Below are 72,089 nucleotides of genomic sequence, written 5' to 3'. Positions count from 1 at the left end.
TAAAGCCAGCTTTAGGTACAGGGCTGCTGTCAACTCCAGAAGAGGGCAAGGGCAAGAGGCTAACATCCCCCTGCCCTCTTCCGGAAGGATGATTCCAGAACAGTTAACTATTGGATGTAGGACCTTGAGCAAGATGGGCCCTGGCATTCCCTTTGTGGTGTTGTAGTTCTCTTGGATGGAGGGAATAGAAATCTGTGCAGACTTCACAGATGTCATGTATCAAAGAACAATGCATCTAAGAACCCAGAATCATGCAGCGAAGAACCCAGCACTCACTGAAATTTTATGTCAAAATTTTCTGAATAACCATTTGCCTTTAAATTTTAAATTGAAACAGCTTTACAAAAAAAAAAAAAAGCAAGCAGTTTTTAGGGCTAGAGAGAAGGCTCAGTAGTTAAGAGTAGTGAGTAGTTGGGGGTTGGGGATTTAGCTCAGTGGTAGAGCGCTTGCCTAGGAAGGGCAAGGCCCTAGGTTCGGTCCCCAGCTCCGGGGGCGGGGGTGTGAGGGGAAAGAGTAGTGAGTAGTTGCTTCTTTTCCAAAGACGGGGGTTCAATTCCCAGCACCTACATGGCAGCTCACAACTGGCTGTAATTCCAGATCAAGGGTATCCAACACCCTCACAGATGTACACGCAGGAAAACTACCAATGCACCATTTAAAAAAATAAAAAAGTCAGTCATGTATGTATGTACTATGTATGTATATAGTATGAATTTTGTTGGGGAAAAGGGATAGAGGCCATGCACACATGGAAAGTCAGAGGACACGTTACCAGAATTAGTTTTTTTTGTTTTTGTTCCTCCACTGGGTCCTAGGGATCCAATTCAGGCCACCAGTTAAGCCATATCGCCTTCCTTCAATGGCTTTAAAAGTCAGAAGCCTCGGGCTGAAGAGGGCTCAGCAGAAGAGCGCTGGGCTCTCCTTCCAAACAACTCAGGTTCAATTCCCAGCACCCGTATGGCAGCTCAGGGCTGTCTGTAAAGCTCTAGGGGGTCCAGTGCCCTCTTCTGGCCTCTACAGGCACCAGACATGAATGTGCTGTTACACTGATATACATGCAGGCAAATACATATACATATAAAAAGAATACATTTAAAAAACGTAAAGCCTTAAAAACAAAATAGATAAAACTTTCCCCCCAATTATTGTTTTATTTTACGGCACCTATGTCTATGCAGTGAGCGTGTGTCCAATGCCCTTGGTGTCAGGTACCCTGAAACCAGAGTTACAGATGGTTGTGATCGCACACGTCAGGACTGGGAATCAAACCCAGGTCCTCTGTAAGAGAGCCAGTGTTCTGAACCACAGAGCCATCTCAGCCCCAGCCATTGTTTTATGTATGTATTATTACTCTTGTGCTCTGGACTACTGGGAGTGTATCCATTGAAGAGTACTCGGATATTGTGAGTAATGATTCTGACTAGTAACCTAAAACCAGTGTGACCATTTTTTCCCCTCTGTCTTTAATACTAGCAGGGTTTTAAACAAAAGATTCCCAAAGCATTTTGATCAGAATATATTCATGAAAGAATACCATTCCTGCTGTTAGCACATTAATTCAGCCTTAATTATCATACAATTATATTGCAGGATCTTGCCAGAGAATATAACCTTGAACTCCCTGCTACCCCGTTCTTATCGAAGTCTTTTTAGGAAACCTGATATTGACGGATGATTTCCAGAAAGATTCACATCCTGCTTGTTTCCAGATAGTCTCAATTTTGTCTGAGCTCAAGCCAGACTGCTACAGGACTATTTGCTTGCTTGCAATGTTTTTAACTATTTTAGGATCATTTTTATAACACCTTTATGATGATATAAACATTCCCATTGCATTTTAAAAGTTGTTAAAAACAACTTCTAAAACTAGTTAAAGCTAGTTAAAAGCTAGCCTCTCTACCCTTATCATGACACCCCCAGCCCTCTGGGACCCCAGTCCTAAGCAACCATCAATCTTTCTGTCTCTGTGGTTTTCCTTGTTCTGCACAGTTCACGAATAGAGGGAATCACATAACATCTGGCCTCGTGACTGGCACCTTTCACTACTGTGATAATTAATCTTCACCATCACTGTGATTTACAGTTACCTAGAAGGCAAATCTCTGTGGATGTCCATGAAGACTAGATACAGTTGAACTGAGGTGAAACAATCCCCCTGCCTATGGGCAGCATCCTTTCTTGGGTCGATGCAATGGGACCTGTACCTCAGGCTCCTGCAGCCATGCACCCCTTGCTGTGATGTAGCTCAAATCCTGAACCAAAATAAACATACCCTTCCTTTCCTCGTCAGTATTCTGTCCAGAAGTGGAAAGCAGCTACTACTACTACTACTATACTACTACTACTACTACTACTACTACTACTACTACTACTATACTACTACTACTACTACTACTACTACTACTACTACTACTATACTACTACTACTATACTACTACTACTACTATACTATACTACTACTACTACTACTACTACTATACTATACTACTACTACTACTACTACTACTACTACTACTACTACTACTAGGACTAGGACTAGGACTAGGACTACTACTAAATATCTTTGAAATCCACGTAGTATCTCCCAATAATTTTTTAAAAAACATGTAGTCAAAAAACATTCCATTTTCTGATTGTACCACAATTTGTTCCAATGCATTTGTTGGGCATTAGAAGTATCTCTACCTTTTGGGTAATGTGGCTGCAAACGTCAATACTGTGGTTATGAACATTCACAGGCAGCACCCTTCCATGGGCAGATGCACTGTGACTGCACCTCAGGCTCCTGCAGCCATGCACTATGAGAGTAAGTCGTGAAAGAAGGGACGCAGAGGTGACAAAGGAGAGGGAACCAGACAGTAACAAACCCAAAGTGTCTGAAGCGTCAAACCTTCCCAGCAGCCGGCCATAGAGGATCTAGGTTGGCACAAAAGCCACTTAGCTTGAGAGAAACTCCTGCAGGTCTTCATGGATGACCCTTGTGATGCCACAGAACACTGTTATCGGCCATGTGCGTTCAGGACCATGAACTGATGTTCTGCGCAGTTCTTAGCTCACAGAGCTAAATCGGGTTTGGTGAAAACACTGCTAGGATCGTCACGTGTGAAACAAAGTTGCAATTTTACTCACACTGTGCCCAGAACTTCCGGTTAAGCGGTGTCAGTGGTAAGTGTATCAAAGGCATTTACAACGCTTAGAAGAGAACGCAGGGGTAGATATATCTTTATGGCTTGGTATGATTTAGATTTGACACCAGTAATACAAACAGATAACAACAAAAGAATTGGACTCCGTCAACTTTGAAAACCTGCTGGGTAGCGGGGGTGGCTCAGGTCTTTGTGTCAGCCCTCAGGAGGCAGAAACAGACAGATCTCTTTGAGTTTGAGGCCAGCCTGACTGAAGAGCAAGTTCCAGGATATCCAAGGCTACATAGTGAGATCTTGTCTCAAAAAACAAAAGACAAAACAGCAACAGCAACAACAACAAAATCCATCTATCAAAACAAGGGAGGGGCAGGGGGAGGAGGAGGAAAAACAAAGAATGAAAACTCGTAAGAAGAATCCAGCCGCCCATGGGTAGAGCTTCTGCTCCCGTGCTAAGGGAGCTGGATCCAATCGCCTCACCACCACCTGCATCCAAAGAACCAAGCAGTCACCTGAGAGATTACTTCTTGGGCTCCATCCAGAAAGAATTCCCTCAAGGGTATTTAAAATGTATCTACGAAATGATACAGTGAGCTGATGAAGCAGTTAGAAAAACCCATGGCTATTTGAATGCAGCCAGACCTCTTGGAGCCAGAAATGGCATTTTAATCAAAGGCTAGTCCATTCTTTTGCATCTTAAAGTTTGAGCAATTTTTGCCTTGAAGTGATAACATTTGGGAGGGGAATATGTTGCATGTTTTCTGGTGGCCCATTTCAAATGGTTTGCATATGGAAAGATGGGTCAGGACCCCCCCAATTATAATGCAAAAATATCCCCAGACTTGTTTTGCTTTTCAAAACTATGCCTTAGGTTCATTGTGTGGAGAAATGACCACAACCTGGTTGAAATTTTATAAATACAAGACTGGGGGGATGAGACGACTTCGATTATAAATCCCATGGATTGTAAATTTATGGTAAGAGATAAGACGCAAGGCCCAGAGCTCTCATAACAAGAAGAAATTAGTTATGTCAACTTAGACCTACCTCTAAGATGCCTGGTGTTCTTTGGAAAGTGGAGGAAATGGTTGTTTTTGCAGCTTTTTACTTTGGTAATACCAATGCTAAACCCATTTTTGCCTGGAAGTCATTTCAACGAGTAAAAGTGAAAAAACTACCAGGCAGGTGGCCAAACCTCTGTGGGTTGAATGGGACAGGGAAGTCTAATGGTTCCTTCTCCATCTGCATATTTTTGGCATCTTGTCTAGTACAAATGAATAACACTTAACCGGAAAGCCCCCAGAACACTCATACAGAAACCAAAACTTGTGATCTTAGCTCCGTACAAAGCATTCGTGTTTTGAAAGCAGCTTCAGCAAATTCCCCCGGGTTGCCATTTTATTAAGATAACTTTCTCAGTCATCCTTTCTGCCAACAGATATTCTAAACTGAACTTGTTACCCCAAGCCTTGTATATCTAAAGAAATTCATTCCCCTGGGCCTAGCTGGATAGTGGATCTCAGAATACACAACACTAAGAAAGACCTGAAACAGGTTTTTCAGAACCTCTGTTGTAAAAATTTGCCTGGACCTCCCAAGAGACATAATAAAAAGATTATTTAATATGATTAATGCTAACTCACAATAAGCCATATATGATATTCTGGGCACGGGGCGGTAGTGCAGGAATTAAATAGCTTGCACAGGCACAATACGCAGCTTTCAAAGACTTACTCCACTGAGGTAAAATTTAGGATCATCAAGTCCAGAGAATGACCTCAACCTTATAATCTGAGATTTATTTGCATGCTGCAAAAACAAAAACAAAACAAAACAAAACAAAAAAAAAGGAAGGAAATTCTCAAAATAGTAATGAGGGTTTTTCCATGTTCCATAATTTTCTCTTGATTTTTCAGTCTTTTTCTTCACCCCACTTTCTCAGTAATATGGGATCTTGATTAGTTGCCCAGGCTAGCCCTGAAGGTACTCTGTCACCCACACAGGCCTTGAACTTGTGATGTTCCTACCTTCATCTTCTGAATATCTAAGGGTATACAGGCCTTTGGAAAATGCCATTTGCACTCTCCTCAAAGCTTTAAACTAAATTACCAATGTTATAATTTTTCTTTTTTATTCATTATTTTTAGTAATGTTAGTAAATTTTGGACACTAACATCAAGAACATCAAACTGCCACATCCTTCCACTCTGGTTTCTTGCCCCAGCACCCGTCTCCAGTGTTTTCTCTCATCACAAATGTGTACATCACCGTAATGTACACATGCCCCACAGTAATGCCAGGCAACTTCAGCAACACAGTTTATTGAGATATAATGTAAATTACCAAATTGTACCTAACTCTATCTATCTCTCGAGCCCACCTTGAAAAATTGCATCCCAAATGTGCCCAAGGAAATCTGAGTATTGGATTCCCATACTAAAAAGAAAAGTGTCACGATTACTAATTTGGTTTTTCAAAAGCAGATGATCTATTGAGCTAAATCTAAATACACTTAAGGAATAACAGTGGTTGCAGAATATAAGGATATAATAAAAGGATTTGAGGGTGATTTAACATCTAGTTGAAGATAAAGCACAGTGGATTGCCACAGACCTACGGACTGTGGAAACTGGCTAATGGCAGGAACATCTTTGATAATACCTGATGTGAGGGTATCAGCAACCACACGGAAGAGGAAACTTACACCTATTGCTGTTTTAAATCTCTACCATGGGGAAGAAATTGTAACCAAGACACACACACACACACACTCACTCACCCCCCCACACACACTCACACACACATACTCACACACATATACACACTCACTCACACACACACTCACACACACACACTCACACACACACTCACTCACACACACACATACACACACACACACTCACACTCTTACACAGAAAGTCACCTCAGCAGACAGATTCTGTCAACCATATCGTTGGTCCTGTGGGTCTTTACAACAGAGGAGACTGGCTCCTTATCAGCCCTGGTCAAGCAGGAAACCAATGCCAGTGTCCACTGGAGAGGTAAACATCAAAGAATGTGTGCCCCAAACACACAGGAGATGTTGAGAAAGAAAGAACCAAAACCAGAAACAGAAAACTAGGGAAAGGCTAAAGGCAAAGGGTACTAATTAGAACTGTGGTGCGAAGCAAACCTTCAACAAAGATCTGCACTTCTGTTGCCTGCAGGGTGGAGGTGGAGGCACGAGCTGGACCCACTCATCACTAGTGAAGAAGGCGCATAACCATTATCTGCCTCACTGAGGGGTCGAGTTTATTTTGGCTGCTGCCCTTCTGGCATTAAAGGCCAAATCCTACTCCCCTGGGGCTCAAGCCAGGATCCTCACTCCTAGAACTCTCTCCACCTGAGCCACACCCCAGTCCTTGCAGCTCCCTTTGTTACCACTCTCTAGAGCTAGGCTCCTCCCTCTCTCAGCTGTACCCTTCCTAAAGAGGCTTCCAAAGCAGGTTTCCAATTCTTTCCTCTCAAGATGGCTCAGTAGTTAGGAGCATGGCTGCTCTTCCGGAGGACCAGGGTTGGGTTCCCAGAACCCACGTGGTACCTCACAGCTATCTGCAACTCCAGCCCTAGGGGATCTAATGCCGGGTTCCGACCTCTGCATGCACCAGGCGTGTGGTGTGCAGACATTAGTTCAGGAATGTGAGCCGCCCTGTGGGTGCTGGGAATTGAACCCAGGTCATCTGGAAGAGCAAGCCAGTGCTTTGAACCACGAAAATATTCTCCAGTCCTCTGTATTTCTTCTTTTGAGCAATTCTCCTTGAGTCTATTTTTTGATTGGATTGTTTTCTTACACACACACACACACACACACGCACACACACACACACACACACACACACACACATTTATAGGTTGATTCCATTTTAATGCTACCTCTTTTTCTTCTAACTCATATGACTTTGTGATTCGCCAGACAGTAAAGCCTATGAAAGAACTAAGAATGTAGGTCAATTGGTAGAGTATTTGCCTACAATGAATGAAGGTCAGGGTTTGAGTCCCAACACTCCAAGACAGAGACAGGAGGATCAGCAGCTCAAGGGTATCCTTGGTTACTTAGCAAGTTCAAGGCCAAGAGACCCTGTCCAAAAAATTAAAAAAACAAAACAAACAAACAAACAAACAAAAAACCCAAAAACCAACCAAACAAACAAACAAACAAAAAAAACCTCTATGAAAACAGAAAGAAGCTGGATAGTGCTGGCTCATTCCTTTAATCCCAGCACTCAGGAGGCAGAGGCAGGAGGATCTCTGTGAGTTCCAGGCCAGCCTGGTCTACAGAGTAAGTTCCAGTACAACCAGATCTACAGAGCAAGTTCCAGGACAGCTAGGGTGACACAGAGAAGCCCTGTTTTGGGAAAAACCAACTACCAACCAAAGAACAAACAAACAAACAAACAAAAGGAAAAATAAAACAGGAATAATTTCATAGGGGTGATACAGTAGAGGGTCCCTGAATAATTCCACAGAATAATTCCACCTGTCTTAGTTAGGGTTTTACTGGTGGAAACATGATAGCATCTGGACAGGCATGGTACAGGAGGAGCTGAGAGTTCTACATCTGCATCTGAAGGTTTCTAGCAGAATTCTGACTTCCAGGCAGCTAGGATGAGGGTCTTAAAGCCCACACACACAGTGTCACACCTACTCCAACAAGGCCACATCTCCTAATAGCCACTCCCTGGGCCAAGCAATCACAGGGTCAGCCCAGTGGGGGCCCCTCCCTTCCTTCAGCAATGTCATACTCCTTAGGGAGACCCTGGGTCTGCTGGACCCTCACATCTTAGTGCTTTAACCGCCCCATCAAAGTGACGGCCACGAAGTCTCAGCTTTGATTCCCAGTGCCATGTGAAACAGGTGCATGGCACACATCTGTAATTTTAGCACTTAGGATATGGAGAAAGGAAGATCAGAAGTCCAAAGTTACCACAGAGTGAGTTTGAAGTCAGCCTGGGATACATGACCTGATCTAGAAACAAAGTTTCCCCATAACCCATCAAAACAACAACAAAACAAACAAACAAAAAGCCATAAGCCACTCTTCCCTGTGGGCCACCTAAGATGTGTTCCCTTTTAAGTTCTCATTCCTCTTGTTTAATTAAGTACTTATTTTGTATTTAGTTGTTTAATATCTATCTCTACCAGAACTAAGCTCCATTAATGGCTGCGGGCTGTATCCAGGGAACCTGGCACAAAGAAGATATTCAATAAATAATGCTCAAATGGATAAATATAATTAACCAAGTAAAAGCTTGGCAGACTTTACCACTTGGTTATGGGAAATGCTCAGAACAGCAAAATGCTTGCACCAAATGCTAGCGTTGTCATGGCATCTTCATTAACACGGCGGTTAAACGTGAGCAGGAATAGTGTTAGCTGACACACTGAGGCAGTAGCTGTGACTCTCAGCTACATTCAGAGAGAGTATGCTGTGGCCTGCTTGCCCGGAGTGTTTCCACAGGCCCCTCTCATCCTCATAGCGCCCTTCTCCGTTCTGTGAGCCTGAAGCATCTTTCCTGAGACTCCAGTGTAATGAGCATGTGAGAGCTGGCTGTGTCTTACGCACAGTTCTCGCTATTTCCCCTGTGCTGTGTCTTTGCAGCGTTCTTTCTAAACCCAACCTTCCTAAAATCAGTTTGGTTTCTTCCCTTTAGCATCCTTTTTAATGTCTTGTGTTACTGGCATAGTTTAAATATGCTTGGCCCAGGGAGTGGCACTATTAAGAGGTGTGGCCTTGTTGGAGTAGGTGTGACACTGTGGGCGTGGGCTTAAAGACCCTCATCCTAGCTGCCTGGAAGTGAGTATTCTGCTAGCAGCCTTCAGATGAAGATGTAGAACTCTCAGCTCCTCCTGCACCAGGCCTGCCTGGATGCTGCCATGTTCCTGCCTTGATGATAATGGACTGAACCTCTGAACGTGTAAGCCAGCCCCAGTTAAATGTTGTCTTCATAAGAGTTGCCTTGGTCATGGTGTCTGTTCACAGCAGTAAAACCCTAATTCCCTTCCTAATATTTAATTTTTTTCCAAATTAATACATAGATTGAATAATATTTTATATCACAGTAGCCTCCTCCCCCCTTTTAAAGATTTATTTATTTTATGTATGAGTACACTGTCACTGTCTTCAGACACACCAGAAGAGGGCATCAGATTCTATTATAGACAGATGGTTGTGAGCCACCATGTGGTTGCTGGGAATTGAACTCAGGACCTCTGGAAGAGCAGCCAGTGCTCTTAACCGCTGAGCCATCTCTACAGCCCAGCCTTCCCATTTTAAATACATTTTTTGATTTACTCTTTGAGAATTTCACATATGCACGCAACAATTTGCAAAGCGCTTGCTATGCTAGTCAAAATCTTTGTGTCTAATTTTAAAATGTGCAGTTATGTCATATGAAACTAATTATGAACAAGTGAAACTCAGCCTTCTATTTGGAGAGATGCTAGGCTTGAGTACAGTGCGTGCGTGCGTGGCCTCCACCCCTAAGGTTTTGTATGTTGGAACTCAATCCATAAGAAAATGGTGGTGGTACCTAGTAAAACGATCCTGAGTCTTTGGGTGTATGTACGACAGTGATGAGTGTGGTTCTCATGGAATCCCAGTAACTCTCCTGCTGCACTGATCTCACTCTCTCAATCCAAACTCCAGCCATGCTGCCTCCACCAAAGCCAAGGTTGATACCATGGCTATGCCCTTGAGCCTCCAGAACTACGAGTTGCATAAACCTCTCTTCGCTATAAAACATCCAGTCTCTGGTCATCCCTTACAGTAGCAGAAAACAGGCTGATACTCAGACGGCAAAGGGATGTGCTTTAGATCACATACTCGTTTGGAGTCAGAGCCAGAGGAACCCACAAATCACCCAAAGGGCTGGGGTTGTTATTTTTCCTAAATGTTGTTCTCTGCCCTTACATAACTACTTATTTCTACATCTTCTAATAATAGGTCAATAGTTGTACTCATGAAATGACTTCAAGTCAGAAGGCTTTGGTCATATTTAAGCAATCCTACCCCACTGTAGTCCTGTCTTTTCTGTCCCTAAGATGAAGTATTCCACATTCAACCTATGAAGTCAGAGAGAGCTAGCAGTGAGACAGGGATTGTAGGACTATGGGGGTTCTCTTGCTCTCACCGTCGGCCCGCTCCTCAAGTTCACACAGTCACCGTATCCACTCTTACAATCCCTTACCATGCTTCCCATTGACTGTCCTGGCCAGATTGTGGCATCCAGCCTCCTGGGGACTTCACAACACCTCGCTCAGTAGAGGACAACTGTCCTAAGATAACCAAGCTTCTGGAACCTACATCTTCTGTCATTCTTTTGACCCAGTACTACAGATGCGAGACCATCCAGGCCACAGCCACCGTCGTTCTTACTTAAGAGGATCTGGTAAATGTACAGTGTGAAAGTAGACCGCTTAACATGAACTCCCACTGGGCGTAGCTGACAGCAGGGTACTCGCTTAGCATAAAGCAGGCTTGGGATTCCATTCCTAACATGGGAAAGAAAGGGTGGAAGGGTACGGGGAAGGAAAATGTTTTTTTAAGCTGTAACTACAGAAACTGGGAGATGGTCCAGTGGGTAAAGTGTGTGTTGCACAAGCAGGCAGACCTGACTTTGGTCCCCAGCACCGGCATTAGAATCCAGTGTGGGCAGAGAAAGATGTTCAGCAGGGAACGTGATTGCCATGCAAGCATTCTCAGGACCCACACAGAGCCAGACATAGAAGTGAACTTCTGTAATCCCCGAAGTTGCTTCAGCAGGATGGAAGCCAGAGACAGGAGATTCCCCAGAAGCTTGAGGCCCAGCTGGCCTGGCAAACTCAGCGGTAAGCCGGTCTGAAACAAGGGATGATACGGTACAAGCACAGCCACACTTGCAAACATGCCACGCGTGCACTCACACTCACACTGTACACACAGACACACAATAGACAGACAGACAGACAGACAGACAGACAGACAGACAGACAGTAGATATAGAAATAGGGAGGGGGAGAGAGAGAGAGAGAGAGAGAGAGAGAGAGAGAGAGAGAGAGAGAGAGAGAAAGAGAACCAGAGACCACAGAGGTGTGCCTGTAACCCCAGCTCAGGGGAGGTGGAAACAGAAGATTGCAGAAGTTCACTGTCCGTAGTTAGTGAACTCCAGGTTTCCAGGTTCACTAAGAGACCTTGTCTCAAAAACTAAGAGAGTGACAAAGGAAGACACCTAATCCTCACTGTGATAGTATGAAAGAGAAAGGCCGCCATAGGCTCAGATATTTCAATACTTGTTGTCTTAGTTAGGGTTTTATTGCTGTGAAGAGACACCATGACCAAGGCAAGTCTTTTTTTTTTTTTTTTTTTTTTGTTCTTTTTTTTCGGAGCTGGGGATCGAACCCAGGGCCTTGCGCTTGCTTCCTAGGCAAGCGCTCTACCACTGAGCTAAATCCCCAACCCCCCAAGGCAAGTCTTATAAAGGCAAACATTTAACTGGGGCAGGCTTATGGGTTCAGAGGTTCAGTCCATTATCATCATGGCAGGAAGCACGGCAGCGTTTAGGCAGACATGGTGCTGGAGGAACAGAGGAACATCTCCATCTGAAGGTATCAGAAAGAGACTTGTCACTGAAGGTAACTTGAGCATAGGAGACCTCAAAGCCCATCCCCACATTGGCACATTTCCTCCTACAAAGCCACATCTACTCCAATAAGGCCACACGTCCTAATAGTGCCCCTCCTTATGGGCCAAGCATTCAAACACACAAATCTATAGGGGCCATAATTGTTTGGTCTCCAGTTGGTGGACCTGTTAGGGGAGGATTAGAACTCATTCTGTGGGGCTGGAGAGATGGCTCGGAAGTTAAGAATATAGACTGCTCTTCCAGAGGTCCTGAGTTCAATTCCCAGAAACCACATGGTGGCTCACAACCATCTGTAATGAGATCTGATGCCCTCTTCTGGTGTGTCTGAAGACAGCAACAGTGTACCTATATATAATAAATAAATAAATCTTTAAAAAAAAAAAAACTCATTCTGTAGACCAGACTGGCCTCAAACTCACAGAGATCCACCTTCCTCTGCTTCCTGAGTGATGGGGTTAAAAGCCTATACTGCCATTTCCTGGCATTTGTTTTTGTTTGTTTGTTGTTTTTTGTTTTAAGTTGGGTGTTTCTTTAGCCCTGGTGTTGAGAATAGAACCCAGGGCTCATCTTAAGCAAGCATTCACTGATGAATAGAGTCCCAACCATTGGTTTTAGAGAGGTTATCTTCCTGTGTAGCCCTCAGTCTGGCCTTGTACTCACTCTTTACCCTAGGCTATGTATGAACTCAACATCCTCCTGTGTTCATACCCTAACCTCTGGGGTTACAGGCCTCTACCACCACGATGGTTAAAATCTGATAGTTTCGAAAATCAATCGCAAGCCAGGCCTTGTGATGCATAGCTCACAGTTGTAATCCCAGTACTTGAAAGGTTGAAGCTGTAAGACCAGGAGTTTAAGACTCTAAGCCAGCCTGGGCCACTTGAGAACCCATCTCTAATGGTTTTTAATTTCATAAAAGAAAAATAAAACCACATATATCATTACTTTATAGTGTCTGAAATCACTTTATGTGGTTCATATGATGTCACAGGTGAGACAGGTACAAGATAGAAGGAGGACTGTCTTGAACAAGAAGGAAGGATGGGCAGGAGAAAAGTTTGAAGGAAGAGGAGGAGACTGGAATGGAAAGGAGGGAGAGACAGGAGGGACAAGGAGAGAAGCTGCGGCAGAACAATATGGCGGGTGACGTTAGGATTCCACGCTGCACCTTTACAGGTTGTTACGAATGTTCTTAAGGGATGGATGTGTACTGGGCTTTGTATGTTTAGGTGGGCAATTATATCTTGTCAATTGGGTCAAAGGTTATTGTGTGTTCTTTCCTGTGTAAATTTAAGTGTAATATTAGGAGTGTAGGGCGGCTGGTCTGGGCTACCAGAGTTGGGATATGTGTTTCTGGCATGGAAACCTGCCTTGGGAACTGGATAGGTAGAGAGATCGCTGCCAGGCTCAGAGAGAGGCCTTCGGCAGTGTCATATGGGATGGAGCAAAGTGGGTGAGAGGCTTTGCTGACTGAGAATTAAGATATCCAGCAGCTATCTCGGGGCACTGTGGTGCCAGACCTAGTGGAAATAAAAGACAACCATACTTTTTTAATTTTTTATATTTTTTTACAACAACTTTAGCTCTCATTTCTAATACACATACCTACAGCATGCAATGTAATAAAAAAAACTACTTACTGTAGAAAAATACCTGCTTTACGCCCTCAATGTTTACTAATGCCTTTTACATTCTGAAACCCTGATATTTTGTGCACGTGCATTCGCTGTATATTATTTTTAAAGATTTATGTATTCGTGTCTATGTGTGGTGGGCAGCTATGTGGGCATGACTGCAGCTGTCCTCAGAGGCCAGAGGCCAGAGGCTGGGCTTCTACTCGTTGTTAACCCCTGAGCCATCTCTCTAGACCTTTTATTTGTACTTGATCCTTACAACAACCCTGAGGGATTAGCAGGATAAACTGCATCCTAGTTCACAGGTGGAAATACTGAGATTTAAGAGGCTGGAGACGCTCAAGGTCAGAGGACCGGCCACAGAGCCACAGACTCCACTCAAAGGCCTATCCTTCACCAGTCTTTCCTAAGTTCCCCTGCATTGCCCGTGCTCACATGCCTTGATCTGCCTAGTAACTAAGAGATCTGTCCGTCATCTAGTCTCCTATTTGTTCAGAGAGGAGAGCCTACATCAGCAGAAAGTGTAAAGGCAGCTGCAGGGACGGGAGAGATGGCTCAGCTGTTAAAAGCACCAGCTGTTCTTCCAGAGAACCTGGGTTCAATTCCCAGCACCCACACGACAGCTCTCTACTGTCTAGAACCCCAGGGGATCTAGCGCTGCCACACAGACACACACGCAGGCAAAACACCAATGCACACAAAGTAAAAATAATGAATGCAAAAAGAGGCACTTGCTTTTAGTTAGCTTCAAGTGTAGAAAATACACTTTTATGGAAACACCTGAGAAAACACTGAAGCAGCCTCGATATAACAGGGCGCTTATTGATATGCCCCAAAGGAATCTGCAGCTAAGTATGTTCACCTTTTCCCCCACCTCCGGCCATCACCTCCAGTCATTGGTGACACCGGATCGATGACTTATTTCCGAGCACAAATGACACGTGGTACTAATTGTATGCACGAAATAAAAACGTTCTCGAGTTTTCTTTAGCCAATGGACTGAGAACAAGGACCCTGATTTACATTTCCCGGATCTGAATAACCATTTGAGGGTGAGCTCATTACAGGGGACAGGGCCGTGTAAAAATGGCCGCGGTGCATCCATCTGGGATTTTAGGGTTTCTACGAGAATCCTTCCATGATTTGTTTATGATGCTGAGATGATCGACTCTGTCAGTTCCTAATAAATGGTAAATAAAAAAAGTAACCTGTGATATTACAGCACTGCATTAGCTACATGGCGATGAAATTACGGCAACACTCGTGCGCTATCCAGCCTTATAGAACCCCCTCAAGCATGCAGTAATTCTCCTAACTATACCATTATGTAGAGCACAAATATTTCTTTGTGAGCCGAAAGCAATACATCAGGGAAGCGTTTACTGCCGAAGCCAGATTGAGAGTAAATGCATCTTGGGCTGCTATGAATAAAAGCTCTAGCTTCTCATTACTTTATGACAAGACACAGAAATTCACTTTCCTTTTCATTTAAGCCCCGCAGCTTCCGCGTGTAGATGTATGCCTTCACGCTTTTACTCCCTTCCCGCCTCGGCTGGACGTAATAAATGATTATAAATTTCCGCATTTGACCACCTCTCGGCTCGTCTCATGCTTAATGCACAGGGTTAGGGAGCTGCAGGTGAAATCTCGCAAACACTCTTATTTATGATGTTGTCCTTGGTAACGGAAATTTCAATGTACCGAAATGAAAAGTATGATTAAAGGGATGCGACGTCCTGACAAGGATAGGAGAGAGCAGCCTTCTATTTTGTACTGAAAATATATAATACTTTTTTGACATCAATTTCACAGAGAATAGACATGGGTTAGTCATGGGGGGAAAAAAAGACACAAACATGTTTTAACTTCGGTATTTTTAGATTTTTTTTTTTGCCCTTATAACTTGTATTAGAAATTCTTCTCTGAACTGATGAGCTTCTGAATTGAAAAGTATTTTATCTCAATTAAGTGTGATGTCAAGGACTGGAACTGAACAGAAATTGAAAAATGTGACTGGGGTGGGGGTTTCTTTTTCTGGAGAACAGTAAAGTGGAAAAGTATTGATTACCCCAAAACTAATAATTCTAATTGTCCCCGCGGCTGGTTCTACTATTTTAAATATTCCTAAGTGGGTGAGAAAGAAATGAAGGAAACTGGGAAAGTTAGAAACATATGGGTATTTACTTAATCTCCCAAGAATATCAGTAAATAAGCTGATACAACCCACGTTTATAAACTGTTTATAAAAGTTAAAGGTACGTTGAGCGGTCGAATCTAAAATTCCCTTGTCCTGTGATATAGGGGAAAGAAATTAAACGACTGGTAGAATTTTCTCTGGGGTCATTCCTCACGTAAAACAGTACTGCCACAAAGTCGGGGTCCTGCCCCTGGAGATCGGAATCACCCCCAGACATTCTGCTTAACCCACAGTTCTCATTCCGCTGTCTGACAAGTCAAAAGAAAATGTTCTCGGGAAGCTTGAAGTATCGTTCTAACTCCCTCAGCCTTGTTCTGCTGCAGTGGAACCTGAGAGCTGTTTCCCACTGTGGAAGACCACAGAGCACCGTGACTCAAATCAGTTGGAAATAATAATACATTGTGGAAACTTAAAAACGTACATATCCTCCCGACTTCCTATCTGTGAAGAAAAGAATCCGGGAACTCGTTCTGAAGAGCTGGAGATCTACCCGGGGAGGTAGTCCATCTCCGGATTGTAGGTAACTGGGTTCTTGGTAAGGGATCTGAGTCTCGAGCTCAGTGACTGAGCATGGTGACGCTAGGATTTCCTCATTGCAGAGCACAGGGCTGCCAAGGCAGGCAGAGCAGGGGCTCAAAGCCTGGCAAAGAAGATAAAGCCTTCAGACAAATAACTACAATTACAAGTCAGCAAATAATCAGAGCCAGATGAGGCGAGGTAAATTCCGCGAAATTATGCCACATGGGAAGTGCCGACTACAACTGCCATCTGGGGAGTCTGGGTGGTCTGCACGTCCCAGGTCGCGGCTCAGGCAGAGGTCAGAGCTTTCGGTAGATATGAGCACCGCCAGCGGAGGATGGAGAGCTAAAGCCCCGTCCTGTCTGTCCTTGATGTCACGGTTCCCCAACACGGGCAGAACCTAAGAAAGGGCGAACGCAGAGGGAGAGCTTGGGAGTAGGGGATTGAGACATTCACGGCTCACAGTCCAAGGCACCACAGCGTTTGGGGGACAGCACAGAGAGAGGGGGAAATCCCTTGCCAGATTCCCGTTCATGAAAACAAAAGTTTTAGAAGCCCAGTCAAAGGGCTATATGCTACATGTCAGAAGTCATTTTGTTTTTAGGAAGCGATTCTGATGCATGAGGTTTTAAAAAAATTTTTTTTTCTTTTAAAGTGTGTACAGCATTTTAAAAGGCCCGCAGCGTTTTGCTTTAACTGTCCCTCCAAATGCTTTCTGACAGGTTCCATTTGTTGTTCGGCTATTGCAGAGCCCTGAAAAATATATTATGTCTCATGTCAGTTATAAAAATAACACCACAAATTATAACCAAAACAAAATTACCCAGTAATTATCATTTGGATGTCCATTTTAATCCTTCTCGGAGTTACAGCTCCTTAGTCTACCTTTAGGCGCCAGACGATTTCAAACGAGGCACACTGGAGGGGTTCGTTTCAATTTTTTCTCTTTCACCATGTGCTCACGTCATATCTGAAGTCCACCTTTCTGGGGAACCTCCCCGCCCCCCATGGGTGCACACTCATCTCAAGAGCACTTCAAAATATGTTGAATGCAACAGCCTTAAATTGGACTCAAATAGGCCCAGTAAACATGTGGTGTCAATTACTGGGAAAGCAGAACAGAGGTCAGAGGTAGGGGGGTAGAGCTCACACTTTCTTTTAACTTGTTAATGTCTCTGACCCCTTCGTGCAAAAATCACTTTAATCAACATTATATACATTTCATTGTGGTCTCACCATTTAGCAGTCGGTAAAAAATGTTTGGCTATCAATTATACACATCAAGTTGAGATGCTGCAGACCTGGGGGGGTCATTTGCGCTGCCAATTAAATCCGAGAGGGCCTGAGGAAGCACACATGGTTAGCAAGGCCTCACCTCCCCACACTCCTTGGTTGTTTTTTGAAGTGTCAAGAGATATGGTAGCCCAATTAAACTTCTAGGATCGTTCTCCCTTCATCCAAAGGAAGGGGAGCACTACGCTGGTCATCGGAACAGAAGGGCAGGCTCGAGCCCAGCATTTCCCCCCTCCACATGATCACGCTCACAGTCCTCAAAATCCAAAGACCACATCTACACACACATATAGATTTTAGGCATGTTTGTTAAGACGGATTTTTTTTTCTTTCTTTCTTTTTTTCGGAGCTGGGGACCGAACCCAGGGCCTTGCGGTTGCTAGGCAAGCACTCTACCTCTGATCCAAATCCCCAACCTAAGACGGATTTTTTAAAAGAAATGACTACAGTGAAGGCTAGACCGGAGGGTCCGAGGTCACATGACTTCGTTAGGGAGTTATGACTATCGCCTAGGGCCCACCTGGAGATCTTGCAGGTATTCACCACAAGAAGAAAAAAGACAAGTTTAAAGCGACAGTAATCACCTTGAGTCAATCTTACAGAGTGTATGCGTAGAAACAGTATATCACGCCCCACAATTGTATTTACAATTATTGTCTGTCAATCAAAAGAGTAAAATTGAAGTCCGGCAGCGGTGGTGCACACCTTAGTCCCAGTACTCGGGAGGCATAGGCAGGTGGATCACTACGAGTTTGAGGCCAGCCTAGTCTACAGAGTGAGTTCCAGGACAGCCAGGGATACACAAGAAAGAAGCCCTGTGTTGAAAAACAAAGCAAAACAAACGAACAAACAAATAAAAAAACAACCAGACAATAAAAACAAACAAAAACCCCCCAAAACCAGAAGTAAAATTGGGGCTGGCAAGATGGCTCAGGAGGTAAGAGTACTTGCAGTCAAGCCTGAGGACCTGAGTTTGAACTCAGTCCCAGTACCTCTCTCTACACACACATAGCGTAAACACATATAACCACACACATGCATGAACACACAAAGTAAAGAGTAATAAAAATGGTATAAGTGAATAAAGGCCGTACTTGACAGTGTGTGCTTCTAACCCCAGCATTCAGGAGGTTGAAGTGGGCAGATTATGAATTTGAGACTAGCTTATTCTACACAACTATATCCTGTCTCAAAACTTACTTATTATTAGAAAACAGAATAAAATTCAAACAAGGCTTTGGAGCTCAGATACCATCAGTCTTAGAAGCATAGATCCTAGTATGGGATGGGGGACAGTGCACAAAAGTGACCCCTCCCATGCCATGTGTTAGCAACAGGGGTCAGAACACAGCTCACGTCCTCTGCAGCTAATTCGGAAGCTGATGGGTACAATCTAAAATCATAACAGGACATTCTTAAGTGAAAGTAGGGGGGTTGGCGAGACAGCTCAGGAAAGGTGCTTGCCACCAAACCTAATGACCCGAGTTCTATCTCCAGGACCACTATGGTAAAAGAAAAGTACCAACTCCCCAAAACTGTACTCTGATGTCCACTGTCTTCTGATACTCGTGTACACTTGTATGCGCCTATGTGTATGCGCGCACACACACACACACACACAAACACACACCCCAATGTTTTGTTTTTCAACATAGAGTTTTTGTTTTTGCTTTTTTTAAAATAAACCTGGCTATCCTGGCACTAACTCGTCCACTAACTTGTGGACGAGGCTGACCTTGAACTCACAAAACATCTGCCTGTTCCCTGCTCCTGAGTGCTGGGATTAAAGTATGTGCCACCACTCCCTTGCTAATTATTTTTTAAAGTTAAAAATAAAATACACTTCTAGAAGAAAATTTGATCTTATATCAGCAGTTGCTAATCAACATTTTATTGATGATTGATTGATTGATACACTGTGCAGGCATGTATTGGAGGCCAGAGGTCAGCAGTGAGTGTCTCCCTCAATTGCTTTCCCACCTTATTTAATTTTTTTATGTAGATTTGTATTTTTGTCTACATGGCTGTCTGTGTGCCACATGCATGTCTAGTGCTGGTAGAGACCACTGGATGCACTGGAACTGGAGTTACACGTGGTCGTAAGGTGCCAGGTGGTTACTGGGAATTGAACCCTGGTCCTCTATAAGAGCAGCCAGTGCTCTTAACGGCTAAGCCATCTCTCTGTCCTTCCATCTCATCTATCTGTCTGCCGTCTGTTTACTTTTTCAAGATGGGGTTTCTCTGTGAAGACCTGGCCATCCTAGAACTCACCCTGTAGACCAGGCTGGCCTCGAACTCACAGGGGATCCACCTACCTCTGCCTCCCAAGTCCTGGGATGAAGGGCATGCACCACCACCCTCCCAGCCTCCATCTTTATCTCTAAAACCAAGGTCTCCCCTAAACCCGAAGATCATTGATTGGCGAGGCTGGCCCGCGAGCCCTCTACGTCTGCACCCCAGCACTGGTGTTCAGTTATGGGGTGCCTCAAGCTTGTAGTTCTTCCACTGAGTGTCAGCACTGCCTCTAGTAACCATTTTAAATGGTGCTGTGTCTACTTCTCTTCAACATTTATTCACTCAAACAGTAAGCGTCTATTGCACAGGGCTGGAGCGATGACCCAGCACTGGCTGCCCTTCCAGAGTACCCGGGTTGTGCTCCCAGCACCCACATGAGGGCGCACAACCACCCGCACCCAAACACATAAAACAAAAAGAAGCCGTACCTTAGGGCCCCCACGCCTTGGCTGTGGTTATGATTAGTGCCTCCCGAATGCTCGGGGTTGAAGGTGTGCACCGTCAAAGCCAGATAAAGCATTTTTTAACATTTACTTTTAGGGGCCATGCGTGCCCCAGAATGCAGCAGTCGGAGGACAACTGGCAGGAATCGGTTCTCTCTGGGGAACTTTAGCTCAGGCCATCAGAGTTGGCAAGAGACCTTACCCACTGAACTATCCTACCCGCCCACGTAAACTTTTTTTTTTATTGAAAGACTTCATATAGGTGAATTATTAATAGTACTTTCCATGTAAAAATTTAATTGTAGGGGTCAGCAAGATGACTTAGTGGGTTAAAAAAAAAAGTACTTGGTTGGGGATTTAGCTCAGTGGTAGAGCACTTGCCTAGCAAGCGCAAGGCCCTGGGTTCGGTCCCCAGCTCCGAAAAAAAGAGAAGAAAAAAAAAAAAAGTACTTGTCTCACAAGCCTGACAACCTGAGTTTGATCAGAATCCACAGTGGACGGAGAGAACCAACTCCTGAAACTGTCCCTCTGATCGCCACATAGGCACACACACCCTCACTTACTCACTGTAACAATAAAGTCAAATGTTTTTAATGAAGTTGTAATTGTGAAGGTAAGGGCATTCATGGATTAAGTTTCCTATTAAAATAAGCATTGTACTTATTTTAACGGTGTTTTGAAAATCATTCTTTCATAAAGATTCAGCTATTTCAAAATACGTTTTTAATGTCAAAATAGCCATAAAATAAGTGTACGGATCTAAGTACTACAGTGATGTGAGACAAAAGCTGCCAAGGCAATGAGCATGTCTGCTTTCCAGCTCAACGAGGTGTGTGAGCGTGTGTGTGTGTGTGTGTGTGTGTGTGTGCCTGCCTGTCTGTTTGCCTGTATACATGAACATGTGTGCAGTGTGAGTGGGTGTGTCCGTGTGTGTAAGTGAAAATGTGCGTGTGGGTTGACACTGCCTAAGTGTTGCCTTCCACACACAATGCATAATTACCTATTCACTGATTAAATTCTATTACAAACACCCGGGGCTCTTGTGCAAGAAAGCATTATCAATCCACTACAAATGAACTTGAAACATTTTAACTGGCTGTAAAAGAGCCGAAAAGAAGAAAGTCAGGGTTAGCCTTAAAGACCTGAAAATATCTTCTGTTAGGAAGAATGAGGAGAAGCCAGTACTTTGGTTCCTTTCTAAGCTCTGGAGAGAATGCTTCTCTGAGGCGTTACAACACATTGATCGAATGGCAGCCTGAAGTTACCAAGGTTGTATAAGGCCGCAATAAAGCTTTCTTTGCATTAACCAGCCAAGCACATAAACATTTTAATGAACTGTTTTTACATGGTTCATTGGGCAGCTACCAGGCTACTATAATACAAATCACCACTCCGCCACAACCAGCTCCCTCACGATGGCTGCACTTTTCAGCTTACCAAAGGCAAAGTGAATATCACAGCTATGAAGCTTAATCAAACACTTGACTATCAGAGCATGTGAACTTCTTCTGGAATCCGCTGTGCTCTGGGATAGTCTATCCAAAAGCCTGAATCTCAGAGAAGTTAGGTTTTCAAGCTTCCGACTCCCAAACGATGGCTCTCATAATACCCAGAGACAGCTTTAAAAAATAAGTGGTTCCCTGTTTCCTCTTGGGGTTGAAGTACTTTTAGGCAGTCATGACAGGAGTGTCATGAGGACCGAGGAACTGAGAGACCATCACCTGTGGGAGAAGAGTGCCCCAGAGTGATTTTTGGTTTTTTAGTGACTTTAAATTCTGAAAGAATTATTGAACTCAAATCTAACACAGATCAAGTCTCCTCAGAAAAGTCGAGTATCATTGGCCACAAACACTGGTTCATAACCCAGGCAACACTTTGGAGGTATGCACTCTAAAACTTGTCATCTATTTTGGGTACTTCATGATCTGGTAGGTTCTCCAGATTAAAGTTTAGACCAATACAATAATGTGATAATTAGTAAAAAAAAAATTACAAATGAATATTTAACAAACCACACCATGCTTTGTATTTTAACATTGCTTCTGTTGCTGGTGAGAAATGGGTGGTGACCCACTGTCCCAGTAGGAGCAAGCTGTTTTCACCTTGATGCATGCAGCCTTTAAAAATAGATTAATTTGTTAGCATTTTAAAATTCAGTGCAACAGATGACATAAAACATTTATAAGACAGTTTATGACTCAACCGACCACGCTCTAATCCAATAATATTTATTAAAACATTTTGTCTGGCTAATCAGTTCATGGCCAAGATTTGGAGATGTTTGCTTTCCATGTTCGGTCAGGATTTAAATGGTACTAATGATATCATAAAGATATTATATGGCGTTAATATAACTTGAGTATTAAAAATATAATGAATTTGCTATTTATGAACCATTAAGTTTTACCTCACCCCCAGAATAAATTTTATGTTATTACAGACCTATTAATACGCCCTCTCTGTTTTTCTATCTGCCTGATTCCGCCCACCCTCCCTGAGGCATCTTTCCTATAGACTAGGGAAGATAAGGCAGAGGTTTTATTTTGGAATTGTGTATGTATTAATACATGACAGGGAGCAATGCTTTGCCTTTTAAGGTTTTTGCTTGCTTATTTGTCTACAGTTAGCACTTTAGCAGTTCAGATAACATCAGGGCCACCTCCACACACCTCCATAACTTAACAGAACATCCCAGCAGCTTAGCTCCTCTGAAAAGCAGAACCCTGAAAGGAAGTTTTCCAATCTCTGAGAGCAACGCCAGCGATCCCAACACTGGGGAGGCTGAAACACGAACAGCACAAGAGCAAGGCCAGCCTGGGCTACATAGCATGGCCGTATGTGAGAGGAGGAGGGGAAGGGAGGGGGGGGGAGAGAGAGAGGGTGGGGGGGAGGGAACATTTATTTCTGTGGTCCAAACCTTAGCTCTCTCCTACTATACAGACTCTGGGGCATAACAGAGGCAACCTCCAGTTACTAGAATGTTTGCATCTACAAAAAAAAAAAAAAAAAGTGACTGTAAAAATACTCTATTAAAATCTAGCTATAGGGGGTTGGGGATTTAGCTCAGTGGTAGAGCGCTTGCCTCGGAAGCGCAAGGCCCTGGGTTCGGTCCCCAGCTCCAAAAAAAAAAAAAAAATCTAGCTATAGGACAATTCTAGAACATACCTCATGGGATATTACATAGGTCTTAACAACCTTGTCTGGATGTGGCATAACTATAAAGTGCTTTACTCAAAGAGCACTAATTGACTCTCAAAGTCTGGGAGTCAATCTGATAAATGGCAATATGTATATATGTATGCATACATATATGCATGTGTGTATATGTATGTGTATGTGTGTATGTGTGTATGTATATATGTATGTATGTGTGCATGTGTATGTATGTGTGTATGTATGTATGTATGTGTGTATGTGTATGTATGTATGTGTATGTATGTGTGTATGTATGTGTATGTATGTGTGTATGTGTATGTATGTGTGCATGCATAATTCTATTTAAGGTCACAGCAAATGCTGTACTTAAGATAGAATGCTAAAAGGAAGAAGGCTTGGATCAGAAACTGAATCTAGCACATGACAAAACGTGTGTGGAAGGAAGTCCTAAAATAGAAAACAGTGATAAAAACAGAGATTCTGGGTGGTTACTACCATGCTGTCTACAAAATTATATATACGGTACATTAAGTCATTTAAAGCAAAATATTTTTAAAGATGAAACGGGAAGTTTGCCGGGTCAGAGTGAACATCTTCCCTGCTCAGCCGTCCCCTCCACCCTCACTGTATCTAACAGTACCCTCATTTGGTCATGGGGTTTCTGTGTGGCCATTCTTTTTTTTTTTTTTTTTCCTTTTCTTTTTTTCCGGAGCTGGGGACCGAACCCAGGGCCTTGCGCTTCCTAGGCAAGCGCTCTACCACTGAGCTAAATCCCCAACCCCCTGTGTGGCCATTCTTTCGAATCATTTCTTCCGTCCAAAATGAGAGTGGACAGACCAGAGGCTCACAGATCATTTAGCATGATGTTGTGCTGTCATTTTTTTTTTAAACCTTGGAGTCACTATTTTTTTAACGTTATTTGTGTTTAGGTGCTTAACATTATGTTAAGTGCATCATGTGTGTGCTGGGTACCCTTGTAGGGTAAAAGAAGGTGTCACATCCTCTGGAACTGGAGTTACAAGTGATTGTAAGCTACCATTTATGTGCTGGGAAACAAACCCAGGTCCTCTGCAAGAACCTCCGACCATCTCCCCAGCCCATGTCAGACAACCCTGATGACCTTGGAGATCCCATTTGTTGCTTGGTTACAGTCACTTCCTTCTGCAGTTACTCCCTGCCACCTTGTCCCCGTGCCCCTAGACTTTTGGACTTCTGCAGGGCTGAGGGATGATACTACTACCAGTGCAGGTGACTTCTATTCTGTGGACACTGCTTTCTTCAAAATTTCTAATAAAAAAAAAAAAGGTATGCGTCTGTCTCTCTATGTGTATATGTGTGTGTCTGTCTCTCCTTCCCTCTCTCTCTCCTTCCCTCTCTCTCTCCTTCCCTCTCTCTCTCTCCTTCTCTCTCTCTCTCTCTCTCTCTCTCTCTCTCTCTCTCTCTCTCTCTGTGGTATGTTGTAAGTGTTGTGTGTGTGTGGTGTGGATATTATGTGCACAGACGTTGCAGGAGGCCAGAGGAGGAAGCCAAGCCCCCTGCTCAATCACTCTCTTATTCTCTCTTGAGACAGAGTCTCTCACTGAACCCCGAGCTATGCTGTCCTCCTGGGCTGTCCTCCTGGGCTCCCCTCCGGCTTCCTCCCCCCTCACCCCCTCAAGTACTTGGGGGGTGGTTTATAGATGCAGCTAAACATGTCCAGCTTCTAAAACAGGTCTGGAGAATTTGGACCCCAGCCCTCAAGCTATAGTGAGTATTCTTACCCACTCCCAGGCCCTCTTCCGGGTTTTTCTCAGTCCACCCTACATTTATTTATATATAATGCATTTCCCTCTGTTTATAAGAAAATGAAAGAAGTAGGATCTGACTCAGGCGTTTCTCAGATTTTCCTTCCACAGAAACGGAAGCATGCTGAGCTTGTGCCACCTCAGTGTCTCTGCTCGGTGAACGCAAGGCAGCAGAGACCTGGCGTAGGTGGGATTCTCTGGCTGATTAAGGAGAGTCATACGCAGGCGATGCCTGCAAACGCCATTTCTGCCAGCCCTGGCCAGCGCGCTCCGCTAACTGTGGGCAGCCAGAGCAACTACTGTTTTTCTTTTTCCTTGCCAGTGAGAGAAGTCGAGCTCACCCCAAACTCCTTGATTCTGTCCTTTAAAGCTCAGAGCATTTTAACAAAGGAGTTCTTCTCTTTAAAAACCAACCAATGGCAGACGTTAATGACAAACTGGATTCTTTTTCTTAGAAGTGCTTGCAGACTCTGAAAATGAGAACAAACCATCTGACCCGTCAAAGCTAGTAAGACACTGATGGTTTGCTCATGCCTTCTGTTAGCGTGAAGCCTGATAACATCTAGTTCCCTCCCTCTGCTACAGCCTCCTCTTCTGAAGAGAAACTCTCACGTGCAAAGCCCTCACATCCTGCCCCGTTGCCTGTGTTTCAGTACCCCACGACCCCGATACTTGGATTCCGGTGGTGACGTTATCCTATATCCATCTTGCATCTTGCAAGGGACCATGGAGAGGTTTGGCAAATGGAGAGGATCCCTATGAACACCTGCCCTGGGGAAAGGAATGTTTTCAGCCTTGGCAGCAGGAGCCTGCTTCTCTCAGAGAACGCCCGGTTTGCAAATCACGGGAAAAGCCAACCCCAGGTTATAAGTTTCTTCACTACCTGAGAAGCCACCTAGAAAACAGAAATGGGAAAGGAATCAACCATATCCATCTTTACCAAAGGCCTTTTTGTCTATCCGAGGACTTGGACATTTTCCTTTTTTATTTTTTTAAAGATTTATATATTTTATGTATATTGAGTACGCTGTCACTGTCTTCAGCTACACCAAAAGCATCAGATCCCACTACAGATGGTTATGAGCCACCATGTGGTTGCCAGGAATTGAACTCAGGACCTCTGGAAGAGCAGTCAGTGTTCTTAACCACTGAGCCATCTTACCAGCCCTGAACATTTGATTATAAGTTAGCTAGAACAGTTAAAGAGTGGAAGCCATTGGCTTACATGAAGGTTTTCTTTCTTTTCCTCTCTCTTTCTTCCTTCCTTTCTTTCTTTCTTCCTTCCTTCCTTCCTTTCTTTCTTTCATTCTTTCTTTCTTTCTTCCTTCCTTTCTTTCTTTCTTTCTTCCTTCCTTTCTTTCTTTCTTTCTTTCTTTCTTTCTTTCTTTCTTTCTTTCTTTCTTTTTGGTTTTTCAAGATAGGATCTCTGTATACTCCTGTCTGGCTGCTCTGGAAATCTCTCTATAGACCAGGCTGGCTTCAAACTCACAGAGATTCCCCCACCCCCACCCCCGCCTCTGAGGGCTGTAATTAAAGGCGTGTGCCACAACCGTCGGGCACACAAAGGTATCTCTAAGCATCTTTATGGCCACCCTTGGAAATGGATGACACACTTCTGTGCCATGAACAACAGCAGTTTGCAGCTGTGCGTCCCTGGCACATCAGAACCAAGATTCAGAATGTTAAGTTCCAGTCCCATCCCCAGAGTCACCAAGTTCCCGTCAATGCTAAGTACTTCCTTTTTGTTTGCTTTTCAGAGTGAATGAAGAAGAGAGGATTGCTACCTATCGTAGAGTTCACATAGGAAGGACACAGCAGGCGTTGTGTCTGATAGGCAGTCCTTTTGACCCCTGTCAGGGAGCCATTGGTAAATCCTAACACAGCCACGACGCTGACTGTGAGCCCTGTCCGTCCACCCATAACTCTGGGAATGAGGGAAACAAAACCAATTCCAGAGGTGCAGACAAAGAGTACCCTCCCCAAGGAGCCCGCATGATAAGTGGCCCCAGAGAACATCCCTGTGATCAGTCAGAGAGGCAGGCAAGTTATTAGCTTAGCCCTGAACCTCCCACTTAATGTAGGACCAGTGGTGATGTTTAACAGACCCTGGCTGCGGTGACAAGCCTGGGACCTGCTCGAGGAAATCCAATTGAAAGGCAGCCAAGAGGAACAACAAGCTAGAAACAGATGTTCTGGCCACCAGGATGTGCACACATTTAACCTGAACGTGTGGCTGGAGGGATATGGCCAAGAGCGCTCACTCTCAGCTCTCAGATCATTCCTTCCCCCATATACAGACTGTCACGTTCAATTATAACCATCCACATTTGTTTTGTCAAATTTTTAGCAGTTTCTTTAAAATAAGATGTCAAACCGATAATAACAGCTATTCAAGGAATTCAAGATACTTGATTTATCTGCTGGGTTTTACTAAAACATTTCAGTAAAGTCACAGGCTACATCTCACAGTAACTTAAAATTAACTTTTTTTTTTTTTAAAGTCACCCGGATGAAGTTCAGCACGTTTAACTGTTCTGTCTTAGCACCACTTAGTTGAAACATCCGTAAGGAGTTCCGTGTGTGTCCATCCTTGTTTAATCAGTGCTTGTCATTAAGAGCAGGGAGGGTACGTGCTGGCAAGCACAGACATTCTCAAACACTATCGTCACAAGTCAGTTAATGTGATCTGGACGCAGGTGGGGAGACCTAAACATCGGCAGCCTGCCCGTCAGTCTCCTTACGAAGAATTCTCGGCATGGTTCTGCCATCCTCCGACGAGCCTTGTAAGGGGCCAGCAGGCTCACTGTGTCAGTTTTTCTCAAGGAAGAGAAACCCGTACACTCCAATGGAGTCGAACCAGATCTAATACAGAACAACTGTGCGCTTATATGTGCACATGGGGAAGATTGGAAAGCACAGATTAAGGCATCCCACACAGGAGTCAGGTGACCCTCCATGCCCTCCCCATCGTGTGTGTGTGTGTGTGTGTGTGTGTGTGTGTGTGTGTGTGTGTGTGTAAAGCAGAGCAGTGCACTTATGCCCTGTGGCTATGTTCCATTTTTATTGTTAGGTTTGATCAGACACATTTCTGGGGTCACGGAGTTCGTATCTGCTTGTGGATATCTATCTGAATATGTCGTTCCACAGAAAAGACAGCAGCTGGAAGGAGCCTGCCCTGCCTAGTTCTCCCTCTCTCTCTCTCTCTCTCTCTCTCTCTCTCTCTCTCTCTCTCTCTGTATGTGTGTGTGTGTGTGTGTGTGTGTGTGTGTGTGTGTGTGTGTGTGTGTGCACATGCTCGCCCGCTCTCTCGAGTACACTCTGAGACATCCCAGAGGTATTTATGAGCTGGGTGATCTTGAGTGATGCTTGCTTTTAAAATCCAGGAACGGCAGCAGAAATAAATTAACCAGAGAATCTATTGTTAATTTGTACACGAATCCCTTACAAGCAAGGTAAAATGGTCCAGTAAACTATGGATTTACAAATAAACAGGATTCTAGGGCCTTGGAAAGCACTTTGATTGGAATATAGATCCATTTTTTTCCTCAAAAACAATTTCTATCCCAACTTCAGACAGAAGGGGCATAAACTCAAAGGAACTCTTTGGTGGTAAGGCAGGCGGTGGGGGTGACAGTCCCTGAAGCTATCTGTCTACCACAAACTGGAAGGTGAAACCACTTTCTAACTGAGCCGGGTGAATTCTACATTGTCACCTCAGGCTAATGGTACCTGTCCTTCTGCTGTCATCCTAGGAGGGTTGACAAGAAACGAGTCTCCCCAACGAGATTGTGCTATTGTTCTCACACACAAAGGGCAGGGTTTGCCCTAGAGATTTTAAACACTATTTTAAGGTAAGGGGTTTATGTTTGCTTCGATATTGCAATGAGATCAGCACAAGACCACATTTCTTTCTTGACTTAAAGCTTCTATTTTTCAGAAGTTGGGGGTAATGGTGGAATGCATAAGTGATAGACCATGCTAATTTCCAAGTACATGCTGACTTTTAAGAGACACACAGACGGGAAGAAAGTTACCCATCCTTTTGATCATTAGATAACCATTGCGGTGACCACCACTCAGTTAAGGAGGACTCGCAGAGACTATGCAGGCAGAAAATAGGGAAGTGAGCAAGAGTGAGTGGCTTTCGGCCAGGGGGACAAAGTGGTAAGAGTAGCCGCTGTGCAAGCATAAGGCTGAGTTCAAATCTCCAGCACTTGTGTAAAGAGCTAGACGTGTTCACATGCTCGTATCCCCATCTCTGGGGTAGAGCTGTCAGAAAAGAGGATCCCTGGGCTTTCTGGCTGCCAGCCTAGTTTCAGGTTCAGAGAGAGCCCCTCTCTCCTAAGGGAATAGGAGAGTGACAGAACAGGACACCGGACAGCTTTGGCCTCTGCACATGCACAAGTGTGCACACACCACATACATACAAATAACATTAAATAATAATAAAAAGTCGGGGTTGGGGATTTAGCTCAGTGGTAGAGCTCTTGCCTAGCAAGCGCAAGGCCCTGGGTTTGGTCCTCAGCTCTGAAAAAAAGAAAAGAAAAGAAAAAGTCAAAAGCTGGGGTAATTAAAAAAAAAAAAAAGATGCCAGGTGGTAGTGGCACATACCTTTGTTCCCAGCCCTTGGGAGGCAGAGACAGGCGGATCTCTATAAACTCAAGGCCATCCTGGTTTACACAGGGAGTTCCAGGACAGTCAAGGCTATGTAGAGAAACCCTGTCTTGGAGAACGAAAAAAACCAAACCAACCTAAACAAAAACCCTAATGAGTTCATTTTATGTCAACTACTAAATAAATACTTAGTTATACATAATAGTCTATAAAAGAAAAATAAAACTTAATTTTTTCTCTCAAGATAGAGGCAGAAGGATCTAGAGGTCAAGGCCAACCTGGACTACATAGTGAGAATCTGTCCAAAAAAGCAAGGGTTTTCAGTGGAAAAAAATATCTGTCTCATATATATAGAGTGCTGAGCTTATCAAAGAAAGAAAAAAGAAACAAAACAAACAAAAAACAGAACAAAACCCTTTCCACCCTCTAAAAGCAAATAACTTTCTTTTCTGAAAGCATAATTCATATATAAATTCAGTAACCGTAGCAATTTTAGAAGAGGGAGTTTGTAATGCCGTGGTGTGAGATTGGGATTATCCTCTTATATGCTTTTGTTATAAAAATATTATTCAGCATTTTTTTTTGCTTCCCAGATTCATTTAACTTTTTAAAAGGTTTATTTTTGTCTTTTTTTTGGGGGGGGGCAGTTCTGCCACTTTATTTGACTTCATCAGATCAGTTTTCGTCCGCATTGACCGTCTGTGGATTTCTGAATGTGGTAACGAGTAGGTAAGTTACCGATGTGTAGGGTTGGTTTGGTGAAAATATAAGGAACACTCCACAGATTTGCCAGACAAGAAACCGAGAGACACAGAGACAGCAGAAGTAAATCTCAGTACTTGAGCTGCTTGAGGTTTGTTCCCACCGTGAACTTAGCAGCTTCCATCCCATAACTTCAGCACTAGGAAGTCATCTGGGTGTGGCTGCGAGGCAGGAGGAGAGAAACTACTACCACTCACGATCCATCCAATCCATCCATCCGAGGCTCGGTGGGTAAAGCGCTTGCGCCAAGCCTGGGCACCTGAGTTCAATCTCCAAGCCCCACGTGGAGAAAGCCAGGTCCTCACAAGTGCACGCTCCGGCATGCGCACGCACACACGCCCACGCCCACACACATGCAAAAAAAAAAAAAACAATAACAAGCTGGATATAGAAGTGTATCCCTTTAATCTCAGCTGTCAGAGCAGAAGCAGGTGGAACTCAGTAAATTTGAGGCTGGCCCAAGCTACAAAGCAAGTTCCAGAACAGCGGGAGCTGTTACACAGAGAAACCCTGTCTCAGAAACAACAACAAAAGCCAACCAACCAACCAAACAACAACAGCAGCAAAAACAACAACAAAACAGGAAAATAAATAGATGATAAAAAGACAGAAAACCCAAAACCCCTTATCTCCTACCCCAGTCCCATTTTAGTTCAGCTCCTTGAGGCTGAGATAACAAGGCAGGGAGATTACCAAGCCCACCCCTGCCACTAGCTGGCTCAGTGGACATAGGTCCCTGCCCTGGAGCTCTGCCCATCTTCTCTGCTAGAGTCTGCGCTGCCTCTGGTGCCCCCTGGGTCTCTTGACTTGAAATGTAAAAGCTCAATGAAGCCAGCAGTAGACTTAGAGGTGGCTCGGCTTAGGCATGAAATAACATTTTTGTCACAATGCCTGGCAAGAGTAAACACATTAAACTAAAAACGTCACAATGTGTGCACATCCGCCTGTGCAGAGTAAGCACGTGGGCACAAGGCTAACCCAACGGCTGTGTATAGGAGTTCGTTTGTGTCATCTTCTTAGTAAATGAACTAAAGGAAAGTGTGTGTGTGTGTGTGTGTGTGTTTGTGTGTGCAGAGTGCACGGCTGGCCAAGGAAAGCAATTAGCAAATCTCAGGCATCCTCTCACTGGCTTCTTTTGAACATTTTCTTAATGCACAATATAGTTTTCACTGCAAAAACAACTGGCCTCAGGCGTATTTCACAATATTTTCTACTTCAAAACATTCTCTATTAAAATTATAAAGTTAGGAGCTGGCGAGATGGCTTAGTGAACCTAGGTTCAAGTCATATAACTTGTTTCTTTTGGCGAGGGATGGTTTGGGGTCATCCAACCCCCACCCCCCCCACCATCATCTCACTTTGTGGCTTTTATTTTTTGTGGGTTTTTTTTCCCCCCTTACATGGGATAAAGAAGAGTCCGAAACTTAACCATGGGGATAAATACTAAGAACTGTGCAGTTGGACAACATCATTATGCAGATGTCACTGTCTGTGTAAACTAGGATGGCTGCCTTATCACTAAGAATGTAATCTTATGGGGCTACCTTCTTCTATGTAGTCATCATTGAACAAAGCCATCCTTGGGAGATGCCTGACAGTGACAGGCTTAAGTCTGGCTAGTATTCCAGCTGGGGTAGAGCCGGACATCCTGTGGACTTCCAGCAGAGAGGTCTTTCACAAGAGCGGAGGCTCCCCGAAGCACTAGGACAGCAGGTGCCAGCTCTCAGTGACATGCCCAGGTCCTGCCCACCCCATCCTCCCACCCCATGATCTTTCCTGGCTTCGTTCGTTTGGAACTAACTAACGGGCAAGAGAGTCTTGTTAGACACTGGGAAGGCTGCTACACTAGAAGGTCCTTGAGACAGAGCTAGGACCTTAGCTCTAACAAGCATCTGGGGGCTGCCTGCAAGTCACAGCCTCTCTGCAGCTGGACCAACTATGCTCACTGACCCATCCCCCATTCTCTCCCCTTCTCCACTCTGGGTGTCTGCAAGATTGCCCCACCTTCTTTCTACGTCCCCAGCAAACACACACCTGCTCCTCCTCAGCCTGCTGCTCTGCCCACCTTCTGTGGGTTCTGAGTCACACCACAGACTTCCATCGGCAGTTGCCTCAGCTTCTCGCGACACAAGATAGAGCCAGTACTGAGAAGCTACAAATGTATCTCCTCTCAGGCTTTGAGGAAGGTTCCTTATCTTATCTTCACCGGCTTCCTCCAGCAATCGAGCATTTGCTTTCCCTGTGTGTGAGCCAGCAATACCGAGTACCAAAAAGTCTCTATAAATCCGTTGTGGAGGCACAAATCTGTAACTCCAGAATGGAAACAAACAAACAAACAAACAACAAAAGTATTCTCCATTACGAGCTGCCTTTTGTTAAGTTTTCATACTCCAAAACTTTTACACTAAAGAAACACTGTTTTCATAATCACAAGGGGGGAGGTGGAGAACGTGGTACAATATTGACGTCTTCCAGACTAGGAAAAATAGAAATCATTGTGACTCATTCCCTGGGGGTGACTATTTCTTCCTTATTTTTCGTATTTTCAAATAATCTAGCTTGAGGGTTTGTTTTTTAAGGAAAAACAAAACCGCCGAGGACAAGCAGAAGCAGATTTTGAGCGACGAGGAGCGGTTTTCAGGGCACCAAGCAGAAGAAATGCACGAGGGGGGGAGCATCTGGAAAGGGATGCGCGGATAAGGAACGCACAGAAGACAGCCAACCTCACCTTCACTGAGCCGGTGACCCACCCAAGACACCAGAGCTGCTTTCATTGTCCTGTGCTATTGTGGGATACTGTGCAAAGCCTTCTATCATGTAAAGGACGAGATAAACAAAACAAAGGCTGCTTGAGGCTGAACTCCTACCACCGTGGTTCCGGATCTTGCTAGTTAGACCTGCCACTGGGCATGGAGGGGGGTGGGGAGAATGTCACGGCGTCGTCCACGGAAGACGGCGGCTGCCGGTGGGTGGTTGCCACTTTTCATATGATTTCCACTTTTTATTTCCTTATAAAAAAATACTGTGAATTTACTGCTGAGACCGTGTGCGGCACCTCTCTAAAGAGAAAATTACTTCTGGAGGATCTGCTTGCACAAGCGTAAACTTCGTGCGGCTCTCTGCACAGCAAGAAACACATCAGACTCCATATGCTGATTCGGCTCTTTTGGGTTACCTGCCCCGAGAACTCCGGCGGGCGCTCCTTTCTGGCCTGTCATATTCCTCCTATTTTTGCTCACTCATATAACTACGAGTGCTACCAAGGAATTATTAAATGCACTGGGCTTTACTAGAAGCCATGAAGGATGCCCGCACGGTTGGTAAAGGGTCTTTGCATTTGAAAGGTTTGCAATCTCATGAGGGTCACAGCAGAGGAAACAGCAACTGGTTATTTGGGGCGGGGGGGGGGGGGGGACGCTCCGAATGGAGCAAACAGCGAGTGCAAAGGCCCAGGAGAGGTAAAGAACAAGAAGATAAACAAAGCCGGAAGACTGCAGAGCCAGGGAGAGCAAAGGAACTTGACTTGTGCTGAGTGTGGCAAGAAGCCATTCAGATCTTTGAGCCAGGGAAAGATGAATTGGGGAACCTTTTTTGGGTTTGGTTTTGTTGTCGCAGGGTCTCATTATATAGACTAGCCTGGACTTGAACTCAGGGAGCTCTGCCTGCCTCTTCAGGGTTTAGAGGTGTGCATTTGGCTTGTTTATTTCATTTTACTCTTAGCTCTTCTAAATGAGTAGACTCAGAGAAACACAGACAGCCATCGGGACACATAAAGGTTACTCAAGTACATAAAGCCCGAAGTCCCATGATCTGGTCCGAATCATTATTAGCAAGCACGAAAAAGATGGATCCGTTCTCTGATGATTCGTGGCCAGATTCAGAATTTTACCTCTAGAGTCTCCCTCAAATCTGGGCCCAGGGAACTCTGTAAGCTTAAGGGGCTTCACTCGACTCGCCCTGAGACTGTTCCCTTTAACCTAGAAATTTTCACAGAACCCAGCCGCTGGGCTCCATGGCCTAAAATAGTGTGGCTTCTGGATGAGCGCTCCAAGGAGACAGACTCAAACCTTTTTTTTTTTTTTTTTTTTTTGGTTCTTTTTTTCGGAGCTGGGGACCGAACCCAGGGCCTTGTGCTTCCTAGGTAAGCGCTCTACCACTGAGCTAAATCCCCAGCCCCCAGACTCAAACCTTCTTATTCACTAGAGCACTTGGTTTTGCTTGCTTTGCCTTATTTATCCCAGCAGACGCGCATGCGTGCACGTGCGCATGCGCGAGCTTCCTAAGGGACTTTTAAAATCTGCTCTCAGGCTCTGCCCTAGAGGAAGTCTAGGAGAATAACACTGGCCATTTTTCTAAAACTCCCGGATGAGGGGTAACGGTTAAGTTCCTGGACGGGTGGGTGTACTTGCCTAGCATACAGACAGCATCGTGGGTTCAATGCCCAAACTATAGCCAAAAGCTCCCGGGCGATGCCCAATTTCATCAGATATTCCACTACACATGAAGCAAGCTGTTTTGCGAGCTGTTTTGCAGTATGGGCTACAGCTGATGACACAATGTCTCTCTTTCCACTACCTTTAAAGCACATGAGAGAAACACTCAGAAACCTCATACTACAAACACATTAGTAATGTTTGGGTGTAAGACTCGATAGCCTCTCAGAGAGCTCGTTTCTCTCCTGTTCTGCCTCAGTTGCGTATTTTTTCATTCTGTCTTTCCTGTTCCTTTCCTCCTTGTCCTGGTTTCTCCCTGATACCTGTTAGTGAGGTAGTGGGCAAGTTGTCCATCGTTTGGGGTCCAGGAGGTCTGTCGAGAAACTTGGAGAAAAAGCTACAGCACTTAGAGAAATCTTTATTGCAAAAATGTATGCTTTGGTACTGCAGTTATACGTGTGTGTATACGTATGCATAAATGTATATATATACATATAAATGCAGTGTTAAAGCATACATTTTATGTATAATATATACATTTTAAAATATAATATACATTTTATGTATAACACACACACACACACACACACACACACGCACGCACGCCAGTGAGATGGCTCAGTCAGTAAAGCAGCACTGGTCACTGAGGGTGGGAGTTTGATCTCCGGGAGCCATATGTTAGAAAGAATAGACTCCCAAAAGTTGCTTGCACACATGTGCCATGGCATACAGAAGTTGTACACACACACACACACACACACACACACACACACACACACACACACAAATAAATGTAATTTTAAAAAGTAAAAAGTTTGGCTGTTCTCCAAAGGTGAAACAATGAGTTAATGATATGGTCTATCCATTTCACTCCCTATATATACCCAAGAAATTAAAATAAATATTTAGACGTGGAATCCAATATACATAGTGGCATCGTTTATAATAGTCCAAAGCAGAAATGGTCCAAATGTCCGTCAACAAGTAGGAATAAACAAGATGCGGGATAGCCATCCAAACTGAATATTACTCATTCATAAATAAGAATGATGTATGCTATGACGTGGAAAATTCCGGAAAGCATCATGCCTGGTGAGTCAATCACAATGAAATGTGGCTACCAATTGAGAAGTTTCATTTAGAGCAGTGGTTCTTATCCTTCCTAATGCTGCAGCCCTTTAACACAGTACCTCATGTTGCAGGGACCCCCAACCACAAAACTATCTCACTGCTACTTCATAACTGTAATCTTGCTACTCTTATGATTCGTAATGTAAATATCTGATGTGCAGGATATCTGATACTCGACCCACAGGTTGAAAACCTCTGTTTTAGGAGTTGGGGATTTAGCTCAGTGGTAGAGCGCTTGCCTAGGAAGCGCAAGGCCCTGGGTTCGGTCCCCAGCTCTGAAAAAAAGAACCAAAAAAAAAAAAAGAAAGAAAGAAAGAAAGAAAACCTCTGTTTTAGCCTGATAGTTTTCTAACTCCGGCCCAAGAAGAAGGGTCACAAGATCAAGGCTAGCCTAGCCACACAGCAAAGTCCGGTTTCCAAAAACATTAATTAAAATGCACTAGATATTAAATTATTTTCCTCATGGATTTTACGAAATTCAAGACAAGACACAACGTAAGTGGGAAAAAATTTATCTTGGCTCATACTTCAAGGCTATCATTCATGATAGGGAAGTTATGATGGCGGAAGCTTAAATCATTTTCTCGTTATTTTCAGTTGAAGACCCAAACGCATGCAATGGTGCCAAGCACTGGTAAGGTGGGTCTTCCCATTTCAGTTAATTTAATCTAGATAATCACGCCCAGAACTTGTCTCCTTAGTGACTCTAGACCTTGTTAGATGACAACCAAGATAAAATGTCCCAGGTATTATGACTTTTTTGGAGGGAGAGGTTTTTCGAGACAGGTTTCTCCGTGTAACCCTGGCTGTCCTGGAACATACTCTGTAGACCAGGCTGGCCTCAAACTCAGAGATCCACCTGCATCTGCCTCCCCAGTGCCAGGTTTAAAGTCGTATGCTGCCGCCATCTCCCAGGTATTGTGACATATTTTTAGACTTCAATGATCCTAAAGCTGTTAAAGAGAAAAATCCGCACTTCGACAGAAGACTGATATAATGAAATAATCTGAAATAATCGTATTTAGAAAGTGCTTTCTATTGCTCTAAAGAGACACCATGACCATGGCAACTCTTATCAAGGAAAACATTTAGTTGGGGCTGGCTTACCGTTTCGGAGGTTCAGTCCTTTATCATCTCGGCAGGAAGCATGGCAGCTTGCAGGGAGATGTGGTGCTGGAGAAGGAGCTGAGAGCTCTACAACCTGATACACAGGCAGCAGGAAGCGACTGAGACAATAGGCCTCCTTTGAGCATCTAAGGCCCCAGAGCCCGCCCCCACAGTGACACACTTCCTCCAGCAAGGTCACATCTCCTAACAGTGCTACTCCCTATGCGCTAAGCATTCAAACCACCACAGAAGGCCCATGGCAAGAACTGCAGAGCCCCTACAATGGTGTGCTGTCTGGAATACTGACAGCCATTGCAGTCTGAATGAAACAGAGAGACATGAGCCATCCCTGCCAAAGGTATTTTCCTTCCCTTTGGAGTGTGCAGGAACTTCTCTGTGTACTGCTTGGAGGCATCATAAAATACCTCACATCTTTCCCTCTACCCATTTAATTCAGAAGAGTTCGCCAAGCGGATTTCAGTGATTCCTTTAACTTCTGGGTGCCTGAAGAACTTCTAGTAGTTTTTAGTGGAGGGAATCAGGGTTCTGTGGTGTGTCTCTTTGACTGACTGATCGGCCGGATTTGTTTGGTTTTGTTTTTGAAATAGGGCTCGCCTGTCCCAGGCTAGCCTCGAACTCACTTTGGAGCTAAGAACCTGAACTTCTGGTCCTCCTGCCTCCGCTTCCCAAGTAGAGCGACAGGCTCATGGGTGCATACTGTCGTTCCAGTTTGCTCTCTTCTACTGTGGTAAACGCCGGGACCCGAAAGCAACCAGGGGAGAAAGGGTTTATTTGGCTGATGCTCCTGCATCATAGAGTGTATCATAGAGAGAGGAAAGTTAAGGCAGGATCCCAAGACCTGGACGCCACTGTGCACAGTGGGCTGAACCCTCCAACATCAATAAAATGCCGTGCAGGCTTGCCCACTGGCCACTCTGATGGAGGGATTTACTCAGTTGAAGACCTCTCTTCCCAGATGACCCTAGTTCATATCAAGTTGGAAAAAAAAATAGCCTGCCCTCCACAGCTGTACACTACTCCTCCTCCTATTTATGTAGTGCTGGGGTGGGACTAGGGCTCCATGCCGCCTGGATGAACAGCCTTCCAATGGAACTGCATCCCCAGCCCAGGGCTCTACGTTTTACAGACCCTCATCCAAGGCATAGAGACACAGAAACAATCCCATCCCCATCAGACATCACCCTCCCAGGACCACAGGGGACTTTGTGGGAGTGCCCCTCTATTCCAAATGAAACCCAGAGCTGTGTAGAATCCTCCTCCTAAATGACCCACCCCGATACCTACCCCAACTACACCCCTTTTCCAGGAAGCTCCCCAAGTTTTCTCAAACTGTTCAGAAGCTCTGGGTCTAGGTCGGTCACTTCTGTGTGTTCCTAAACCCTTGGAAGATACTTGGGTTTTGTTGGTTTTGTTTCAGACTTTGTGTAGTCTGACCCTCCCTGGCCTTCTCCAGCCACTTGAAAGACTAAAAGCTACCAGCTTCTTGTCTGAGCATCTAGCTAAGATGTGGTAGCGTGAGCTTCACTCTCCCAGGAGTTTAGTGCCTCCTTTATATGGAATTAGAACACCTGGAGTTCTGGGCCTTTCCCAGGCCACATAGCCAGGAAAGGTGTGCCAGGCCAGACCTGCTAGTGAGGGCAGGTGTGTGTGTGTGTGGCGATGGGTGGTGGGGGCCGAGGCTCCTAGCTGGGAGCTGAGCTCCTGCATTTGCAGGGTGGCCAGGTACTCCGAGTTCTTTCTAGTTATTCATGCACAGTGCCCACCCCAGCTGTGTATAAGAAATGGCAAAGTTCAATCAATGAACATTTGAGCAGCACAAACATTAAAGCTGTCCCACTGTGTGTGAATTGATGAATATTTTGAGCAAATACCTGTATGTTAAAAAACAAAAACAAGGGGGTTGGGGATTTAGCTCAGTGGTAGAGCGCTTGCCTAGGAAGCGCAAGGCCCTGGGTTCGGTCCCCAGCTCCGGAAAACAAAAACAAAAACAAAAACAAAAACAAAAACAAAACCAAGAAACGGGCTTCTAGCGGACAGCGCCCACTTCAGGCTACTTGAAGAGTTTTACCCAAACATGGGTATCAGACAAAATCACACGATTTATATCAACAACATGAATGACAAAATTAAACAAGAAGAATTGAAGAGATCTCTGTATGCCCTGTTTTCTCAGTTTGGACATGTGGTCGATGTTGTGGCTTTAAAGAAGGCAAGGGGACAGGCTTGTGTTATATTTAAGGAACTGGGCTCATCCACAAATGCTTTGAGGCAATTATTAGGACTTCCATTTTCTGGTAAACCAATGAGAATTCAGTATGCAAAAACAGATTCCAATATAATATCTAAAATGTGTGGCACTTTCGCTGACAAGGAAAAGAAGGAAGCTCCAACCATGGAACAGGCTGCAGCAGCTGCAAACAGGAAGCCTGGTCCGGGAACACGAAATTCAGCTAATACCCAAGGAGACGCAGCACCAAATCCCCAGGTCCCTGATTAGCCTGCAGACTATATCCTCCTGTTCCTTAATAACTTACCAGAACAGACAAATGAGATGATGTTATCCATGTTGTTCAACCAGTTCCCTGGTTTCAAGGAAGTTTGCTCGGTCCCGGGGAGACATGACATTGCGTTTGTAGAATTTGAAAATGATGGGCAGGCTGGAGCTGCCAGAGATGCCCTGCACGGGTTTAAGATCACACCAGCCCATGCCATGAAGATTCCCTATGCCAAGAAGTGACACAGGGAGTGCCAGTTTTAAAGGACTTGGTATTGTTTATAGGGTTTGTTTGGATCACATTCAGTCAAGTCATTTTAAATGGTTGGAAGTGAAGGTGAGGTTTTGGGAAAAGAGTCACCTCATTTATTTTATTTTTTTTTATTTTTTTTTTAGTTTTGGTGAACTATGAAATACGAAGCCTTAATTTTGTACAATAAACTTTTATTTGTATTCTGATAAAAAAAAAACCAAACAACTTAATAGACATTTATTGGGTTCTACACATCAGCCAATAAAACAAAAATCCTTGCTCACAAAAACAATCCCTTGTGAGCTGAGACCAACAGTGCAGAAATTAAGTTATAAAGAACATTGGTTTCTATATGTTTATGTGCCTGTGCAGGTGTATGTGTGTGTGTGTGTGTGTGTGTGTGTGTGTGTGTGTGTGTGTGTGTGTGTGCAAAGGGCAGAAGAGGGTATCAGATACCCTGGACCCAGAGTTATAGGCAGCTAGGAGCTGTCTCTCCAGCCCCTCAGAATGTTGAAACATCCCAAGTGCTGCTTACAGGTGAGAAGGGAGTTAGCTGAAGCGAGTGCTTGAAAGTGGGTTGTGGGTGAAAAGTGAGTCAGATGAAGTGGGGGAGCGGAGGGGAGCCAGGGCCAAGGCAGGAAGTGTGACTGTGGAGGAGTCTAGGAGATGGATGAAGGGTTGCCAGGGTGAGGCCGGACAGGTCTAAGGAACTGTCCTCCAGAAGCCCTGGGGAGGGGGCAGGCCTGGGCGGTTGCACTGGTCCCTCCAGCACCTGCATCTTTTTTTTCTGTCCCTGAACACCCCCTGGTGGAAGTCACTGGCCATGTCCAAGCCAAAAAGGAGTTTGAATGCACCTGGCTGAAGTCGAGGTAATTCTGCAACTCTCTGCTTTCCTTCCTGCATCTTCCTTTGAGCATCGGTACCGAGCACAGTACAGTTTGTCATACATGTCGGTTGGATGGATGGATGAAGCAGGCATGGGGTATTCATTAACACTAAGGACAATGAGAGAGAGAGAGCGGGCACTGTTCTATTATTGTATTTCTTTTCTTCCCACTTTTTTTGTTTTGTTTGTTTGTTTGTCTGTTTGTCTGTTTGTTTGTTTGTTTGTTTTTGAGATAGGGTCTTATTCATTACGTAACCCAGACAGGCTTTAAACTTTAATCCTTCTGCCTCATCCTCCCAAGAGCTGGGCAGATAGGCAGGCGCCACCATCTCTGACTAGGGCATTGACTTATGTGGTTCACTGACGTGTACCACAAGCAGTACTTCTTTAAAGTTGAGGTGGCTTCCACGGAAAGCTCAGAGAGGGACCATAGCAATGTGGTCCTTGCTTTGATAGACAGATTCGATCAAATAGTTTTCCTAGAGAGCATGTCCTTTCCCATAATGCCTCTTGTTTTAACCGTATGCCTGCCCGATTTTGCATAGGCATAAGCTGGTAAACGGATTCTCCCTCAAAGTTCACTTGAAGACACAGTTTCGCCTTAGTTCTCAAGCATCCCAAACTGGTTCAGCCTAGATCAGCTCTTCTATTCTTTGTATGTGGGTACATCGGAAATATATTTAAATAGAAACTATCTAGACTTGATTCTTGGTAGGGGAGGAGAGACTGAGGCTGTTGCTCAGAGGGGAGTGCATGATATAGGTCCTTGCAACTGAGGGGGTGCTAGGTGAATTATTCTGAGATGTATATGTGCATACAATATGTGTAGGAAAAGAAACCGGCCTGCTAACTATGTTCTCAGAAGAGGGGTGGGAATTCATGACCCACACCAAGTGGAGTCCCAGGTTGCTAATCTACTCCCTATGCTTCCCAGCCTTAAGAGTGCTATTTTAAACTATCTGATCAGGAGCTGGAAAGATGGCTCAGGGGCCCCTGAGCATTAGCTTCTTTTCTAAAGGACCCAAATTCCATTCCCAGAGCCCACATGGCAGCTCACAGCCATCTGTAACTCCAGTTCCATGGATCTGATGCCCTCTTCTGCTCTCCGTGGGCATCAGGCAAGCTCAGGGTGCACTTACATACAGGCATGCAAAACACCAATACACATAATATTTTAAAAATGAGTAAATTGTTTAAAGTAAATCTGCTCATACTCATTTATGAATTACCTGTTTATTAAATGTCCCCTGCCAGAGTCATTCTCAAGAGGTGTGCGCTCTATACTTAAGTATTGTGACACTGGGCTGGAGAGATGGCTCAGCGGTTAAGAGCACTGACTGCTCTTGGAGAGGTCCTGAGCTCAATTCCCAGCAACCACATGTGGTTCACAACCATCTGTAATGGGATCTGATGCCCTCTTCTGGTGTGTCTGTAGAGAGCTACAGTGTACTCATACACATTAAATAAATAATAATTAAAAAAAAAAGCATTGTGACATCAACTGGGGTAGAGCTTAGTGTGTGAGAGGTCACCGATTTGATCCTCAATACTGAAGAAAAAGAGGTACCAAGTGCAAACCGGGAAAATGTTCTATAGAAAATAAAACACAGCAGCATATTTCCAACACAGCGTATACACCTCATATACGCTTATCTGCCAGCACACATGTGCCTGTAGGAACTAGAAGTGCATTCTTCTTGCAAACTGCCCATACACTGAAAGGTTCCAAGTTGATTGACACATGCTTTCACTTAATGGAGGTAATTACAAAGAATAACAAGCCCGAACAGCCCTGCTCAGTGTAACGATCTCGTCCTGCCTGCCGTGGAGGCGGCATGGGGAGCCGTCAGCGCACAGCGTCACCACTAATCATGCATAAGCTCATTTGTAAGACGAGAAACAGATTAATAAGCGTCAACACTTGCCCCCAACACACTTGCTGTAAGGAATAAAGGCCGCCGGCACAAATGGGACAATGCGCGGGGGCGGGGGGGGGGGCAGGTCTCTCTGGCTTCCTAAACACAACTCAGACACCCTCTCAGGAAGGACAAGAATGCACGACAGAGGCCCTACCTGGGAGGCAGACGGCAGGTCCACCCTGACTAACAGAACCGGAATCTTTTCATTGGTTTGACTGAAAAACCTCTGTCCGGTCCTTGAGTAACAGACCAGAGAGAGGGTGGCCTCATCGCTACGGTTCGCACTTGCTGCATATCTATAAAAGCAAACCATATGGCCTTAGAGTGACTTGCTGTGTGTTTAAATGACATTGACACTCACCTCATTTAGGGACCAAGGAGACATATGGAAAAGGTTTGTGATTACAGTTACAGGTGGGTTTAGTCCTGACTTCAAATGGCTAGATTATAAGAGGATTCCACCGTATTTAGTTTTATCCTGCGCAACATGCTGGGCAAAATGAGCATTTTGCCTAAAATACCAAAAGGTAGATTTCCCACTAGAGAGTGGCCAGCCGAGAGCATTGAAACAATCAAATTGTATATAACGTGAGCTTTTGTGGCTGTATCGTAATTGTGGGGCCTTTTCTCCCAAAGCTGGCTGGATTTAGGGTCATGTTTTCTGTAGCGAAAGGGGCCTAGCATTCTCGTCAGTGAGTTATGCGATCTCAGCCCAGTCATTAATGTAATGTGACCGTGCTTGCTTTTGTGTGACACGAGTCATTAGGAGACACCTCTGACATGTCAGATAATGGCAAGGTAAATAAACAGTAAGTGCGGGAGACCAAAGCTCCTCTGTGGCTCTCAGAAATATGCACTCTGTGTTTAAAAAACAAAGAGAAATGTTTCCATGTCATGTTTAGAAGTAGGTGGGGGGGAGACGTATATTTAAAAATGAAACTCCCACGCAGCCTATGTTTCTGAAGTCTTGTTTTCATGAGGGAGTGTGGGGTTATGGGTCTCCCAGTGCTACTCAGAAAACAAAAGCAAGCCGCTAGGTTTCCGTGAGCAGCCTCAGCACGATGGGGAGATCTGAGAGACTGCACAGTCATTTTAGCATCAGGCATCTGAGCTGGCAAGAATTTCTTTTCTCTTCTTTCTTTCTTTTCTTTTCTTTTCGAGATGTATTTATTTTATGTATGTGAGTACACGGTCACTGTCTTCAGACACACCAGAAGAGGGCCTTGGATCCCATTACAGGTGGTTGTGAGCCACCATGTGGTTGCTGGGAATTGAACTCTGGAAGAGCAGTCAGTGCTCCTAACCACTGAGCCATCTCGCCAGGCCAAGAGTCTCTTTATGCAGTCTTTCATTCCTTCTTTTTTTTTTTTTTTTATAAATTTATTTTTTTAAGATTTTATTTTATTGTATGAGTACACTGTGCCTTCAGACACACCAGAAGAGGGCATCAGATCTCATTACAGATGGTTGTGAGCCACCATGTGGTTGCTGGGATTTGAACTCAGGACCTCAGGAAGAGCAGTCGGTGCTCTTAACCACTGAGCCATCTCTCCAGTCCTCTCTTCTTTTTTTTTTTTTTTTTTTAAGATTTATTCATTTTATTATATATAAGTACACTGTACCTGTCTTCAGATACACCAGAAGAGGGTATCGGATCTCTTTACAGATGGTTGTGAGCCACCATGTGGTTGCTGGGACTTGAACTCAGGACCTCTGGAAGAGTAGTCAGGTGCTCTTAACCGCTGAGCCATCTCTCCAGCCCCATTCCTTCTTTATTTTGTTGCTCCGCTTATCTCTGACCCTGCTATAACCGTGAACATAGCCTACATGGGTTTATTCGTTGTTGACTTAGAAACTACTTGGTAGGGGTAGGGCTGTAGCTCAGGTGTTTGTGCTTGCTAAGCGTGTATAGGCCTTGGACCTCAAGACCGTGATCCTCAAGGGAGGCAGAGGCGCATAGGAAGTTACTTTTTAAGAACGTATTTAGAAGCTGGGCATGGTGGCGAATGCCTTTAATCCCGGCACTCCGGAGGCAGAGGCAGGTAGATTTCAGTGAGTTTTAAACCAGCCTGGTCTACACAGTGCCCTCCGGCACAGCAAGAACTACACAGTGAGACCCTGTCTTAAAACAAAATAAGAATTTAGAAAGTTGGGCTGGAGAGGTGGCTCAGCGGTTAAGAGCACTGACTGCTCTTCCAGAGGTCCTGAGTTCAAATCTCAGCAACCACATGGTGGGTCACAACCATCTGTAATGAGGTCTGATGCCCTCTTCTAGTGTGTCTAAGATAGCTACAGTGTACTTATATATAATAAATAAATCTTTAAAAAAATTTAGAAAGTTAAATATGGCCGTGTATTTAGTCAACCCAGCATCCCAAAGGCTGAGACAAGAGAATCAGGAGTCTGAGGCCAGTCTGAACTACGCATGGAGACCTTGTCTCATCAGACATATGCAGATGCAGTGAGAACAACAGTAAATACCTCCAGTTTGCTTCTGACCTCAGAGGTAAGCCTCACTTTCTCTGAGTGACTCCACTCAGGACACAGCCTTGGAAAACGTCTACGAGATACTCTGTGAATGAAAAACCAGTCGTGATGTTTTGGGATCACAGATTCAGAGTCGAAGGGCCAGAAGAGACCCGAAAGACCATAGTCGCACATGCCCCCCTTTCAATATAAAGTACTCTGTAGGGCTGGGAAGATGGCGCTATGGGTAAGGCCTGTAAGCATTGTGGAAGCATGAGGACCACGGTTCAGATCCCCAGTACCCACGTGAAAACCAGGTGTGCTAACATCTGTAATCCTAGTGCAGTGAGAGGCAGAATAATCCCTGCAAGGTCTCTGTCAGCGCCACTGGGGTACTCAGTGTTGAACAACAGAAGGGAGACTTTGTCTCAAGCAAGGCAGATGAGGACTGACAGGCTAAGCTATGCTTTGATCTCCACATTTGTACTCTGGTATTCGTGTGCCTTGCACTGAAACACACAAATGTTTTACACACACACACACACACACACACACATTCACGCCCGCACACACACAGAATTGTTAAAAGTGTTATATTAAGGGGCTAGAGAGGGGACTCTGGCCGCTATTCCAGAGGCCCTGGGTTCTATTCCCAGTTGTGGCAGCTCACGGCTGTTTATAACTCCAGTTCCATCGGGGATCTAATGTCTTCTGGCTTTCGTGAGCACCCCACGAACATGGTGCACAGACATAGGTGTAGGCATCACCAGCACACATAAAATACAAATAAATAAATCTTAAAGTCACAGTATTGAACGGAGGAAGTGGAAACACTGTGGTCGGACTAAGAAGGATTGCTTCTCGTTTGTCATTTATCTGCATCTGTGGACCTCCGTTTGCTACCTTCAAAAACGTGTAAGTGATGGTGCTCAGCCAGTAGGACAAATGAGCCATGAACTGCTGGCACTTTTCTTGCCCTTGAACCCCACCACACATCGCGCATGGAGGGAAGCCGGAAGCTCTGCTTCTGGCTCCTTCAGCTTCGCCCCACCCTCCACCCCTGCCCCAGCCAATCACCATTCCTACTTGAGGGGCAACGGGGAGGTTGAAACTGTCAATGTGGAAGGAGATTGGAGTTCCTGACTTCACATGGGAATGGGGACACATGGCGGCAGTGGGTGCCTACACAGAAGCATCACGTGGGAATGGGGACACCCGGCGGCAATGGATGCGTACACAGAGACGCTTTTAGTTGCTCGCTCTTTGGAACCCGACGGCTTGCTTACCCGCTGCAGATGGCTCACCCACTGGACGTCCGCTTTATAAAAAGAAAGCATGAATAACATTCCTACAAAGAAAACCCTGGCTTTGCACCTCAGCCAGCTTGCTGGCTCTTCCCTGAAGGGTACACTGTCCTCTCTACTCTTGAAGAAGGGGATTGCTAAGGTAATACACCGAGTCACTACAAATGCGCGCAGGGGAGCCAGTTGCCTCTCAGCTTCTAAGCAATTTATTTCCAGAAATTCCACAAGCAAGGAGGTGCTTTGAAGGCTGCCCCGGAGCATGTTAGGGCTGAGTGAAAGGCCACGGCTGGGACAGCTGGGAGAAGAGGTTGCCACTGATCTGCTCCTCGGTTCCACTCCAGCTTTTCACCCATCAATTACAAACCAGTAGGGTCCAGCTAGCCTCAATCCACTGCCAATTTGGATTCTCCTTTGAAACAGTGTCCTCAGAAGGGCATCTCACTGCTTGCAGAATTCTCTTTATTAAGTATATATTTAAGTAATGGGAGAAGAAATTTAAGAAAAGGATCCCATGTTGGCAAACCTTCCCTTAACTCTGATCACATGTAAGTCCTCTGCTGTTTCCCTCGGCGTTTGGATGAGGTCTGCTGCTACCGTTTCTTCCTTGGTTTTGGTGAGCCGAACTTGACCGCAGTGGGGAAATGGAATTTTTCCATGCTTAAAAAAAAAAAAAAAAAAAAAAAAGGAAAAAAAAGCAAGGCTCATCGGAAAAACAAAATCTGTAGCTCTGAAGCTCATTCCCGACAGCAGACCACACTTACATCTACAGCTGGCAAAGGCGTGCATGACTCCGAGGCTGCCATAGAGACAGCATCTGACACAAGATTCACTGGGCAATAGCCCAAGCGGGAGGATGCTAGCAGAATGAGTTCATGGTGTGTGGTGTGGTGTGTGTGTGTGTGTGTGTCCACACATGAGCGATTCAAAATCCATTAATTTACCCTTAACACCACCCTATGGAACACTGTCATTTTAAGTCATTATTATTAGTCTGATCATTTCTATGTATAGATGACGTTTTGTTGTATATTTTGGAATGTAAACTCAAGTGCCCCAAATTACACAATTTGATGAAAGGCTTGAGCTTATGCTTAGGAATGTGAAGTCTCTGGTGGGCAATTTTACCTGACTTCTTCACATGGAGAGGAACTACCCCTATTCTTTACCCGGAAGGCAGTCTAGTAGGAAGAAGGTAATGCTTGGGGAGGGAGGGTCTCCGGAAGGCACTGGCAGGGATGCAGCTGGCAGCTCCATGCCTCTTGCCCTATGCATCTTCCAGCCTAGCATTTGAGTCTGCCTGTACCACTGAGGCAAGATGACAGCAGTGGACTCATCTCCCTGTGGAAGGACACGCTACAAAACTGTAGGATATTGCCAACAATTTAACATTCTATTCAGGAAATGTTGGGATGAGGATTGTGTTGCTATAATGCGCGCGCGCTCTCTCTCTCTCCCTCTCCCTCTGTCTCTCTCTCTGTCTCCCTCTCTCTCCCCTCCCTCTTTCTCTGTGTGGGCTCATGTAGAGGTCATGTAGAGGTCATATGTCAATACAGGGTGTCTTTCTATCATACTCCATTTTTTTATATATATATTTTAAAAATCACTTTTAGTTATGTGAGTGTCTCCATGTGGGTTTGTGCACATGAAAGTGGGTGCCCAGAAAGGCCAGAGGCATCAGATCCCCCTGGAGATAAAGTTACAGACGGTTGTGAGCACCCTTCTGCAGGTGCTGAGAGCTAAACTCTGGTTCTCTAGAAGAACAGAACACGCACTTAGCTGATCAGCCATCTGCCCAGCCATGTCTTGGTTTTGGAGTCAGGGCCTCTTACTAACCCTGGAGCTCACTGATTGGCTAGACTAACTGGCCTCTGGATCCCTGCCTCACATCTTTCTGGCTCCCTTTGTGCAGGCTGCTACATTTATGTGGCATTTACACCAGTGCTACGAATTCAAACTCAGGTCTTTGTCTTACCCACTGTACTATAAATGTACATATAATGTACACTATAAACAAGTTGAGGTATAGTCTAAAGAAAAGCTGTACGTATTTGGTTTATGTAAATTTTCCTGAGTGTAGCCGCTGACGGATTGGAGGTGGGAAATCAAGTGATCACACACCTGCACTGTTTCGAGTCAGTACAGGAAGAAGGAGCCCTGCAGAGGATCTTGGTCTGCTCTCCTACATTTCGATGGCTCTTGCTTTTAAAGCAAGCATAGGAGTAAATCCCCCCATGGTGGACTCAGATACCTTCAGACCTCATCCTTCTTCACCTTGGCTTTTAGTCATGCCAGTGGTTTCTTTGTTTTGTTCTTGATGATTTATTTATTTATTAATTATGTATACAACATTCTGCCTGTAAGTATTCCTGCAGGCCAGAAGGCACCAGATCCTGTTACAGATGGTCGTGAGCCACCATGTGTTTGCTGAGATTTGAACTCAGGACCTCTAGGAAGAGCAGATAGTGCTTTTTTTTTTTTTTTTTGGTTCTATTTTTCGGAGCTGGGGACCGAACCCAGGGCCTTGCGCTTCCTAGGCAAGCGCTCTACCACTGAGCTAAATCCCCAACCCCGCAGATAGTGCTCTTAACCATTGAGCCATCTCTCCAGGCCGAAGTCAGTGGGTTATTTTGTTGTTGTTTTGGGTTTTCTGTTTTTTGTTTTTTGATTTTTGGTTGTTGTTTTGTGAATGAATGATATGTGTGTGTGTGTGTGTGTGTGTGTGTGGGTGAGAGAGAGAGAGAGAGAGAGAGAGAGAGAGAGAGAGAGAGAATGAATCATGTTTTTCCAAACCACTTAAGGTATATGGTGCAGTATCACAATGACCTCAGCCTGTGAAAACTGGACAGAATCTAACAGCACTGAAGGGGAATGTGGGAAGGTCCGTGGCTTTATCCTTCCACAGTGCTGCATCTAATTGACAAGCTTGTAGGTTCCCTCCAAACTCATTTTCAGTTTGTAGGGATGCAGCCGTTTCCCACACACCGACAAGACAGCTCAAAAGCTAGTACTGTTTTATTAATACCCTTTTCCTTCCCACAAATCTACACACAAATTCTGCATCTCAAAGCCACCCCCAAATGAAGACGTAGATGCCGTCTGCCTGGGAGAAGAGAGGCACACACAGTCCGTGGAGAAACGTCTTGTTCGTAGAACTCAGACAGACTCATTCCTTTCTCTTGACACACAGCTTCTAGCACAATTAGCATTTTATAGGCAACAAACACTGTGGAAGGGAATTGAATTGCCACTGGAAATGGCTAGAGTGATTAAAATATTAATTCTAGAGCGCTTGCCTAGGAAGCGCAAGGCCCTGGGTTCGGGTCCCCAGCTCCGAAAAAAAGAACCAAAAAAAAAAAATATATATATTAATTCTAAACAGCAGAGGGAGCACCCAGGCGTAGTTTCCCAGTGGTGGTCACCCCTAATACACACCACAACCTTCTGGGAATGTCAAGAACTAGCGAGGCCTGGCCCTGGCCCTGGCCCTCAGAAACCGGATGGAGTAGATACAGGGTAAGACTTAGCCATTGAGAGTTTTTAAAACTCCGCTGGTAATTACAGAATATAACCAGATATGAAGGGTAGGTTGTTTTGTTGTTTTTGTGTTATTTAAGTGAAGAGTTTATGTTCCCTGAATAGCATTCTTCCAAGGCCAACGCTTCTGAGAAAGCCCTCGGGAGACTGGAAAGGAACACTCACGAAGAGGAAAGGACTGCCCAGCCACTTGGGGACTTGCTTCTGAGAGTTTACTTGTAAAGGAAGAGGCAGTTGGGCTTTTCTGAAGCAAGATCTACCAGCTCGCTCTTAGAGAGTCAGGTATCGATGACTTCAGGCTGTGCAAAACTCTGTGCTCTGTAGCAAACGCTTACCTCTGTCATCAGGGCAAAAAGCAGTCCTGTCAAGACAAGTGATTGAGCACAGGTGTGTTCTGATAAAACTTTATTCATGCATGCTCAATATTGAAATTTCATGAAATCCCGACCTTGAGTCAGTCTCACTGTGTAGTCCTGGCTGGCTTGGTACTCACTACACAGACTGGCCTGGCCTTGAGTTCATGGAGAGCTGCCTACCTTTGCCTCCTGAGTGCCGGGATCAAAGGCACGACTACTGTTCCCAGATTGACAATTTTTCAACCATTAAAAGTCTAGAGGGCCGAGAGAGGTGGCTCACCAGGTAAAGGCACTTGCCACCAACAGGCAACCTTAGTGGAAGGAGGGTGTTGATTCCCAAAAGTTGTCCTCTGACTTCCACAACCCCATGCACATGATAAATAAGATGAATCATACAAACAAAAACAAAACAAAAGAAAAAAGCCCACCAAACAGTGGCCAGGTTTGTGTGCAAGCCATTCTTACTGCCCCCCCCCCCCCCCCCAATCCTAAATCCTCTAGAAGAATGCACTAAGTCAATACAAGCTGGCTGGTGGCATACATCTTGTTTTCTGTTTTTTAAGATTTATTTATTTATTATATATAAGTACACTGTAGCTGTCTTCAGACACACCAGAAGAGGGCATCAGGTCCCATTACAGATGGTTCTGAGCCACCATGTGGTTGCTGGGAATTGAACTCAGGACCTCTGGAAGAGCAGTCAGTGCTTTTAACCGCTGAGCCATCTCTCCAGCCCCAGTGGCAAATACCTTTAATCCCAGCATTCAGAAGGCAGAGACAGGCAAATCTCTATGAGTTTGAGAGGTCAGCCTGTCTACAGAGTGAGTTCCAGAACAGCCCAGGCTACACAGAGAAGCCCTACCTTGTAAAACCAAAACACACACACACACACACACACACACACACACACACAAACACACACACACACACACAGATGGGGGGAGAGAGAGAGAGAGAGAGAGAGAGAGAGAGAGAGAGAGAGATCTATAGAGATGGCTCAGTGGTTAAGATCACTGACTTCTCTTCCACAGGTCCTGAGTTCAATCCCCAGCAACCACATGGTGGCTCACAACCATCTATGATTCTGTGATGGGAGCTGATGTCCTCTTCTGGCACACAGGTATACATGCAGATAGAGCATTCATACATAAAATAAACAAATCTTTTTAAAAAAGATAAACAGGTATCCAAAGGCAAATTCGGGTACAATAGATTTAATCTGTTTCATACTTCATATCTCATTCTTACCCTCTCGGGGAGTCACAGTGAAGTGACTTCTCAAGCCCCAAGCACACTTGAGTGCTCAGGGTTTTGCTTTTGTTTTTATTTGCCGCTAGCTTGTTTGGTTGTTTGAGTGGAAGTGGCTTGTCCTTTGACTCAGTTCTTACTAGAGCAATTACAAGCTCCAAGGGATGTGGGGTAGGGTCAGGATAGGACGGAGCTAACAAGAACTTAATAGCCCAATCACAAAACTTGAGGCTACCCTATGTCGGCTGCTTTTACTGTCCTTTGAGTCATAAAAATGACCAGCTCCCTGCTCTCAAGTGAACGGTTTATAGGTGTTGATTTATACAAACACGGGTCTATTAAATATGGGCCCAAACATTTTGGAAATTTAGACATAAAAGTGGAGAAGAGGGCATGGAGTAAGTTTCCACTGAGAGCCATGAGGGCACTCTCTCCACAGGCGACACTGGAAGTCTTCACCACTGAGGGGCACGTTTCCTAAAACGTGGGGCGTGGCGGAGAAGAGCAGGACATGGAGAACCGGTGCGTAGCGATATAAGCTAAAAGACTTGCCTCGCAGGCAAACGTTTCCTGCCGCTGAACTGCAACAGCACACTGCTTATCCACCACGCCAACATTCAGTCACAGGATTATTACAGCAAGAAATACAAACCTTCCATTACATATTCCAACAAAATAATGGTTGAAGATCAGAGATAGGACGCGGGTGCTTGGGTGCGCGCATGCGCGTGCAAGCATAGCTTTTGAACATATTCCGAATAATCTTTCCCCCATCTTTGGAGAAGATAATGGGAAGGAGAGAGAGAGAGAGAGAGAGAGAGAGAGAGAGAGAGAGAGAGAGAGAGAGAGAGAGAGAGAGAGAGAGAGAGAGAGAGAGAGAGAGAGAGAGTAGGAGGAGGGGTGTAGGAGGAGGGACATCCCAGTCGGGACTTTAGGAAGCTGCAGCAATTGCTGTCGAATAAGGCCAAACCAGGTCCTGGTCCTGGACCTCACAGCAGCCACCGGCTCTGCCACTGCAGGGGTCATAAACGTGTTTTATGCTTCCCGTTGCTGGCTGAGGCCTCATCGTGCCCAGGCAGTTACCCTCCCCTAATAGCACAGAACAAAGACCAAAGTCCCACCAAAATGACGCTCGAAATTGCCCAGCTGACCCTCACCTCTTTGATGGGCTTCACTTTCGGAAGCTCGCCCAATCCTATAGGTTGGACCAAGAGCCCATCTCTATAGTGACATTAATGTTCCTCCCCAGTCCCACGAGGGAATTTTCCAATTACACACACAAAAATAAAACCCACAAACCTGACAGCAGGCAGAGGAGTCGCCAGAACTATTGCTGATACCAAGAGCTGCTTCTCATTAAAGGTGGAGATTTAGTGCAAAAGTTAGAAGTGGGGATTTTCTGGAGAAGACAGGTGCCGGAAGTATCAAGCTTGCCTCTGCAGAGACAAAGCTGGAGACCGGGCCTCTGGGGGTGGTAGAGAGCCGAGGCTCCATCCATCACCACCCACACCTGCCTGTCCTCCTTCCCACTCCCCGGGGCTCCCAGGCACCCGCTTTACCCTTCAAAGCCAATCTCTCCTCTGCATACTCAGAAGCAGAGTTTTCAGTTCACCTCCTTGAAGGCTTGGGGTGACCATCTCTGTGCCACTGTGCGCTGAATTCCCCCGGGAACGGCGGCTCCTTCAGGATAGGAGCTCGGTCCCTCCTGATTTCAAATGTAACTTTTCTGAGTTGTTTTAATTGCTTTTCAACGTCGTAAAATTATGATAAAATAAGCTCTCGTCTTGACTTCTTACAAATACAAGAACAAGTCAAAGGGAAATAGAACATGTATATTTTTATCTTTATTTTTATTCTATACTGTGATCACTCGGATTCTTTGACCAACTGGTCTTGACACTTTTGGGAAGGGTCAACAAAAGATTCATCACTGCCACCGAACTGATGCAGTCAGTCTAGGCCCTGTGGCAATCAGGTAATCACAAAAACATGATCCGCCAAGCTCAGCTGTGTCTGTGAAGTTAGACCATTCCCACAGCTGACTTACGACAGATGTTTTTAAAGCAAAATTTAAAACTTGACTTCAAGCCAGGTGGAGGTGGCCCCCACTTTTAATCCCAGCATTGGAGAGCAGAGGCAGAGGCAGGTGGACCTCTGAGTTTGAGGCCAGCCTGGTCTACAGAGTTCCAGAACAGCCAGGACTCCACGGAGAAACCATGTCTTAAAAATCGCATAGAACAAAACAAAACAAAAGCAAACAACCAAACAGAAGCATGATTTCAGGGTGAGTCTACGGAGGGCATGGGAACACACGTTTGTAACCCCAGCATGAAGGGGGCTGGAAGTCTAAAAACAGTGAGTTCAAGGCTGGGTGAGACAGCAAGTTCAAGGCCTCTTGAGACCCTATGTGAGAGCTTTTGACACCTGGAGGGTCATGGGAAATGCTAAACAAATGAATAAGCCCGCCTTATCATCCTAAATCTAATGTTTATGCTCAGACTTTGTGCAAAGGTCTTACCTCCTCACCTACAAAATGACGGTGAATAACAGAACTGACCCAAAGCAGCATCTCAGAGCCTGGCAGCCGCTGTGACTTCTTCTGCTGAGTGTCCTTTTGAGGGCTCATTTTTAATGCCCACACACATTGAATTGATATTCTGGAGAGAGAGAGAGAGAGAGAGAGAGAGAGAGAGAGAGAGAGAGAGAGAGAGAGAGAGAGAGAGAGAGAGAGAGAGAGAACAAGCAAACCATAGATGTGAGGTAAATATAACCAACAAAACCTTGCCTAGCTTCCGCTCCAGGCCCGGTGGACATGATCCCCTGTGGATAGCTAGCTGCCCTTTCAGCGTCTCCGAAGGCAAGTGTTGTCGAATCTCCCCACCAACACCACACACACACACACACACACACACGGAGAATGAGAGCTTCTATCAGCAGCTTCCACCGCGTCCAGCACCAAAATGTGCGTGCAAACTGTGAAGAGACACAGGTCTCAGAAAACAGAACTAGTCTGCTGGCCTCCAGGTATTAAAAAATGGAAAACATTTTAAGAATGTTTAGAGATATTTCCTCTCTGCATTATTCAGACCAGAAAGGATATATTTTTCATGTTGCTCCTTCCATTTTCCTGTGGCTCTACACTTAGGACTTGAAAGACCATTAGAAAGACAGAGTGGGCCGCCATCTGCCTGTGAGACAGTGCCATCTAGTGTCCAATGTGAACATCACAGCGGATAAGCACCCCCCCACACACACACGTAGGTTCCATTTAGCAACCTGGGGCCTTCCTTTCAGCAGAGTTCTCGCTGACTATACCCCCAGTCTCTTCCAGACTCACAAAAGAGTGTTGCTCTTCCCTGGGTATGAAACACACAAGTGGATCATAATAAAACTATGAAATATTTTGACTTATATGTTAGTATTAATAATATATTAATATCTTAATATTAGAATGAGTGATAGAGAAAACCCAGCCATTTAATTGGTTAACGATAGAAGTAAGGTTCGAGAGGAAAGCACATGGTGCGTGATGTCAGTGTTTCGCAGTAAAAATAAGTAATACTGAAGACATACTGTGTGTGATTCACACAGTAGGTCGTATACTTCTGGCTTCTTTAAGGGTTTTCACTTTTCATACAAAGTATTCTGCTCTTACAGAAACATCATTGTTCAACGGTGGAAAACAAACACATAGTATTTTACTATCGCTGTTCTTCAGCAGGTAAGTGCCAATGCTTTATGATAATTTTTTTTGGTTCTTTTTTTTTTTTTCTTTTTTTTTTTTTTTTTTTTTTCGGAGCTGGGGACCGAACCCAGGGCCTTGTGCTTCCTAGGTAAGCGCTCTACCACTGAGCTAAATCCCCAGCCCCAATTTTTTAAAAGATTTATTTATTTGTTTGTTTTATGTAAGCATGCTGTCATTGTCTTCAGACACACCAGAAGAGGGCACCCAATCTCATTACAGATGGTTGAGAGCCACCATGTGGGTGCTGGGAATTGAACTCAGGATTCTGGAAGAGCAGTCAGTGCTCTTAACCACTGAGTCATCTCTCCAGCCCGTTAATTTTTTTTTTTTTTTTGTTCTTTTTTTCGGAGCTGGGGACTGAACCCAGGGCCTTGCGCTTCCTAGGCAAGCGCTCTACCACTGAGCTAAATCCCCAACCCCCCCGTTAATTTTTTTATTATTCCATTTTGGGTTTTGTTTTGTTTGAGACTATGTAGCCTTGGCTGGTTTGGAACTCAGAGATCCACATGCCTTTGTCTCTGGAGGGCAGATTAAAGGTCATGTCTGGCAGATGGAATGTTTTATCTTGAGTTTCATAAGACGCTCATGAGTTAGCGTCAGGACAGAATTTCTAACCATTTCTGATGCATCCCAGAACTTATTTCTCTCATTTTGTGATAAGTTTATGCAAAACAATGTTCTTAGCTCCACAACTATAAAATCACAGTATCGCCGAACTCCATTTGTTTTTCTAGACAGGGCTTCTCTGTGTAGCCCTGGCTGTCCTGTAGCTTGCTCTGTAGAGCAGGCTGGCCTCCAACTCAGAGATCCTCCTGCCTCTGCTTCCTGAGTGCTGGGACTAAGGAGGTGTTCCACCGGGGCTCCGTGCAACTCTGAAAAACATCGAAGATGCTCTGAGTCCTGAGGCATCAAATACGAACCCATAGTTAAGTCTCCATTTAAAAGTGTACAAGTGGGGCTGGAGAGATGGGTCAGTGGTTAGAGCACTGACTGCTCTCCCAGAGGTCCTGAGTTCAAATCCCAGCAACCACATGGTGGCTCACAACCATCTGTGATGGGATCCAGTGCCCTCTTCTGGTGTGTCTGAAGACAGCTACAGTGTACTTACATACAATAAATAAATAAATAAACCTTTTTAAAAAGTGAAAAAAAGTGCAAGTGCGTCAATCTCATTAATATGTAAATTCACTTTCTTCTTAAGTGGTAAAATTGTATGTATACCAAATATTGCTTTTAAATAAATTTATGATTTATTTTCAATAGATGTTTGATTTATCTATTTTATATTCCTAGATAGTGAAGTTTGCATAAAAATGTTTCTGTTGAGAAGGGGAGGGTTTCTTTTCTCACCCTACTAGGACCTAAGGGGAGGTGGGGTCTCTTGGGGGGCACAGTTTGGGTACCCACAAGACCACATGGAGCAGAGTGGTCCTGCATCATTGACCCACACTTGGCTGTGACACACATTAAAAATGAGAGTTTACGGTATTGAGTCCCTCCATGCAAAGGTTATTCATGGCAGCTGCAGTCTGCCCGTTCAGTCTAATAACCCTCTAAAATAGTCTTTTTGAGATAAAAAAAATTACTTTCTTTGTAAGGAAAAGCCCCTTATAGTGGAACGAAGAGTGCGAGACACACTTTTATGACTGGTTCACTGTACACTGGACAATCTTTATTCACTTCTATTTATTGGGGGCACACACACCACAGTGCACTGTGATGGTCAGAAGACAGACAACTTTTGGAAGTTGGTCCTCTCCTATCACCACATGGATCTTGGGGACAAAACTCCGGTGCTTGAGGGCAAGTACCTTTACCCGCTGAGGTATTCTAGCAGTCCATGTTAAACATTCTTTATAAAGCAAAAAGAGGAGGCTTTTTTGGTCTGTTTGTTTGTTTGTTTGTTTGTTTATGTTCCCCTCAGATGCCTATAAGAACATGTTCCATGAAATAAGGTTGAATCTGTTCTCTGAAATCCCTGACATCTGGTCCTGTCTCAGCTGAGTGAGTGGTGTTTGACCCACAGGGGAAGGGGGCACAGGACAGGAAGGTGGCTGAGCCTAGGCCCCTTGGAGCTTGCCACTCCCTGACACGGAGAGCAGGCAAGGTTACTAAGGAAGCCTATCCTGCCCATTCTCCTGGGTGTGGGCAACACATTTCCAGCGAAAGCCACTTCTACGCTGTCCACGCCCACGGACAGGCACATGACTTCCATTTTTTAAACCGCCTGTCTAACTCTCCGGTTTTAAAGCGTTTACTGTTCTCTCGTTTTCTAGTCATTCTGACAGCAAAATATATAATGCCCAGTATATGTCACCCCAAAGAGCAAGTCTCTGCTTCCAATTTCCCTCTGCTCTCTGGCAGGGATTTTTAGGGCCTTTCTCATGTTCAATTAGAATTACCAACGCACCAGAGAAAGAGACAAACAGACTCAGAGAGATGCCTTACTCACTTAGTACATGGGTTAATGAATTCTAAACACAATAATATTTTTTAAAAATTCAGCAAAGGGGTTGGGGATTTAGCCCAGTGGTAGAGCGCTTGCCTAGCAAGCACAAGGCCCTGGGTTCGGTCCCTAGCTCCGAAAAAAAAAAAAGAAAAGAAAAAAAAATTCAGCAAAAACTGGGTATTGGTGCTCTTGCGGGCAGAAGGGCCAGGAGTTCAAGGCTTGAACCCAGCTACATAGTAAGTTGGTGTCTAGCCTGGATGACCACATGCTCTGAGTGAGGGGAAAGATCTTTCTAGCTATAAACTTGTGCAAGAAGAGAACAGAATAGGAAATCAAATAAATTCGACTTCATAAAATTTTAAATTTCTGTATTTCAAAAATGAGCAAACAAAATAAAAAAGTGAACCGGAAAATGATAGAGTATTTGGGCGACAAATAACAAATACTTATTATCCTTATAAAACCATGAAACATAGGCTGGCAAGCTAGTCCCATGGGTAAAGAAGCTTCCCCTGAAAGCCTGGTGACCTGACTTTGACCCCTGAGACCTGAATGGTAGAAGAGGAGAGTGAACTCACTAAAGCTGTCCTTTGACCTTACACACAATATGGCTTGTGCAAATGTGTACACTTAAACTCACTCGCGTGCGTGCACACACACATACACGCACGCGCACACACACACTAAATAAATGTAAAATATTTAAAATCTAAACAACGAAGTAAAATAAAAGCCAAACTAAGTAGCCAAGCCAGACCCTCACTAGCACCTTAGCAGAAAAATGCACAAAAAGCACAATTTTCCTTACAAAAGAAAGAAAAACCAGATAAAGCAGGGCGTGTGGATACGTGTTTATACTCCCAGTCTGAAGGAAACTGAAGCAGGAGGATTACGAGGAGCACAGACTAGCCTGGGCTGAGTAGTGAGTTCTAGAGCAGCCTTGGAAACACAGAGAAACTGTATCAAAAAGTAAACAAACAAATAAATAAATTACAAACCATTAAAGCATGGAACAATGTGACTTCGGTAGTCATGGAAACACTGGAGGAAACCAGCGCTTCAAGATGCATTTTCCACCCATCACAGGACCTAGAACTTTAAAAAAAAAATAATCTAAGTCAATGAGGCTGTTCCACTGCATGCGTCCATATGCGAGTGCCGGGAGTCCAGTCAGTGCTGAGTACAAGGTCTCTCACCCTCGTGAGTGTACACTGCGGGGCTTGCTAGAGATGTGAGTTTTATAACAAAATGCTGCTGCTTTGTTTGTGGTTGTGAGATTTCTGACACTGGAAGACTGGCTCAATGGTGTGCTCGTGGAAGATGTTTTATGCCTACCAGTGGAAATAATGTTTAGGAGAATTTTTCAAGTAGTTTTTGTGAAAAGACACTGGGCATTATGGCACCTGCCTGCAACCCCAATACTTGTGAGCAGGAGGCAGGAGAATCAGAACAAGGTCATCCCTGGGTACTTAAGGACTTGAAAGTCAGCTTGGAACACGTGAGTATCTCACAGAAAGCTCCCTGTGTCCCTCCTCTGCAAAGCACAAATGTAGGAAGGGACTTCCTTCAAAGGAAGAAAGGAGGGCAGGCAGGGAAACAAGCAGAAAATTTAAAAGATGAAAAACTTGAAGTTAGAGAAAAACTGGAAGTGTGTGTGTGTGTGCGCACACGCACCCTCGCTCACTCCTGTATTTGAGAGATTGCAAGCTGGGCCCTCCCATATCAATCAAGATAATTTCTCATAGATGTGGCCCCAGGCCATTGGTGTGGGCAATCCTCCAATTGAGACTCCCTCAGACGACTCTGGACTGTGTCAAGTTAACATCTAAGGCAAAGGAAGACACATATTTAACACTCGAATAGAAAAAGATTCATAAATGTTAATGTTGGTTCCCTGGGCAGCAGGGTTGTGAATAATCATTCCATTTTTATTCTTCCACGTCTTCAACTTTTTCTTCTTTTAAAAACGTATTTGTTTTCATGCGTGTGGTAGTGTGAATAGGTATGGCCCCATAGGCTCACGTGTTCAAATGCTCAGCCCATAAGGAGTGGCACTATTAGGAGGTGTGGCCTTGTGGAGAAAGTGCGACACTGTGGGGGTGGGCTTTGAGGTCTCCTATGCTGATTCCACCCAGTGTGGAATAGTCTCCTCCTAGCAGCCTTCAGATGAAGATGTAGGACTCTCAGCTCCTCCTGCACCATGTCTCCCTGGACGCTGCCATGTTCCTGCCTTGATGATAATGGACTGAACCTCTGAACCTGTAAGCCAGCCCCAATTAAACGTTGTCCTTGTAAGACTTGCCTTGGTCATGGTGTCTCTTCACAGCAGTAAATCTGTAATTAAGACAACGTGTATGAGCATTTTGCCTGCATGTTTGCACTTCATATGCATAGAGTATCTGTGGAGGCCAGAACATTGGATTCCAGACAGTTGTGAGCAGGTTGTTTTCTGATCTCTAGCCACACGCTGTACCATGCTTAAATACATGCTCCCCCCCACACACACATATATAAACACACCCCATGTTCGTAAGTTAAAATTTTGGGGGGAAATACATAAAGGGTAATAAAATTGAAAGATAAAAGAAGTCCAAATGAAACTTTCAGAAGAATTATTGTTGATGGTTCATTATTTATGGCATAAATGAGGAAGGGGTTGTAGGTATACATGTGTATGGTGTGTACATATATGTGGGGTGTACATGTGTACGGTATGTGCATGTGTTGTGGTGTGTGCATGTGTATGGTGTATGTGTGTGTGGTGTGTGCATGTATATGGTGTATGTGTGTGTGGTGTGTGCATGTGTGTGGTATGTGCATGTGTTGTGATATGTGCATGTGTATGGTATATGTGTGGTGTATACATGCTATAGTATGTACATGTGTATAGTATATGCATGTATATGGTATGCGCATGTGTATGGTGTGCACACGTGTATGTGCAGATGTGCTCAGGTGCAAGGTCATCCCCACAGAGACCAGAGGAGGGGTATTTTTAGTGTCCTCCTCTATTGATTGAACCATATTCTTCATTTGTCTTTGTTTTTGGAGACAGGTTTCTCTATGTAGCCCTGACTGTTCTGGGACTTGCTCTGTAGACCAGGCTGGCCTTGAACTCAGGGAACCTCCTGTCTCTGCTTCCCAAGTGCTGGAATTAAAGGTATGTGGCACCACCGCCCAGATAGTAGTCTTGAACTTGGGCCTCTCCTTGAACCCAGAGGTGTTGTTTGGCTAGGCTGACCACTGGCAAGCCCCGTTATTTCTCATATCTCTTCATCATGCCCTATCCCTGCACCCGGACCACACAACCCCTACAGTTTATAGGTACACATGACCATACCTGGCTTCTTATGTGGATTCTAGGAACTGAACTCAAAACCTTGGGTTTGCAAAAGCGAGACCTTTACCGACTGAGCCATTTCCCCCAGTCCCTATTTTTGGTGTTTTGAGACAGGAGCTCATTGTAGCCCATGGGGGCCTTGAACTCACAACCCTCCTGTTTCAATCGTGCAGAATGCTGAGACTATGAGCATGCTCCACCACGCCCAGCATGAGACCTCTTACTAGGTAACATTTGTAAGTAGGTTTTGGGTGGGAACTGGATGAAGTAATTTATATAGAGCCCCTGCTAGTGCCATCAAGGAGAGAGAGCAAACCTGAGCCCCACCAGGAAAGCCTAGGAAGGTCTGCCCCAAGGCCAGGATCCACTTCAAACATTTGATCTCAGCTACCTAGAAAGCTGGACTTGGCTCTGCTTTTCTCAGGTTTCTTGGGTGCTTGTGGGCAGATAATTTTCTTTCCCTACATGTTGGCTTGGTGTAAGTGTCTCTGTTTGTGAGAAATAGTTTTCTCAGCAGAAATGGGCACAGAAATGTGGAGAGCAGATCCCTGGCTCATGACTTCATAACTTGTCACTGGAGTAGAGAGACCACCAGTCAAGAATTCAGCTAGACGGGCTGGAGAGATGGCTCCGTGGTTAGAGCACCGACTGCTCTTCCAGAGGTCCTGAGTTCAATTCCCAGCAACCACATGGTGGCTCACAACCATCTGTGATGGGATCTGATGCCCTCTTCTGGTGTGTCTGGACAGCAACAGTGTACTCACATACATAAAATAAATCTTTAAAAAAAAAAGAGAGAGAGAGACTTCACCCTCAATTCTGTGAGGGTGCCTCTTGTCCAACCTGCTCTTAACCATGCTGTTTTCCAACTGGAAGAAAAGTACGAGCTGAACATGGTGGTACACATCTGAAACCTCAGTACTTGACATGATGAAGTGGGAGCATTGTGAGCTTCAGGCCAACCTGGACTATATAAGGCCAGGGAGACCTGTGGAAAAGAAAGGGAGTTAAAAATGTGAATTAGGTGGGATTTCCCCCCACCTCCCATGTGCTCTGTGCGCTCTCTCTCTCTCTCTCTCTCTCTCTCTCTCTCTCTCTCTCTCTCTCTCTCTCCTGGAGACAGGGTACAGAGAGCCCCATTAGGATGAGAAATGGTTTGTTAACCGGTATATTAAAATATACTCAACCTGAAACATGAGTTCTGCTGAGGCTTCACTTTTAGCCAGGTCACCTACCCCTTTCACAGGACCAATGAAAATTAATATTCCGGATGCTGACTCTAGGACATTGCAAGACCCGGACTTCCCAAGACAGACCTGTCTCCCTGTCACGATCATCTACACAAAAGCTTTTCAATCCTAAAGAAAACACTCAGGAGTTGTGCCCAAATGGTGTCAGATGAGAAAAGCAAGATACAGCCGGATGTGAAATGTGGTCATGGGTGTGGGTGAGTGTGTAAAAGCCCAGACAGAAACTGACTGTCAGTACAGCCATTCTCGAGAGGGCTGTCGATACACATTTTCTATTTTTGTTGTTTTTTTGTTTTTGATAAATGAGCTTTCCTTTTAAGGACAACAGTTCATGTAGCCCAGGTTGTCTTTTTTTTTTTTTTTTTTTTTTTTTTTTTTGGAGCTGGGGACCGAACCCAGGGCCTTGCGCTTCCTAGGCAAGCGCTCTACCACTGAGCTAAATCCCCAACCCCCCAGGTTGTCTTTGAACTTGCTATGGCTAATGGCCTCAGGCCTCCACCTACCAAGTGTTGGGAGGAGCGTTCCACCACACTCGGTTTGTGCTGTACTGGAAGTTGAACACAGGGCCTTGTGTCTGCCAGGTAAGCACTGGACCGACTCAGGGACACCAGCAGGATAGCTTCCTAACGTTTGGATAATCAGACACAAACTCTAACTTTTAGAAGATTTATGAGTCTGCAGTAAAGCAAGGAGTAGGAACAATAAATTTCAGCAAGATCTGCATAAGCTGGACAGGACAGAAGCCACACACCGAGTTTGCTACACTTGGCTGCTCTGCTCTCTCAGAGAGTCCGGGGACTGTTTGTTTCAGGAGCTCTTTTCCGGATGTGCAGAGTAAGCTGCTTCGAGATTCCTCTGCACCTTCAGTCAGTGGGAGCATGGAGTCAGGTGGGGGTGGGCGAGTGCTGAGGGTGGTGGATCCTCCCCAGGAAGGAGGTCCCAGAGCTTCCTGTGACCTGAATGCTCTCAATTGATTCAGACCTGTTGGGGGCACCATTAAGAGAGTAAAGAATAATAAACAGCACATTTACACGGGTCCTGCTGTCCCCCCGGAGACCTCTAAGTGCTTATAAACACACCGATGGATCATGGGGGGTTAGAGGGGGGACGGGGACATCCTCCACCATAGAAATGCAGCCTCCTCTGAGAGGTGAGTAACAGCTATTACATGGCCAATGTCCAAATGGCCAGGGTCCCAAGCTGCCTTTTAAGACAAACTCACCAGAGGAAAGCAGGATTAATCTAAGAGCTGGAGAGGAGGCTTCTAGAAAAGACCAGAATTCTTCTGCGGCACCTGTGGTAAAACAGGTGCCTTCAGAGATGGGCGTGTAGCTCACCATGGCATTAGCAGGCCCCCAGATTCAATTCTAGTACACACAAACACACACACACACACACACACACACACACACACACACACACACTAAAAAAAAGATGTCTTCCTGCTCAGCTTCTAGGCACCAAGTATTGTGCAGAGCACACCAGACTTGTACAGGCCCCAGTCCCTCATCTGTAAAATGAAGACAGTCACAAGGATACTAGGGACATAGGTACGATGTAAAGATTGGAGAAGGCAAACTAGAAACAATGCTTGTCTGAGGGCCAAGGCATATATATCCCTTTACCTATAACGAATTCTTGCGTGGCGCTTGGGTTTAATGTAAACTGATCAAACCAGCTGAGTCAGTGAACAGGGTCTCAAGCGAGGGAGTGAGGATTAAAAGAGAAGAACAGACAAAACTATAACATGACCCCAGCCCGAGCTGAGGCTGAAGCAGCTTTATGTCTCTCCAGCCTGCTTTTATATCATTCTAGGTATAGCCAAAGCACACGGTGGTCAATTCTCAGATCAAAGACAAAGTGATCAAGCAAAGAAGTGAACAGAGCCCCATGGTCACTGTTTCTAACATTCTTATCTGAACCGATGTCTTTGTCCAAGCCCAGTGACAAATGCCGAATTCCTAGAAGTGACACCAAAAACTCTCAGTGGTAAACATAGAATTTTCTTTAAACTAAAACTGTGAAAAGCAAAGAAGAGCGAGGCCTGTAGAGGCCTGGATTCTGTTGGTTTTAAAATATTTATTTATTTTATGTTTATTTATTTTATGTGTGAATACACTGTCGCTGTCTTCAGACACACCAGAAGAGGGCATCACAGATGGTTGTGAGCCACCATGTGGTTGCTGGGAATTGAACTCAGGACCTCTGGAAGAGCAGTCAGTGCTCCTAACCACTGAGCAATCTCTCCAGCCCAGAACTGGACTCTAATTTATTCCTTATTCTGTTGCACTAGTAGAGGCCACTTTAAAAAAAGAAAGAAAGGAAGGAAAGAAAAGAAGAGAAAAGGAGTTGTTATGCTGCCCTGACTGGCCCCGGAACTCCCTCTGTTGACCAAGCTGGCCTTGACTGGCTTCTGCCTTGGGGATGCCACATCTTCCGGAACAATATTGGGTGCACTGTGAAAATCTGGAAAGACTGTTGAAAATTCGTATTTTTTTTTTAAATTTCAGTTTCCTCACACAGATGCATAGCCATGCATACACACACACACACACACACACACACACACACACACACACGCATGCATGCATACTCACAGAGAGAGGCATGCACTCACACACACACACACACACACAATCAATCACAGACAGACACGCACGTACACTCACACTGCTGTCTTCTCATATAAAACATAAACTTTATTCCAAGCTCTTAGAACTTAAAACTAGAAACCACACACCCTGACTTAGTCGAGGAGCAGAAATACCTGCGAGGGACACAGAAAACCTCTCTAGAAATGTAAAGATAGAAGTTCCTGCTTTCAAGGCTGTCCAGAGGGCGTATGCTTCCAGGGGAAGATACAGGCTATCGCCTTTCTTCAGAACGATAAACTGTCCAGATACTGAGAACGGTGGTGGCAGTGGAATTTCATCTGAACGCGATCTCAGGGGAGCTGGTGTGACTTACTACTAATCTGACTTTCTCTCCCAGTTATCAGCACCCCCCCCCCCCCCGCACTACAACCTACATAGAATGGAGGATCTGGGACAGTAGCCCCAAAGTACTTCTGTCAGCTCCTCTCTGGTGGCCCCTGCAATAACACCGAACTGTAGAGTTTTCAGCCACAAAGAAGGCCTGTTTGCCTAAGAGCACACAGAAAGACAATGGAGCAGGAATCAAAGCTCAGGTCATGGTCTCCTGGTCTTGTGCAATCTTAGACTAATGTTATCCAGACCTGGATTTCCTTTCCCCCAGCCAGGGAAGCGCAGTGAGAGGGCAAATAAGAGTAAGAGACTCAGTAACCCAGTATGACGAGCAGCAAGCTTCCCGGAGCTGGAAGGGTTGGTGGAAGTGGAGTCATGGTTTCCCTCCCTGCTGCTGGCAGATGGACCTGGGGACGGTGGTGTGTGAAAGATGCAGCCAGCCTCTTCCTCAGCCATCTGCCTCTCCAGACCACAGCTCTGCGAGCGAGTAAACAGCGGAGCTCAACCTCAGCGGAGCTCAACCTCTTTATCGGCCCTTGGATCTGTCTACAGCCGACAGATCCCCCTGGAAGGAGAGCAGACAGCGGAGATTAAGGACTTCTGGGAGCTGCAGGGTGCAGGCCAGGGGTGTTGGGGGAAGAGGGATTGCCTCTAAGAAGTACAAACCCTTGGAAGGGGCGGGGGATGGGGAAGAATGGAAGGCTTTTCTCCTAGCATCTACTAGACACCCTCGTACAAGCCCCACAGCTTAGAAAAATCTCTGGTCTCCTCAAATAAAATTAAAATACCACAAAACTTCACCTGGCCATAATCTCCACCGATTGTGTAAAACTTTGACCCCGGGTCATGATCAACAGTGTAAATCCTAGCACTAGGGGAGCTCACTTAGAGAGACATTTGGGGAGTGGGGTTGTCCCCATGGGGAACCTCTCTCTATAAGCACACAGAGGCCACAGGTTACACCAGCCAAGAAGTCATTGGTTTTGAGCCAGAGGTGGTGACGTTTGAAGAGCACCTTCAGGAGCGTGGAATGACTCCAGAGAGGAGAGACACTGAGCGCCCCACTTGGCCAAGCACGGATGCTGTACCTCTGACGACGCCTCCTAACCAGGGTCCTGCCTTTTCTCTCCACAAATCTACTCTGAAGTTAACTTCATGGACAAAAAAGGAAAGGAAGGTCTTGGGAGCATTCCAGTCCCCATGTGTGCTTTTAAGAAAAGCCCTTCTCTGCCTGTGCCAGAAAACCTCTGTGATGATGACTTCCCCAGACTTCTCCCCGAATGCCTGCTTAATGCTTTGTGATAAGCAGGCTAGGGACTTCCAGGAACCAAGTCTCTTTGCATAAATCACCGTGCACTTTAAAGGATGCCCATTCCTGCTCCGAGGATTTAGAAAATACCCGGGGAGTAAAATGTCTACGATGTCACATCTGTGCGTTTTGCAACAGTTACAGCCAGGATTAGGTTTGGGAACTGCAAGATTACAAAGTGTCTCCCTCAATACTTCAGCTTCAGCAGAATAAAGCGAGGGAGGGCTGTCAAGGAGGAGTGGGCTTCCTTACTGCTGAGTCAACTGTCTCCAGGTCGTTGCACATGTTCTAAGTCCTTCTGAGGCTCAGTGCAAAGCTCCAAATAAAATAAAAGGTCCTCAGAGGCATCGTGTTAGGAGCCAGTGAACTTTCTGGTAATTGCATATCTACTTCAGAGGCAGTGAGGATAAACTGCAGGACCCTAAGCTCGTGTAGCAGACCATGAACCTTTGGGAAAGTTTACAGACTTATGCCTGTCCCTGCAGACTGATCCTATGACCAGCAAGGGCTACATTTACCCAGGAATTGCCAGAAATGCAGCAGCTTCATTTGCTAAGGGTGCTTCTTGGAAACATCAACGTGAACTTCAATTGAATGTAACATTTCGTATGAATTTTCCAGGAGTGTTTGCTGAGTCCTCAGCCCCGTGGGCATGAAGCCTTTGAAACCTCAATACTTTTTCAATGTCACAGCAGCAATGCAATGTCAAAAGTCATCTAAGCAAAGTGTGAGACCTGGATGGATTTCCTTTTTTGAAAGGTCAGACTATCCTTATGATGACCTAAAGCAATAAGTGGGGGAGTGGGGTGGGAGGAGAAGACATTCCTCCTGTGAGTGGGTGGCAGGGGCAGGGTACCAACCCCACTGGAGGACAGCAGAAAGGGCGTGGGGTATACTCATGCAGTGGACTTTTCAATGAACAGGAAAATGGAAACATTTTTCTTTCCTATCCAAGAGCATGGCGAGGTGGGCTACATTTGTACCGTCAGATAGCCATCCACTGAAGACTGGTGGGAATGCGTGTGTGAATTGGCCTGGTGGTTGGTCTATCAGGGCCTTAGGTTCCCACACCTAACCTACACCACGACTCTGATCTGGAAGTGTGGAAGCAAAGCTAGATAAATGGAGGCTGCACACTTTCAGGAGCACTCTAAAAACTTCGGGAGCCTGTAGCAATAGCAAGCAGCCAGGATTTCCCCACAGAGCACCCTTCATCCCATTCCTTTCCTTAGGCAAGATGCTGGCAGAATTTGACCCCTTCCTGACTGATTGCTGGCCACTAGGCTTTCCCCTGTGATGCTTTGTATATCCTCAACCCAGGGAGTGGCAGGATTAGAGAGAGGGTGTGGCCTTGTTGGAGTAGATGTGTCACTGTGGATGTGGACTTTAAGACCCTCATCCTAGTTGCCTGGAAGTCAGTCTTCTGCTAGCAGCCTTCAGATGAAGATGTAGAACTCTCAGCTCCTCCTGCACCATGCCTGTCTGGATGCTGCCATGCTCCCGCCTTGATGGTAATGGACTGAACCTCTGAACCTGTAAGCAGCCCCAATTAAATGTTGGCCTTATAAGAGTTGCCTTGGTCATGGTGTCTGTTCACAGCAGTAAAGCCCTAACTAAGACACCCTGCAACCCCCTCCTGCCTGGTTCCTTCTCCTTCCTTGGGTGTCTGGCTCAAGCAGTATATGGAAAAGGTCAGACAACAGCTTTCCTATTGCCAGGTGCCTGCACTGGGGGACTCTGGGCCACACAGGACTAGGGTGGACGGACTCTGTTCTGTTTCACAACTGCTTATCTTTTGCCCAATCTGCTGATCACACACATCACTTAGGCAACCGCCTTTGGCAACCTACCCACCCCAGCCCCAATGCTTGGCAGTGATTTTGGTTATTAGTCATAGAAGTTTAATTGCTTCATGTAACCGAAAAAGCCCAGATCAGCAGAGCCTGACTGCAGACACAGCTGGGCCCAGAAACATAACTGAAGTCACGGAGCCCCTTGGGTTTCCCCCACCCCCGCTCTTCTCCGTCCCACGAGCATCTTGTAGTTAAGGACGAAGATCTGGAATGGGCCACCAACTCGGACTCACATTGAGAAGGAGGAAGAAGTTATTTGCCAGACACACCAGGAATAGTGGAGAGATCAATAAAAGGGGGACGTGGCAGAAAGGAAAAGATCTAAACTGTAGAAAATTAACTGTAGAAACTGAGCTTTAAAAGAAGAGTCAGAAAATGTTTGAGGTGGAGGATTCTCCTCTCTCAGCCGCACTGTGCACACATTCCCAATCTCAAGAGAAAAACGTAGAATTGGGCTCATTGGATAAATTCACCATTTACTTCCTCAGGACCCCAAAGACATTGGAAGGCTGCTGGCCACCAATTGTGAGTCCACCCACCTCTGGATCAGTTGTTTTGTGTGATGTTTGTGCCTCTGAGGCACTCCTATGTTTTATTTCTTCTCTCTCATGCTGATTTTTGGAGATACCATGGTGGCGAGTCACACAAAAACCCCACCATGCCTAGGTGGATCATGAAGTCAAACTGAAATAGAGATGTGACGCACACATCACTCAAGCCTTTACAGCTCTGCGGTCTGCTTAGCCAGTCCTGCCTGGCACAGCTGCCTTTACCACAGGATCAAGAAGAGTGATGTCACTCGACTGCACCGGTTAAAGTGCAACGCTGTACAGTACTTTTGCGGTATGGGATCAGTTAACACGGATAGCTGTAGGCTCTCCATGAGGACTGGGCTAAAAGATCTCTCTGAGAAAGGCCTGCCCTTAGCAGGGTCTGAAGAATTAAGGCCACTGGGCTGAGTACAGGAACGAATCACATGGCTATGAATGGTTGCCCTGTCCTTTCCTCCCTGCTGCATCCTTTGTCCAGGGCTGCTGGGAAGTGCCAGGCACAGTGAAGCCAGGAGGGGGCTGGGGAGATGGCTCAGTGGTTAGGAGAACTGGCTGCCCTTGCTGAGGGCCTAGGGTCAATTTCCAGCACCCTCGTGGTGGCTCCCAATTATCTGCAACTCCTGCCCTGAGGGTGGGGGTGGGGGTGGGGGTGGTCCAACTCCCTCTGCTGGCCTCCATAGGTACTGCACATGTGTGGTATATGGACATATGTGTAGGTAAAACAAATCTTTCTAGTTTTTTCTTTCTTTCTTTCTTTCTTTCTTTCTTTCTTTCTTTCTTTCTTTCTTTCTTTCTTTCTTTCTTTTTTCCTTCTTTTTTTCGGAGCTGGGGACCGAACTCAGGGCCTTGCGCTTGCTAGGCAGCGCTCTACCACTGAGCTAAATCCCCAACCCCCTCTAGTTTTTAACTCCAAAAGTGACTGGACTGAATAGTTTTATGTCATCTTGACACAGACTAGAGTTATTCAAAAGGAAGGAACCTCAATTGAGAAAATGCCTCCTTCCCTAAGATCTAGCTGTAAGGCATTTCCTTAATTAGTGATTGATGGAGGAGGGCCCAGTCTATTGTGGGTGGTGCCATCCCTGGGCTGGTGGTCCTGGGTTCTATAAGAAAGCAGGCTGAGCAAGCCAGTAAGCAGCACCCCTCCATGGCCTCTGCATCAGCTCCTGCAGCCAGGCTCCTGCTCTGTTCGAGTTCCTGTCTTGACTTCCTTTGATGATGAACAGTGATGTGGAAGTGTAAGACAAATAGATTCTTTCCCCCCCACCTTGCTCTTTCGTGATGGTGTCTCACCACAGCTATAGAAGCCCCAACTAAAGCAATGACCGACATTTATCTTAATAATGACCCTGTCTCTACTGTTGCTTTCCGTCAAGGATCCAGTCATGGCCCCGTCATACCTCTACTCTCTAACATTCTTTGTGCTTTTAATTAGCATATAACATAACTGTATATAAAAGTTTAAATAGAAGTAACATTTTAATATTTAACTCAGCTTCACCTAAAATGAGCAGAAGTCATTTCTAAGTTAAAAATAGAAACGAGGAATTGAGAAACCCCTGGGTGAAAGTGGTGCCAACCCAGCAGAGGGTCGCTCAGTGTCCCAGTGGCAGCACCTGCAGACAGACAGACAGCTGTGGAGCTCCTGTGGAAGCTCTTAGCATCCGGATATTGTCACTGAACCCTCCGTGGACCAGCTGCCACACCCCTCCCAAGGAACCTTGGGGCATTTAAAGTAGATAGTTGTATTGGTCAGGGTTTTCTAGAGGAAGAGAACTCTTGAGAATGAGTCTCTATATAAAGGGAATTTAGTTTTGGTCCGGTTCTTCCTCAGACTCAAAATATACTTACAAATACCTCGGCCACATAGCTAGGCTCTTCTCTGACTGGATCATAACTTAGATCACCCAATTATTACAACCTACACTCTGCCACGTGGCTGGTTACCTGTGCTCAGGTACCATCGTCCGTCTCCTCACATCCTCCTTGGGTGGATCTTTCCATGCCTGGCTCTATCCCAGAATTCTTCCCCCTCCCGGAAGCCCTGCCTTCTATTTCCTGCTTATGCCATAGGTCATAGACTTTTTAATTGACAGGTGATGATGCATCCATACAATACACAAGATATTCTTCTGCAAGAGGCTACCAAGCTGTAGTCTGGCTAGCCTGACAACGGCTGTTTCCTGACAGAAAGTCTAAGAATCTGATAGTTATTCAGTCTGTGAGACTGGATGTCTCAGCTGGTCTTCAGAATACATTGGAATCCTGAAACCATAGGCTCTAATGCCCACAGAGGGAGTGCTTTGGCAGCGGGATAGATGAACTTACCAGCGAGTAAGCGAGCGAGCAAGAGAGCAAGAGAGAGAGAGAGAGAGAGAGAGAGAGAGAGAGAGAGAGAGAGAGGACAAAAAGGCAAAAGCTTCGTTCTTTCATAGCCTTTATATAGTCTGCCATCAGAAGGTATGACTCAGATTTAGAGTGGGCCTTCTGACCTCAGATAATCTAGGTTTAGAGTACATCTTCCCACATCAGATGATTCTGTGAAGAAAACAGAAAATCCCTCCCAGGTGTGGCCAGGTGTTTAGGTTTTAGTTGATTCCAGATGTAGTCAAATTGAAAACCGAGATCTAGGTTTAGAGTACATCTTCCCACATCAGATGATTCTGTGAAGAAAACAGAAAATCCCTCCCAGGTGTGGCCAGGTGTTTAGGTTTTAGTTGATTCCAGATGTAGTCAAATTGAAAAGGTTTTGACACAGGATTTCACTAGCCCAAGCTGGCCTTGAAGCATGAGTCTCCTGCCGGGATCTCAAGCCTGTGACATGGTCACGTCTGGCAAAGGTATTTTAGTTTATGAAACTGTCTTAGGATTTCTATTGACATGACCATGGCAACTCGTCAAAGGAAAGCATTTATCTAGGGCTGGCTTACAGTTCAGAGGTTTAGTCCATTACTGT

The 72,089-nt window shown here is 45.1% G+C and overlaps 1 non-coding gene and 1 pseudogene across 1 annotated transcript; one reads left to right on the top strand and one right to left on the bottom strand.

Moving 5' to 3' along the window:
• Window positions 1-11,538: 11,538 nt before the first annotated feature.
• Trnap-agg34 (transfer RNA proline (anticodon AGG) 34) lies at window positions 11,539-11,624 on the bottom strand. Its single transcript has one exon. It is a non-coding gene; the product is annotated as a tRNA-Pro (tRNA).
• A 27,602-nt stretch (window positions 11,625-39,226) lies between these two features.
• Window positions 39,227-40,014, top strand: Snrpb2-ps1 (small nuclear ribonucleoprotein polypeptide B2, pseudogene 1; annotated as a pseudogene).
• Window positions 40,015-72,089: the final 32,075 nt, after the last annotated feature.

This window comes from Rattus norvegicus, chromosome 13 (assembly GCF_036323735.1).
Source record: "Rattus norvegicus strain BN/NHsdMcwi chromosome 13, GRCr8, whole genome shotgun sequence".
In the NCBI taxonomy this organism is placed as follows: Eukaryota; Metazoa; Chordata; class Mammalia; order Rodentia; family Muridae; genus Rattus; species Rattus norvegicus.
Note: the sequence above shows the minus strand (reverse complement) of the source record. Positions and strands in the feature narration are given on the sequence as shown.